The 66,612-nt window shown below is 41.1% G+C and overlaps 1 protein-coding gene across 2 annotated transcripts; it reads right to left on the bottom strand.

The window, feature by feature from the left end:
• Nucleotides 1-17,354: 17,354 nt before the first annotated feature.
• Nucleotides 17,355-64,445, bottom strand: ST8SIA6 (ST8 alpha-N-acetyl-neuraminide alpha-2,8-sialyltransferase 6). Of its 2 annotated transcripts, none has more exons than XM_026098729.2 (9): nucleotides 64,381-64,445; nucleotides 63,789-63,884; nucleotides 54,686-54,784; nucleotides 49,887-49,973; nucleotides 37,242-37,386; nucleotides 35,209-35,321; nucleotides 33,883-33,975; nucleotides 30,407-30,879; nucleotides 17,355-26,159 (listed from the first exon to the last, which is right to left on the bottom strand). In XM_026098729.2, the coding sequence occupies exons 2-8, from the start codon at nucleotides 63,836-63,838 to the stop codon at nucleotides 30,411-30,413; spliced, it is 1,056 nt and encodes a 351-aa protein (XP_025954514.1). In that variant the 5' UTR covers nucleotides 63,839-63,884; nucleotides 64,381-64,445; the 3' UTR covers nucleotides 17,355-26,159; nucleotides 30,407-30,410. The 2 variants fall into 2 exon arrangements, with proteins under 2 accessions (XP_025954514.1, XP_025954513.1); XM_026098728.2 differs by lacking the exon at nucleotides 64,381-64,445 and adding an exon at nucleotides 64,156-64,321.
• Nucleotides 64,446-66,612: the final 2,167 nt, after the last annotated feature.

Below are 66,612 nucleotides of genomic sequence, written 5' to 3'. Positions count from 1 at the left end.
AAAGGAGTTATTCCTGGCTCTTTTGTGTTCAGGGTTACAGTGCAGAAAAGTATGTGATTGAGCTTTCAATCCTAGAAATAAATAAATAAATAAATATATAAGAATAAAACCTAGTTGCCAAGGGGATAGGAAGATTGCGGGGAACCATTGCAAAGCCTGTGCTGGCTGGCTATTCTCACAGCAGGAAGGTGAGCGGATGATGGCTGTGTAAACTTCTCACTGTTTGATCTAGGCGCACCAGGTTTACGCTCATATATAACTGCTGTAAGCTGCTTAGTGCTGAGCCAGCAACTAACCTCCAAACTGTATTTCACATCCTAAGAACGTGAGCAGGCAACAGCAGTGAGCTGGGCAGCCACCAGTAGAGACTGTGCGCTTGGTCTGCCCTCTAACCAGCACCGTGAAGCTGCTGGTGTTGGCTACGCAGCCACGCTGAAAGGTTTGGTTTCCTCCCTCGCTGAGTGACTGTTGCAAACAAAAGTCACCAGGTTCCTGTGCGGGAAATAATGGAGGTCGCCGCTAAAGGCAACGCTGCTTTTCTCTGTAAATGTTGATTTTTAACAAGAACTTTTGACTTTTCAGTTAACCAGGCAAAACTGAGAGAGAATTTCTCCTGAGTTACTTCTGTCACATCATGGAATGTCTTACACAGGGACTATCTCCAAAATGCATGAGCTGTACTCACAGTAAATAGTGATCCTCAAGATAATCTGAAAGCTCCTCATGTTTTGCTTATTTAGCTTCATATAGCCAGAAGCTTGCTTTACTTTCCTTTTCTTTCTTTTAAATAATTTGCAAAACATGGAAACTGCTAGCAGAGCCTCCACATCCCAAGCCCCTGGGGATATATGTAACTAGTGCTTTTCTTGTGCTGTCCAGTTCTTCTATTGTAACCCACTATCATATAGCAAATATATTTTTTCAAGTGTTGTTAAGTTTATGAAGACTTTTTTACTATTTATTACTATTACCAGGAAAGAAACATTACCTTCTGGTTCACAGAAAGCCTGACTTCCACTAGCCAGTCTCCTGCAGACGTCTTCTGCCTCAGTTTCTCCACCTGGAAAGTTGCACTATCACATCCCTGACAGGAAGATGTAACTGATGCAAAGTACTCTGAGATCATTCTATGAAGGGTGCTAATACAAGTGATATGCAATGCAGAATAGTAGTATTAAAGATCATTTGATCACTGCAATTTGCTCCTCCTTGATCTTGTGAGATTCCTCCTTTTTTTTTTTTTTTTTTTTTTTTTTGAGAAAAAGAAAAGTATTTTGGAATCGAATGTATTTTTGGCTCACAACAGCAGTTACAGCTCTGGCAATTACCTCTATACCTCTATAAATGACACTGGTGCTTTCACTACTGGAATACTGTGTTCAGTGGCAATATCCATAATTTTTCAAAACGCCTGAAAGAAGCTGCTAAAAGAAACAGCCACAGGATTGCTCTGAGGTCCTGAAAGTTTGCTTTGGCTGCGAAAAAGAACTCAGCACACCTTGGATGAGGCCTGAAGGGTGACTGGGCAGAAAGCTGTAAGCCCGAGGTGCTGGCAGCGTGTGGCATTACCGTGCCTCCCGTTGCAATGCCGTACCCTTAGGCACCGAGCTGCTGTCAGGCATCTGGGATCCTCATGCAAAGCCACAACAGCGCTCAAAGTGGAGATCTCCAGAAACCCATTTGCAGGAAACTGCTCAAACTAGCCAGGTGTGAATGCTCCAAAATGGGATCTGGCCAAATCGCCCCACACCAGGGGAGACATGGTTGCCCATTTCTTTTTGTGATTAGAGCACGTAAAGGGCTCGGGCTCAAAGTTATTTGCAGCAGCAAGATCCCACACATAGCAGGAGTCGGAGAGTGTGGGGTAGAGGGCACCATGGGATTGGTACGTTCTCCCACTCGTGAATTGAAAATACCCCCTAGACAAGAGGCAGCAACTCTAAGTCACTCTGGTCACCCACAGAGCACAGAGAAAACTGTGGCTGATGTCCCTGTCACAGGGATTTCAGAGGTTGTCCCCAGGGACACATGCTTCATGGAGACCACAGCCAGGTTCACATATGCTAACTGGTGGGAAGGGAGACGCCCAAGGGATACAAATTCCCACAAATGGAGAGGGCATGGGCAACCGAGTGGCTGTACAGGGCATCTCCCTCATGCCCTAATGGCAGCTAATCGCCTCAGAGATTTTATTTCTAAATCCTTCCACAGGGGAGGGGAAGGGAAGTATGGATATTACTGAAACTTTTTAAGTCATTTGTTTAAGCCGTAACAGATATTTGCTTGAGTGCAGTCACACATGCTGAGTTAGGAAGTGCCAGAAATAAAAATACATCTTCAGGCTTCATTTGGTCTTTTTGTGCTCATGCATAACGCTGCAGATTTTCAGTGCAAATTCATGGACCTCGTCTTATTCAGGGTACATACCAGATAGCACTTCAGGAACTGCCACTCACCACTTGAGTATTTTCAGACCTCTTCCATGTATGTTCCCTCAGCTTATTTATCTGCTTAAATGAGTCTGAATTTCTAAATGCCTCTAAGGTATTTGCTACTGCTTTTCATCACTCTTCACAACAGCCCTGTGAGATGTGAGATATTATCAGCCCTGTTTCACACATGGCGCCATGAAACACCATGAGCAATTAAGCTCAAAAGTGTAAGCTTATGCCAGGGGTCCCGTGTGAGGTCACTTAGCATTGTGTACTTCTAAAGCACTTACTGATTTCAGGTCCTGGTACTTTCAAAATCCTTGGATCTCAGATCAAGCCCCCACAAAATGAGCAGAGGGGAAAGCTGCTCAGGGTCTTCAGACCACAGCAACCAGGCTCACTGCTGCCAAAAGGGGAAGTCCACTGGCACTGAATCTCTGCACAGTGCTAGGCAGCAGTTTTCATACAAATTCATCAGCCTGACATTTTCAGGCCGCTTCTTTTTCAGAGATGTATTGCAGCTGTCTCCCTGTGGTGGGTAGCACGAACTGCAAGGGGTAGAGCGTCTATAAGAAGCATTGGTCCTATCTGATGGTCATTTACTGTAGCGCACTGTACAGGATGGGATGGCCACAATTGGAAAGGAGCTTAGCAGTTATTCTCTGCCACTAGCTGCGATTCTGAAGTCCAGGAGGATGTCTCAGATTTGGCAAACATTAAATAAAAGCACAGTCAGGATGAAGTAGTGGATAATTTCCTGCATTTAGCAGAGATTCAGCTGGGTGACTGTGTCTCTGCAGCTGGATGGAGACTGTGTGTGAGGGTTGAGAAGGATCCAGGCTCGAAGTCCATCCTCTACCTAATTTGAAGCAGGGTTTTAAGTCCAGATCTTCCAACATAAGACAGTCTGTAGACTTCATGCAGGTTCAAGAAGTACACAGCCTATGAAAGTGCTGTTCTTTTGTACAAAAAGCTTTATTATACATGATAAAATAAACTGAATGATACAGAGTGATTTTGCTGGCTGGAGCACTCCACATGCAGAGACCAGGTTTAGATGCTACAAAAATATCTTGGCTCGCACTTTGTTTCAAATAATGCAATCATATTTTTAAAGCTTGTTTTGTAAATTTGGGATGGAAATTGCAAAAGTACTTTCTGTCCTGGCAGCCCTCTTTTGATGATGCTTGCTGGAGTGCATTACGATTTTGCTGCCCCTGCCTCCTCTGTCAGAGGCTAACATCCTGCAGTGGGGCAGCTGGAGATGTGCATGCCTGTGCTTCACTCCTGCCATTCACAACACAAAGCACTTTCCCTGCTGCTTTAAGCTAAAAATACTGGCCTGTCAAGTAGGATGGGTTTGAAGCAGTGAATTCTTCTATCAGTGGGATATGCTTCTATCCATGCCGAAGAAGGAAGCAATCTCCTGCAGCAGGACATGTGCAGCATTAACATGTACAGCCACTCCAGCAAGAATTGTCAGGGCATTTCTGTCGGAGTATTTAGTGTTCACCACATTGGGAGGCTTTACCTTTGAGTTCAGTGGGAGTAGCAAGCATTTGGATGGATATATCCGACAAGTGCCGCACAGGCGAACGTAGGACTCCGGATGGTGCAGCCCCTAGAAGAGGGGTTTGCTCTGGGGTGCTCCCCAAGAGTTAACAGACCCTGGGTGCACCACGGCTGGAGCCACCACACTGCGGGGCTGCTGCAGCCTGGGGACGCACCCTCCACCGACCCTGTGACTGACCAGTCCAGACAAAGGGGAAGCGACACCGCAGACCCACACCACAGACATCTCCGTGCTGTGGAGCCATTCCCGCAGAACCACCTGTTAATGGGCGCGTTGTTACGCGTGGCCTCTGTCTAACTGTGGGCTGGCGCTGTTCTGACTGGGGATAAAAGGGAGTAAGCCACATACTGTGGTGTGGACTTGGACCCACGGTCAGCTGGCCTGCAGACCTGAGGACCCACCCGTCAGCAGGGACGCCCCTGATGTCAACGGCTGGTATCTGGGGAAAACTATACTGGAGGGGTGGCCTATAAAGGGTGAGAGCAGTCACTGTACCGTGCACGTGTGGTTGAACTGTAGAGCTCTGATGTGTATCTATATTTTCAGTTCTGTTATATTTGTTATAATCTGTTAGCTCTAATAAATTTTCACACTTGACAAATGATGATCTCTTGAGTTCAGTCCAACTAATCCCAGAATCTGAAAGAATCCCAGATGCCCCTCTAGTGGCACGTCACAACATCTGCAGTGTCCCCTGGAGTAAAAATATCTGATATTTTCTTGCTGATTCATTGGTGTTGCTTGCAGTTGACTCCCAGCATTTCACCCCCTGTTCAGTCTTTGGCAAATATCAGAACCAGACTGCTGTGACATCTACTCTGTGCTGGAAGGTACAAGGTTAAAACCCCGGTACATATTGTTCTAGAGACCTAAGAGGGAAAGATGCTGAGCACCTACCATGGCTGTTCATTTCAGTGGAAGCTCTAGGCATTTTCTTAGCATCTGCAAACTCCAGGTCTGTAATTAGTCGAGCATACCACGAGACATTTCTGTCCCAGCACTTACAGACCATGCCAAGAGCAGCTTTTGACATGAAAGTGGGTTATTCTAAACCAATTTGCATATGCTTACTGTTTATACTTTAGAGTAGCATTTTTCTCCATCAGATCACAGACTTGATGAGGCTGGAAGGGACCTCTGCAGTCCAACCCCCCCCTGCTCAAGCAGGGTCAACTAGAGCAGGTTGCCCAATTTGCCCAGGACCATGTCCAGTCGGGTTTTGAATATTTCCAGGTTGGAGAGTCTACATCCTCTATGGGCAGCCCGTTTCAGTGTTTGACCACCTTTAGTTTTTCCTTATGCTTAAATGGAATTTCCCATGCTTCAGTTTGTGCCCGTCACCTCTTGTCCTGTCACTGTGCACCACTGAGAAGAGGCTGGGTCCTTCTTCTTTACTCCTCCCATCAGCTATTCATACACACTGATAAGATGCTCCTGAGCCTTCTCTTCTCCAGGCTGAACAGTCCTGTCTCTCAGTCTGTCCTCATATGACAGATGCTCCTATCCTTTAATCATCCTCATGGCCCTTTGGCTGGACTCAGTCCAGTATGTCCACGCCTCTCTTGTGCTGGGGACTCCAGCATATGACACAGCACTCCAAATGTGGCCTCACCAGGGCTGAGCAGAAGGGAAGGATCACCTCTGTCGAAAAGCTTAGTTTCATTATTGAATTACACTGCCAGGCCAGGAAAAGGATCCACAGAAAGTGGGGACATGGCAAATGGGAGGGCAGGTAAAGGCCAGAGCTCTAAAACAACTTTTGAATGGCCATAATGGATCCGACCAATCTAGTCTCCTATAGCGCTTGCTGAGGGAAATGGTATAAGAAACAAGGCTCTGATCCCTGGAATATCCTTGCAGTTTCCAGCAAACAGAAATTCAGGGACTTTTTGAGTCAGTAGCTTCATTCAGATGATTCATGCTCTTGTCTGATTTATTTTTGAACACTTTTATATTTTTGGCTTCTAATATCCTGTGTTTCATAATTTGATAGTGTACCAGGGAAAACACTTTCTTTTGATTATTTTATCCTCATTGTCCGATCATTTTATTGACTTTCCAGTAGTTCTTGTGTTATGAAACACAGTAAATTACCATTCTGCATTAACCCTCTCCATGCCATCCCTCATTTGACAGATTCTATACTATCTCCCCTTAAGCATCTCTGCATGTTCCCAACCTTTTTAGTGTCTTCTCATCCAGAAACCATCCTATAACCCTAATAATTCTCATCAGTCTTCTCTGTACCATTTTTATTTCTACTATAATCTATTTAAAACAAGCTGACTGAGATATCATGTAGTCTTCAAGAAATGTGTGTGTCAGGGCAACACGAAGTGACATAATGAGAACTCCTGCTTTTTTCTCAGTTACTTTCAAAGTAACAACATCCCAGCTACTTTTTTTGATCACCAGTCAGTAACGGGCTGATGTTTTCAGAAAGTTATCCACAGTGACTCAAAGATCTATTTCCTATGTGCTAATAGCTAATTCAAAGCTTCAGCTACACACTTGGTGTTATTTTTTCCCCATACTTTGCAGTCCTTAACATTAAATTTTCATCCACTCTTTGACTGCCCAGTCATTCGGGACTGCAATATCCTCCTGCAACTTTGAGCTCAGCATTAATACAGACTATCTCAAATAACTCCATACCACCTGAAAACTTTGTCAACTTCCTATTCATTCTCTTCTACACCACTGAGGAATATATTGAATGGCACTGTGCTGTGTACAAACACTTGTGAGAGCCCAGTGACAATGTCCTTCCACAGTGAAGGCTGTTCATTATTTCTGTCTTCTGTTTCCTACTTCCTAACCTCCAAGAGGGCACACCTTCCCTTTGCACTCCTTAGGACTCTGCAATGATGTCTTTCCAAAAGCATCTGACAAAATCTTCCATTTGCACCACCATTACCCTCAAAGCTTGTTAAAGCCAATAGACAGTTCTACTAGCTTCCTGAGACTTGACTTCCTTAGAAAAAAGTGCACGTGGTATCCTACCCAGTGTATCTGTCCTTACAGTTTCCTCTGATATTGGCAGGTTAAAATATAAGATTTATTGGCCTATAGATTTCAGCATCAACCCTGGAGCCTTCTTTAGAGTCTGAAGTTATATTTGCCATTAACTATTCCTCTGACACCAGATGCATTGCAACTAGCAAATTAGCAATTTTGTGCTGAGTTACTTTAGAAGCATTTGATGGTTGCCATCACGTCCTTTTCTTACTAGTCGATATATTGATTTGTTCCAAAAGCTCTTCAGTTTGAGATTATTCCTCATCTGTCACATGGGGCTCCCTGACCTTATTCTTAATCAGTTGTGCTCATTGTATGCATATAACTGTTTTCCTATGGCCTCATCTGGGCTGAGTAATCCTCCTGCCTCTTGGTTGCCTCCCCTGAAGCTGCACTGGATTTCTGGCAGGCTTCCTGCTTTGGAAGTGTTTGAAAAAGTGGTTTTTATTAGCAGATTCCTTCTCAAACCAGTATGTGATCCATCTCAGTGCAGCTTTACTTTCATTTGCCAGCATTTATGTCCTTTTCTATTTTTCTCATTTGGGCATGACTTTTTCTATCAAAATATTGTTCCTTTCCTTCCTTTTTAATCTTGCTGGGTTTTTTTTCTGTTTTTTTGTTTGTTTGTTTTGCTTTTTTGCTTTTTAAGAGGGTTTTCTGCAAGATAACAGGCATTTCTTAGGCATTTCTTCTCAGCGTTTAAAATGGTATCTTAAAAGGTCTGTTTGTGGCTTATAATTTTCTTTCAGCTTCAACTTTTCTTTTTTTTAACTGGTGTTCACATTTGAAGAAAGCTCCCTTCTTGATGGAGTGGACTTCCACGGCACTTCTCCTTCCTGGTAGGATATTGAATTTCAGTATATGCAACTGTTCCCTCCTCCTCACTGCTAACATCTCCACTTTCCGCACAGGCTATAAATTACTCATCTCTCTCCTTCCTTTATAGGATACGTTCTTATAACTTCTCTCCTTTAATCCATAAGTACTTAACCACATTTTCCTTCAGATAGCATGACTCCTATGTATCTTGCTGAACTTGGAGCAATTGCTTTGAACCTCATAGCATCTATTTCAGACACGAAGAAGAGCTTTTGGGAGAAAACTTGTCCATTTATTTCCCCAACCATATTAGCTGGACTAATAAAACACACAACCTCTGCCGACAAACCTTGTCACGTGCTGTTACCCAATGGCCACCAGGACGCTGCGCAGGCCAGCAGCAGCTGGGGCTGGTGGCAGCGGGGGCTCCCCATGGCAGGCAGCAGGGCCGGGCCTCGCAGCCAGGGTCCGTCCCACCGCCCCAAGGGAGCGGGGCACTGGGGCAGCCCCAGCCCCAGCACCGGGCACCACTACGGGGATGGGGCCAGGCCGAGGCTGGGCCAGGCAGGTGTCCACGGGTGGAAGCCAGGGTTGGGGTGGGGGTCGGGGGCCGGGGCCACAGCGGGGCAGGAGCCGGCACCACTGCAGTGTGGCAGTGCAGCCACTGACGGCCCCGGCCCCGGCCCCGGCCTGGGCTGAGATGGGGCGGTAGCTGGCAGGGAGGGAGGCCCCAGGGAGGTGGGCAGGGCCAGGCAGGGCTGGCGGTACCTGAGGGTGGCTTTTCTGTCCTTTGTACCTTGGACGAGGCCTGCTGCTGCTAAGGATCAGCTCTGGAGGAGTGGGCTCTACTACTGCTTGTTTCAAGACGGACTCAAATATTGTGACTGAAAACTTAGTGTCTCCAGCATTTAACTAGTCTCTGTGGCAGTAACTTAAGTCTCCTACTATTAGCACATTTTTAGTGAACTGTACCAGCATGACCTACTCTGTCCACCCTCCGTAATTTATATCCTGGTGTTTCGGGGGAACTGATTCTCTTCCTCCTTTCAGATGCCTCCTGTGTCAACAGCCTCATTTAAAGGTGAGTTTTCTGGGGCAGCCACCTTAGTTTTTGGGCTTTCATACAGAAATGTTTACATATTTTCTTCAGTCTGGTTGCCTATTTTTATTTTATTTTATTTTTTTATTGAACTCTGTACACTCTGTCCTGTTCTTTTCTCTAAGACACAGAATTCTTCCTGGATATAGAAAATTCAGGCATCATTTTTTGCTGAACTAAATCCTTCCCTTTCAGGTAAAGTAGAGGACAGCACACACCAGTCTTGTTCCTGTATAGATCATATAGGCTCAGCCTGTGCCCAGTAAGTTTCATAGGTTTCAAGCCCCTCTCTAGATGCTCTCACACCTTGCTCAAAAGTCCATATTCCCAACACTTAATGTAAGTACAAAAATCCATATCTGCTGGGTCACACAATAACCTTTACATATGAATCCTGGATTAACTGAGGTTGGAAGGGGCCTCCGAAGGCCTTCAGCTCCTGCCCCCACTCAAAGCGGGGCTGCCTCCACATTGGACCAGGTTGCCTCGGGCATGTGCATCCTTGAAAAACTAAGGCCTGACTCAACATCTGCATTTCACAGCTGTATCTCCCATTCAGACCTCCACTGACTTGGAAGTTTCCAGCAACAAAAGGAAGAGGCAGAAACTGAGCTTGCTCTGCCCAGACTTCATGTGAAACGTTGAGCAGTGCCACCTCAAACCAATGAGCCTGACAGCCACATGCACAGCTGGCTCTCGGCAGCAGCACTGTGCTATTGCCCATGGTATGCCCAGCTAGCATCAAATATTTGGGAGAGCTCATGACAGTGTTTCTCATAGTCTGCTCTGTGGTTGAGCGCAGGATTTATATCCAGCACCTTTTCCTCAGTTTGTTTAGCTGAGGATGCAGGACCATCTCTGTAGGCTGTAATACCATCCAACCCTTTAGCATCACTTTTGGAAGCAACCTAAGAGGTATCAAGGTTTGGCACAAGACTCTCTCCAGAAGTGTGAGAGAAGAGAGTGGTCATATGGGCTGTACTTAAGGGATACATGGTGGATAATGTGGCAACCAGCCATGGCATAGGGAGAGGTGAGGGAGACCTCCCAGAAGTACCCCTCTCCCAAGGCAGGACCCTTATAACACACCCCAGAGTCCTGTGCATCATGGTGAGGCAGCAGCTGCAGGTAAATTCAATACCCTATGGCACCCAGTGGACAGATACCTCATCAACCATTTCATGGTTAAAGACATCCGAGATTTTTCTGTCCATCCCTTGCTCACAATGGTTGTCACATTGCTGCAGTCCCAGCTTCCAAGCTGGCTGGTACTTCTAAGCAAAACAACAGGCATCACAGATTTCTCACAATAGATCCAGCCTTTATATTCCATATCATCAGCCTCCAATTAGAGAGTTGCACTTTGCTACTTTGCACTTTGAGATATGTTAACATTAAGGTAAGGTATTATGTGGATAAAAGACTACATGAATAAATTCTGCAGGATTTATTAGCTTGCAGTCCGACCTGAGCCCACTAGAGCCATTACGGGGGAGAGAAGGAAACTGCAGCAGTCTGAGCAGAGGAGGTAGAAGTGCCATACATCCTAGAAAAGACTGGCATAGGCTTGGATATAAAAAGCTCAGAAAACTGCTATCTTATATTAGGTTTATACATCAGACAAAACAAAGTACTTGGCTGGCCTTCTACCTTTGTTTAATTTCCTTTCCTTTCCATGTACACAAAGTAATTTCAAATAGAAGATTTGCTTTTCATCTTTCAAATATTATTTCTGTTCATCCAAGAAGCCCTTCCCCAAATGCATCATATATCACTGGGGACCTGCTCCACACTCCAAATGTTTTTTTCATGTAATAAATACTTGACATTTAGAAAAATCGCTTCTAAATTTACACAGTGCAGTGCTCACAGTTTGAGATTACCCTCCAAACACCCTGAAGTGCCAGGCACATAAATAAATATCTTTGCAAATAGATTCTCCTTTATTAGTTTTGCAAGTGTATTTTCATTTCTTGAAGTTGGATGACTACTGCAGGAGGAAAAAAGAGCAACTCTGGTTTAAATTAAATAATAAAGAAATGCAGGAGAATGGCTGATCAAAAATATTAAATTCTCTTCTTGTTCTTTTGATTTATTTTCCCTCTTTCAGTTCAGTTTTCATAATAATGGACATCTAAAGCGTATATGTGTGGTTTATGTCACAGTCCAACCAAAACACAGATCAAGTGTGAAACAGTCACAGCAGCAAGAGACAAACTAGGATTTTTATACAGGAAAAGCTGTCCGTTTGTCTGCAGTTCCTCCACAGTCTCCATCATGGAGAACATAAGCAGATCTCAGGTTGTAGTGTGTTTATTCTCATAACACCACTGGGAGAGGATCAAGTGCTGTCTTCCCCATTTCGAACAGGGAGCGACAAAGGACGAAGTGTGTGGCCATAGATAAATCAAGAGACTGCTCACTGCTTTCACTGCATGGAGATTACAAATAAAAGATCCCTGCAAAAACATCCTTCCCTCTGAACTGCAAAGGCCTGTCTCATTTCCAGGGTGTGTGTGGAAAGGAAAGACAGAAAAGACTCCTCAAGGCCAGATATTGGTCAGCAGTGCTTCTTGCTATAGTGAAAGAATGGCTGAGGTTTGAGGTGCCCATGCTGCAGAGAGGCTGGACTACCGATGCAGGTAGAGGTGTCATGCAAGAATGCCATGTTAATCAGTGAGAAAGGCAATCCTTTCCTCTACTTCAGCTGTCAAAAAGTTAAGCCTCTTGTTCAAGTTTGCTCTTTGCTGTCAGCAGAGACATATTAGTATCCTGATGGATGAAGGGTCTGCTTCTGTTCACTGACTACTGAAGAAGGCTCAGTTAACCTAGGCTGTTGGCCTTTCAGAGAGCAGATGCCCTTGGCCAGTCTCCCTTGTCAGGACAAGCTCAGCCCTAGTGGCCAAAAACACAAGGGAGCCAGAGATGGTTGGGGCACAGGCTCCTGTGAGGGCTTCAGCTCAGGAACGGCCTTGTGTTTTGCCCTGTAGAGTCTGATTCACTCTCAATGATGGCCATGCTGATTACAGGCTTTTTGACGTTGTTTTGTTTTGGATGTGGCAATACATTGTTTCCTGATCAAACCAGCACCCTAGTCACAGCAAAGTGGTTTGTCACTCCCTCTGGCAAATGACAGTGAAATGAAGCTGTGTGGAATAGCTTGAGCATGGAGGTTCTTGTTAATGCATAATCGTTACTGCTTACCTCTTTCCCTGAGCAGGGATAAACAGATTAATGGAATTTGCCTGATCAAGCTTCATGACACCTTCTCCGTTAATGTGTTATACTGAGAACTGGCTATTACTTACCTTTTGGTTCTCTGACGAAAATCTAAACCATGGCTCTCAAAGCCTCGCAGATTGTTCTCTCATGGTTACTTAATGTCTTGCTAATGAATTTATCCAGCTGAAGCACTGTCCATCCCTAAGTGAAAGCAATTTTACTTGCACTAGTAGATTGAAGAACTAAGCTAAAGCCAAAGCACAATAGGATTAAACTACTTTTAACGTATCTATTCAGGGCTGTACACCAGGTCAGCTATATAAATCCAATTCTGATTTGAACAGTGAACATTTTATAGAGAAAAAGAGCTTTTACGTTCTTATTAACTTCTCATGACTATGAAAATTTTTTCAGAAACCAAATAAATTAAGTTCTCCACTATGTTTACTAATCACAAAGAATACAGCTGACAGGTAGAGCTTCTTTCAGAAAATCCTTATTGACTTGATCTCATTTTATTCTTTCCTTCGGGGATGTCACAGTCTGCTACCTAGCTACCATTTCCCCGGTCATGAAGTCTAATGATATGGGTCTAATGATCAGGCCATAGACAGTCTATGGCTTCCTATAAATAGGGTAGATTATAGGTCTGTCTGGACCTGTATCAGTACCTGCACTTCACTAACACTGTGGACTTTAGGGTAGAACATGTAACTATAGAGGTTATAGCCAAGTAAGTCATCCTAAGCTCCCTTTTATGAACATTGGAGGCTAGGGTATGATTCACCTCATCCTACAGTAGATGCCTAAAATAGGTCAGATGAATTATGCTCCACTGCTCTCCACAGACTATAAAAGGAACCTGTGGTGATGAGTTTGATTTCAACATCTGCATTTAGTCATATCAAGACCACCTTCAGGGTCAAAATGCTTGGACTGCAGCTCAGTGCTAGACTATACAGCACTGAACTCCCGTTCTGGGGCACATACCCCTCTCCTCTCTTTTTTCCCTGGCCTGAGGTCACTTTGCAGTGATCTTTCATCTCAGCTGATCTCTTGCTGTCTGGCTTTTGAAATTAATATCCTCAGCAAATCATTCAGCTCCTGCAGAGCATATACAACACAATCAGTATAATTACTTCACGTCACAACTCAGTTGTCACTTCACTTTAATGGACTGCAAGTAAGACGAACTTGAAAAGCGTTCTAAGTTAATGTTCTTAGAGTTTCTATTTTAGACTCTTATGAAAGATGTTAAATATATTCAGAAAAAGAGATTTCATCCTGGAAATTATTATCCATATCATAGCACAGTGAATAGGGCCAACAGAGTTCAGAGCTCTCTGATTAAAGCACCACCAAAAACCATTCTATGTAGAATAGGAATGATGAGACTCATCTGATAAGTGTAAATATTTATGATGTAGACATTTATATATGAAGTACTCACTCTGACCATGAAGTAGCAGCCTGTCACTATGGAACATGGAGCTTAGCCTACAAATCACCTGGCCCTAAATCAGAGACCTCAGGTGATGAGATGAATCACAGGCTTTTCCTTCCACTGTCTAGCTCAGCTTTACAGCAAAGTGACATGCCCAAGACCAGCCAGCAGACCAGTGTCAGAGCTGCTCGATGGGCCTCCCATTCTGGCCCATCCAGTAATTCAAATTTTCTAGCTTTTCTAAAGGAAGTCATTCTATACCAGCATTTGATGAAGAACAATTTAGCATATTACAGTGTGTTCAGTGTCAGATTACCATAATCTCCCATTTCAGATCTCTTCCTGTACTACTTCATGTGAATAATCCCACCCCTCTGTATTTCCATTGTAACATTTCCCCACTATGTATCATAAACAAGCATGTCCAGACTATCTTAAATCTTGTCTTTTATACGCCTAATCCAGTGCCTCAGAGAACATTTTTATCTTCTCTGGAACCAGCTTGGAACTTTTACTGAGAATGTAACAAATCTGTATTTTGGAAAATTGGAACTGACTCATTTAAAATCCAGCTAGGATAAGCATTGTATGGTCCTCTTTCATAGCATACTCCAGTTTTAGGTCACTCACCAAGGCAGCACACCATCCAGCTCAATTCCTTCCTTCACTACAGGTGATTCAGACCTCAGATAATTCTACCTCTCTGGAAATGGTCTTAGGAGTCCATAACAGCCCTGCTGCTGAAGCTGTGCCAGGGCTCTGCTTGACTGGAGAGACAGCACTGGACTGCAGTCCACTCCCACGTTCATGTCTAGGCTCACGGCAGTGTTTCTGTAATATATATTGTTCAGGGTGAAATATCAGTTTTAGAGATGTAGTTCAAACAGAGGAACCAATACTGAGCTTTTGACTCAGGCAAAACTCAACACATAGCACAAAAGCAATTATACTTTTAATAAAGGAGATTAAAAGCTAAACAAAAACAACTAATGCCCTTGCAAGTTTGGAGTTACACAAGCAGCACAGCTTTAAGAATTCAGTCAGATTATTTTTTCCCTTAATGTTTCTCAGAATACCTGATAAAGTAATTTAGAAGATGAAAGTTATTCCACTTTTAATGCTTCTATCTTTTTCCCAGCCCATCCAGCATTTCTTCCTCCAGTGAGAGTGGCAGGATGTGATGCGAGCTTCTGGACTAATTCATCTTTGCTTCCCTGTGCTGCAGGAAACAGACAGCAGCTTAAATTCAGTCCTCGCTGGGCTCTCTCTACTTTCACTTACACGATAAAAGAGTTTCAGCCACATTTATATACTTACGAGCTAATGCTTTCATTATGGTATCTCCATTAACCAGATATAGTTCCGTCTATCACTCTGTGCAGGCCCTGAGACCTTAGCACTCTTGTTCACGATTAATTGGCTCTGGCCACAGATTAAGGATGATACAGACATTTGATACAGGGTGGAAGAGGCAAGCTACAGCTTACATGCCTCAGAAACACAGATGCACATGCATCTCAAAAAACAGGCATACTCAAATACTAGAACACAGGCATACTAGGATCCTCGAGGAGGAGGCAATCTCTGCTCTCTTTTTGAAATGCTCAATGTCCTCTTCAGCCCATATGCATATTTTCCCAGCCACTGGCTGTGAGGTAGTCATGACCCAAATTCCACCAGCCCATCGCCATAGCTTTCAGCTTGAGGACTAGACTTTGTCCATTCTTGCCCTACACCTAACCCAGTGAACTGCGATTGCCCTTATACTGCAGTAACTTCACATGCCGCTTCTTGCCTAACAATATTTTGAGGAAGGAGAAAAACCAAAGCTAGTCTTGGCCAATCTTGCTGCTCCCAGCAACATTCCTTCATAAATTCTCCTAAGCCCAGTGAGCAAGTGCCCTGCTAACAGGAGTGCCTTCTTACCGGCAGATGTCCTGCCGTCAGAGCATGCGATTGCTGCTTGCTGTGATCTGGAGGCACTGCGACTGACTGACTGAGAGGTGAACGCAGAGGTATAGCCATTTCTGTCCCTTTCTCCTCTTTCCCAGTCAGCTTTTTTCAGACTGCTCCCCTGCTCAGCAGGGGATCAGGAAGAGGCAATGCTTTGTCTGGGACAGCTCATAGTCTGCACACGGAACAAGCGATCCTGTCACTTGGGCTCTCTCAACCACCAGGTGGTGGTCTTCTTTCCAACTGAAGTCCAAGCAATGGCAAACAGCAGGATGCTGTTTAGCTGGAGGTGAATTTAAACAAGGAGCAAGGGCAGAAACTTGTCTAAGTCAAAAAAGCAGTTTTATAGATTCCAAGGAAATAGAAGTCTGTAGGGAAACTTGCTCAAAGACTTCAAATCGTTTTTGAGGAGACTAAGATATCTCCTGCCCTCCACACCCCAGGTTAACAGTCCATCAAGTTTTCATTCACAGTAACTGGATGTTTTCAAAGACAGGTCTACATAGCCGAGCACTGATCACTGGCACTGATCTGACACCAGTGCAGCTAATAGCATGTCCCTTGTGGCTTTCTCTTGCCAAACTAGTGTCTGATATCTCATAATTTTGTGTCAAATATTCCATGTTAAAGGACATCTCATCAGCTAAATATTCGAGCTGGCTAAGCTCATTTTGAAGTACTCTCCTTTCACTGCAGAAATGCACTTCTGCTTTAGAAATGACACAGGTTATGAGGACATATTTGCATCTGTATTACTCACATTAGCAATTCCAGCTGTTTGCATAGCAAAATAAACCCTTTGGTTTTGATCACTTATGAAACATTGACACATTATGGGAAGGAAAGAGGCCACATCCACCCCATCTTCATCTTTGGGCAGAAGGCATTTGGTGGTCTACGAGGTCAAATAAAACCTTTCACTCCTAGTCCTCTGTTCTGACTGCAGTAAAATTTGGCAATTGAGTTCAGTCCCTAGAGGGCCCTAAAGGATAATAGTCCGCACACAAAACAACTGCATGTACGTATTTGACCTGGTTTGATGAGACAGTCAGCTTCTCTTTGGAGAAGTCATGGTAAGTAGCACAGAAACTATATGGCCTTCTCTTGCCCAAAAGTAAAAGGTAAATCCACTGAGGGAAAATGTTTTCTCTGAAACTTGTCCATTCAAAATTCATCCATGTCAAGTATCTGTGTGTACATGTCATACAACCAAAACCTAAATAAAGAAAAAAACAAAAAAGCAAGCCACAAAAACATGCCTAGAGATCTACTAGACATGTCTACTACATGTACTCATGGTCAGTATTATGTGTGAAAAACTTTCACATCCAATGGTTTTCACATTTTCAGCTACTCACTGTTTTCAACGTGTTAGTTGCTTTCAGAGATTTTTTTCAAATTTCATAGCTATTTTTAAAGAAAAACTTTAACAATTTTTGTTTGATGTTTCTTTAGTTCCTTTTCTTGTTTGCTTTTCTTTAATCTGTATGCTGAAATAAGAAATAAAATTATTCCAAGTCATTAGAAATAACAAAAAAGATGGTTAACTGTGTTCCATTCCTGGAATGAAAAAGATTGCAAATGATATGAAGGCCTTATTTAAGGAATATATATTTATACATGCACCACATACAAAATACCCAGCTTGTTTTTTCCTCATACATTTTTAATGAAGTGTCCATATATATATACCAATAGTAGATAACACTGCTGCATTTTTTGCACTGGTATACCTCAAAAGGTATATTTTTAATTGTTATGTCTCAAAAATTCAAAAAGAAAAAAGCTCACAACTATGTCTAATAGTCTTTATTTCCAAACAGAAATTGCAAAAATATTCTATTACAGAACAGGTAACAAGTGCAGAATTCTAAGTATGCCTTATAACAGTGAAACCATTGCCTCCTTGACAAAAAATCATTAGGCACTTAAAAACGTGAAAACAAAGTATAAATTAAATCAGCTAACAGATGACTCAACGACACAACGTTATATTCATTTTCTATAATAAAAGCACACACACTGTTGAGGGGCATCCTATGCCTCCTCCTAAATCCTGCAAAAAGACACTTCTGTGCTACACTGCACACATCCTAATCATGTGAGAACAGAGAATATCAGGTCTATATCTGAAAACATAAACAGGTTCAGTGCTGAGAGAATTTAAGAGAACCTTTTTGTAACAGTTGCAGAGCCTACGCTAGCAGCTTCACACAGAGGTCGGTGCGGGTGGAATACAACTCTACCAGTTCCAAGGATGATTAAGCTCCACCTGGACATTTGTATCAAAAAGAACAGAACAGAAATGAATGCAAACAATACAGATTTTAAGAGACAATGAAACCTCTGGACAAAACTTTGTGAAATCACATTCTGACACATGGAACAATCTTTGAAAAGAAAAAGCTTGCACTTTGGAAATGCCATGTCCGGAACCTCTCTATTTACCTATCTCCTTACTTGTGTTTCATGAGCTAATACAGAAGCAGAGGTGGCCTCTCTGAACTGCCTTAGGGAGGTAAATCTAAGACGGAAGTGTTCAAATGCCTAGTGAAAACTTCCTTCTAGAAATCGGTAAGATACCTTTAAAAATTAGACTTTGGGTTGTATCATTGTTTTTTTAGGTGACATTATGTAACTTCCCTTTCAGCTTACCCTGGCAGAATAAAATATAATGAATATTTTAAAATAATTTTAATTAGATGCTTGATGAAAGGAACATTAAGAATCTTAATACAAAGGCTACCTAAGAAGCTACTATATAAAATGTGCATATAAAGTGTGCATAAATTTCAGATTTTGTACTCCAATTTCACAAGCTTTTGAAAATGGTTCTGTAACATAAGAATTAACAGAAAATATAGTAAGAAGTAGAAAGAGGCATTTTTAGAGAATCAACTCACAGCTTAGCCAAGAGCTGAGAAACCTAGCAGGCTGTTGAACTACAGACTTGCTGTAAAGAATCTCTCTTGTCAGAGACTAAAGTGAACAGTGAAGAATTTAAAACTAGTAATCTTGTCTCAGAAGAGAATATCCTGTCACAATCATTAGCATTATTCATTCTGATATCCTCTTGCCAGGATACCAGGAATTAATGGTGGGATCATTAAATACTTCCATCACTCAGTTTTCTGAGTTTTCTCCCTCACTGGAGAAAAAATGGATGAAAAAAGAAAAGACGAAACGATGCTATGGTGCGCCAAAAACACTTATGTGGCATACTGTAATGCCAAAGCTACACCAGAACTTAACACAAAGGACAGGTTTGACTGTTTATTTGATAGCAAGGGGAGGATACTATTCCTTCTGGTATTTAACCTCATGCGTAAAAAGCAGTTCTCGCAGTTCTGGTACTTGCAATAAAGAAGCACAGCTGGACTGTGTTCATCCTTAAAGTCAGAATTTGCCATCGCCTGCCACTGAAAGGCAGTTTCTGCTCACACACATGATGTCAGCTTCGTAAATTATCATGCATCACAGTAGTAAGTTCAGTTAATGTGTGAACACATTAACTGACACTAGTCAATAGCAAATGCAAGCTGATGCAATCTTTTGGGTTGAACTCTTGCCATATTACTTGAATTTGCTACACACTAAGAGCATACTGACAGATTGCTACCCTAACTCAGCTGATGTATGGTAACCTGGTAACTCATAGTAACTTCAGCTGTGTGTCTGAATTCATAGAATAGGAAGGAATTCTGAAACGTTACTTTATGAAAGGAGATCACTAAATACAGTATTAGTTCCTTTGTTCAATGGCATGCTGCAGATCTTTTCATACTCTACCTGAGCATTACTATAATTTAGAGCCAATTAGAAAATACTTAATATGTATCTCATTAAATCTGGAACAAAGCTTAATAAATATAAATTTCCTGACTTATTGTGCTCTGTAGCTGAAAGACTCGCAGGATTTGTCCATAATATCCTGAGAGGAGATCAGTAGCCTTTGAAACTCAGATGTCCAGAAGTTCGCAGAAGGATGACTGTCCTACCTAGAATGAAAGAATTTGAAATCAAGAGAGCCAGGTTTTATATGGTAAATATATATCCCTTTCTTGACATTCTTCGCTAGCAGCTCTGTAGATGAAAGAGACCAGCTGAAGTTGAAGTACTGGAAGATGAAGGATTACTGGCTGTGAATATTGCAAGCTAAGATATTTAACTAACAAACTCGCGTGTAAGAACTCTACTGCTTCAGAATATTACAGTATTCAACAAGGGGTATCAAATGTTTGAAATAAAGCTGTTTCCAAATAAAGCACTCTACAGAATACTTCTTATGCTTATTCTTACACACACTTGTGAACACAAGTGGACATATACTTTACAGACCTGAGAAGTCCCTGGAGGCACTACTGAACAGGCATCAAGGTTCTTACTCCACACGCTCTTCACATCAGAACAAGTGATAGAACAGAGGAAGATCTCCACGTCAAATATGTTTTTTAAACCTAGATTGCCATATCAGGCCATAGTTCCATCAAGGGTTCTTGAAGAGTCAAGGTTTGAGTGATTAATTAACCCAGACCAATCAACAGATCCAAATATCTGCATCAGATAAAATCAAATAACATGTAACAACGGTCATTTTTTCCTATTAGTTTGGGGAGCCCACAGAAGGCACTAGGTCACCTAGATCATTTAGTTTCTTCTCCTGACTCACACAAGATAGAGAACATAATCTTGAATAAAGTATGGCAACACATCAGAAATATCACTAGTCCATAATGGAGAGAGAATCAAAATGAGATTAACTGGTCTCAAAACTGCCAGAGCTTCTGCAGCTCTGTTCTCTGCAGATTTTGTTTGAGATTCTGCGATTAGCAGAGACTGAAAGCACAGGCATGCTGAATAACTTCAAGTTTATGCAAGTTTACTATCAGTAAACAAGAAAGAATATTTCTAGTCAAAGCTTTTATTTATGGTTGTCATTTCTGAACCTGATGATGGCGGACATTTTGTTCAAATGACTCTAAGGGAAAAGAGAGAAAGAGGAGGAATAATCAAATAGTGCAGGCACCTAGTATGCTTAAGCACCTTCTGTCACTACTGGTGAGAGATGGGCTCCTGCACATCAGCACAAAAACAGCTGCCATGCTGAGAACCACCCTCACGGGAGCCTGTGTCTCCCCGCTGCCCGTGGAGGCCCCAGTGACATTACCTTCCTGGCAGGAGTGAGACTTCAGGGGACGGTTGAGCCTGCCCAACAGCAGCAAGGGTGGTCCTGCTGTGTCCCCACACTCCCATGGCCTCACTCTCTCCTCTGCTCTGACTCTGAAATTCCCTGGGCTCTGTTCGCACAGGCCAACGCTCTCGTTTTGGAGCCGTGTTAGTTTGCTGCTGTGTGCGCCAGCGTGCCGAAACGGCTCAGGGTACAACTGGGCAAGGGCCAGAGAAGGCACAAAGGCAGGCGGGGAGAGCAAGAATGGTGCCACACTGCACAACCAGCCCTTACAGCTTAACTCGCTGTGAAGCTGCAGCCCAAATTAAGCATCTCAGACAATGTGAGTATCCCACCATGCTGCCGTCCTTGAGACTGTAAATGAAGCAATTTTAAGTGTGCTCTGCTATGCTGCAAGTGTAGTGGTGTTTGATTCACAGCCATACAAACTCACTAACAGACACTAAACAGAACTACATAATGCCTCACACTGGGAGCAGAAGTAGCCAGCTCTAGACAGCAGTGGGTCCTAAAGGAAAATGCAACATTAAAGATTCAGAGGAGAAAAAGGAATAAAAGCAGACAAGAAGGCTTTAATCTAACAGTGCTTTGAACCAGTCATCTGCAAGGACACTGTCAGCCTCTGCAAAGGTACAGTGGAACTATTAGCACATTGTCAGTGTTTCTATCTTTAGAAAACTATTTAATCTCAGCATTCACTCCACAGTGCATGACAGCACTGGATGGAGGCCCACAAACCCTAGAAATGATTATTCTTCATATTAAGTAAGGGGAACTCAAAAGCTCTTCCTATCCTTTGGTCAGGAATACTTAATCAAAAATGCACTTGGCTTGGTCTTGCGAAAGCATTACAAACATTTCAAAGCCCTGGTACAAAATTCATTTATTCATCATTAACCTGACAGAGATGTAAAATAAACCAGAAATAATTTATTCAGCTATCAGAGAAAATATGCCTTACCACAGTGACTGTAATTCAGCAAGTCTTGATCAAGCTAACTGTAACCTGTCACACAGAAACGCTGCTATTAGCATGCCCAGCCCAGCACAAATTAACAAGAACGAGTCACCAAGCACACAGCAGCAGTAATTATAATAAAACTAAGCACAAGATCTGCACTCCTACGAAATGAAGCGAATGCAACTGACATCACATATCTCCATGGCTGGAGCAAGAACTGAGAAAGCTACATTAAAAACAGGTTCTTAATCCAAAGTCTAAGAGAGCATATTTTTATACTATGAGGAATTAAGACTATTTGTAGGAAAGGGTAGGAAAGGTTAACAATTTATGCCCGCATTTCTTGTCAGTCCTGTGCTCCACATAAATCACAGAGAGCTTTAAGAGCATAAAGGATCAGGTCCTCTGGTCAATGGCAAGTTTAAATTTCTCTGAAACACAGCATTAAAAAGTCAGAGTGTCTGTTCATGTCACAGAGCTTTCCATTTGCTCTCATTTGTGACTGACATATCAAACTCCTTTAGTTAAGGTCCCTTATTATCAAGGAAACTAGAATACATTTCTTCTTTTCAGCTAAACCTCTCTAAAACATAGTCTAATAAACTTTCTTGCTACTAATAGATGAGTGTTATAAGTAACACAGCTGCACAGAAATAGTCCAGACATGCAGTAGCTTCAGCCTTTCATGGTGTGACACAGTGCACTCTATACATTTACTCACTAAGATAATGGAATATGGTGCTAATTATCAATCCCCTTTGCAAAAAGTTGCTATCCACTGCAAGTGAATTTCATTTTCTCCTCTCCACATCTGCTCCTTACACAAGATCAAGTTCTGCCACTGTACTCATGCCGAGTAGTTCATCAAATTTAATCTGAGCAATGATCATTGCATCACCTCCAAGTACATGCAAAGCACTTGTGACTGTTCTAAATACAATGCAAGATCTTCTCAGCCTCTAAAATATCTATGAATTTATTGGAGACAAATATTTGGAGAGGCAAATTAATTGGAGGCAAACCATGTAGCTAGTCCAAAGGCAACAGTCTGCATGGCATGCGTTTGTGTAGTATGTGGTATCTTGGCTATATGGCTGAGTGATCTTGTCACATTAAGCACCATTTCTACTGCTACGTAAAGCACAGGAAGAGTCTAGGGCTCTTAAAAGATTGGTCTGGTGTCTACTTTAACTGTCCAGTTGCAGTTATAATACCTGTACTACTAACCCAAAATGAAGCTGTGCCCGGTGCTTCTTACACCTTTTATGAATACTGTATGCTGTGCAGTGTCAGGTATCTATGCTGTGCAGTGACGGGTATCAATCAGAAAATCTCAAGGAAAATGGAGCTCTTAACTGAACACAAAGTCTACACTAATAAATTAAATGTGACAAAAAGTATTCTCAGGGACTGAGGCCAGCTGGTTCATCTATGTTAGTAAACCCCTCCTTGCCTCCAAAACAGAATGGTAGTTTTGACTCCAGAAATGCTTAATGGGAATGGTGCCTGCGCAGGTTAATTCCTGAACTCTGCTGCACATTGTCTGGGGGGGCTAGTAGGCATGGGTCCAACGCCTGCCAGGAACCTCCTGACAGTTTAACAACCTGGACAAGCATATGCCAGTGCCTAGGCACACTGTCGGGCACCGTTTAACTGAGTGCTGCAGAGACAGTCCAAGTCTCTGGGACATACCTCCAAGGGACAACACAAAAGCAGTTCAGATTTTGCTGAGTCAGCTGTAGGAAGGAATTAAAAAGGCAACTGGAAATTTCCTGGAAGGACTAATTCACCTTGTAGTGGGAAAATCCATCAGCCTTTACTCCTCAGACTGTTCGCATATAAATAAAATGAAAATCATGTGGCATTAATATCTCTCTGGCTGAGCTTGAGAAAGTAGAGCTAGCCAGGACAGAACAAAATAAATGGCTGGGGGAGGGAATGAAAATTATTTATGGAGACCTTTATGTCACAAGCCCACTGAGGTAATGTGCCATGAGCTGAAGAAAACACAGTGAGAAGGAAGAAATGCTACACAGTCGCAATTATCTCATTGCACTATATTAGTCTAAAGCTGGAGTAAGTTATAGTCCCTGCCTGAACCCAGTTGTGTCTTTGTCTGGATCAAGCAGGAGGTGCTTCTCCTCAGCCCAGGAGCCTGTGTTTGCATCACCCAAAGGACAAGTATATCACTTCACGCAGCTTCCAGCTACAAACACTCAGGGACAGCCTACATTAGTGACTTATTGTGCAGCAGGGGCTCTTTTTGGTGCCAATTTGATGTATAATTGGGGTGTGGCAGTAGGCACTCCCGTGCACAACGTCCTTTCCCTCCTGGTGGAACCAGGGCTGACATCATGCTGCAGGCCATCCTCCTCACCACTCCCCGGGCAACGTGGGTGCAAGGCCTTCCAGCAGCCTGTCCTGCATGTGAGTGCTGCCCCAGGCCTGGGCCAGAAACTGGCACGAAGTTCACTGCTGGTGAAGACAAAACATGGACGCATGGTGCTGGAACCGTAATAGATCATGGCAAATCAAACCCTTGCGCTCGCCTCTCTCAGTCACCAGCTGGTAAGGCAGACATACCCCTGGACTCCATGACAAGGTCTTTGTTTCTGTTAAAAGCCCTACCGATACTCAGAGGCCCACGTTCTCTTAGTGGTAGCATCCATTCATCCAAAGCATCACATATTTCTTTTTAAACCTTATTTTGCAACAAATTGACTTTATTGCTAATATATACAGCCAGGATTTATGGACTGTTTTCCTTGGGTAGGAGTAGTATTGGATTCTGATATCATTATCTTGGAAATGGATCAAAATGCTGAATGTGTCTCAAGTAACACACCCAGAACCATAACGACTGATTCTAATATTTTTAGGATTATTTATATAACTATAAAACTGCTACAAGATAAGCTTTCAAATATTACAGCAATATAGAAATGCTCTTATACAGTATCAGTTTAAAAATCTATTTTATAAGGTCCAATTCATTTCATTAGGATTTTTTTTCAACAAGCTATCCTCAATGATGGGAATATCGAATGCTCTTTAAACTTCAGTTGTGTGGGGATTTAGTGCTACAGTGGTAAAATGACTTTTAGTAAACAAAATACCTGATATTTTATTTGATTATACAAGAAGGATAAGAAGAACACTATCTTTGAACTGATCGTTCAACACTCTCAAAAAAGACACTGAAATTCCTCCTATAACAGAAACTGGTTATTATTATTGGGGGGGGGGGGGGCTCTGCAGTAAAACATATGTGCAATAATATACAAGCAGCCATAGCTAAAGGAACAACTGCTTGTCCTGCCTCCCATAAACGCTAATGTGATTATTTCCACTGAGGCTGATATTTCATTGTCTCTTGTTGCAGTATGTTGCTCCACAGGTATTCCAGGACAACATGTAAACTTTAGGCACTAGAATTGCATGGGGTTTAAGTGACCATAGGTTCTTTTATCATACGTCCTGGTATAGGAGAAGACGTTGGAGCTGATTATAAGAGGAACTCTCTTCTAATAATACTTAATGCAGTTTTCTTATCTGTAGTCACATATTCAGAAGTGTCATATCAGGTGAGAAATAGAAAAAATGATAGGGACGACATAGTTCATTTATCTAGTGCCTGGTCCAGCTTATATGCAGGCTCAGATGTGGATCTGGGATGGGAGGGATGTGTGCAAAGTCCTAGCTTATTGTTCTCATTCGGAGCTCAACTGGACCTTAGACAGGAACACAAGCAGTAAGAGGGGTTTAAAAATAAACCCTGGTCCTTCAAACACTTGTTCACAAAATTAACATAATTCACATGAGTGATCCCATTAAATCCACAGCATTATTTATTGGCCATAAACTTAAAGCACATGAACTATTTCACTATCACTAACCTGGGGGATTTTTTCATCTATGCACCCTGAGACAAACTAAAAATGATTTAGCTCTGAATTAATTACTCCCCTATAGCTCTTTTCATCACCTTTCTCATGCAGGCAAACCTTAGTATTTATATGATCAAATTCTTAATTGAAAATGTTCACTGCCAGCTTATACAGCTACCACGTAAGTGACTATTGCCTGTATTACATGATATTAACAAAAATAGAGATCTTGTGTCAAAATATTGTAATGATTATAATTTAAGAAGCAAAACATGATGAATGTCACATATTGCCACCATCCTGAGATTGTGCTTTGCTACAATTAAACCAATAGTCAGGAGTTTCAAAATTTCCCAAATATATGTTATTTTGCATTAAAAAATTGATCAGTCAAAATTCAGAAATGTAGCAATCACTATGTCAAAAATCATTTCCTTTTCTTCCCACATGTAAAATTTTCCTCTGTCGTAATAATGCAGTTTAATGCTTACAAAATCACATCAGATCAAATCCAACACCAAACTGCTGAGATAAACAGAAATTCTCTCCTTAGGATCATCACCCTGAAATTAAAACAATAAAACATGTTACTGATATTTCTTGCATAATAGGAAAACTGCTTGTTATATTCGAAATAAAACAATAGCTTAGTCCTCTGTGTATACATTTCACTTCATCTGCTTTTTCAGCCTTATTTCAGACTGCAGTCTGTCTGTGACACTTACACAGTATCATAGGCACACAAAATTCTCCAGGGTGGGCAGGATTGACAGTGACTGATCTAGCTCGAGCATCTGTTCTTTGTAAGGGAGGACTTCTTCATTTGAATACCCCAGAGCTGCTCATACCTACCCCACCTGCACCATCCTCTTCAGTTTTCCTAAGCTAAGCAAGGCTGGGTCTAACCAGCATCTGGATAGGACGCATCCACTGCAGACCTGAATATAAATATATTTTATATTAGATTATCATAATCACATTTTAAAACATCTAGGGAGTGAAATGCTTCTATTTCTTCAGTGGGCTAACTCCTTCTTGGAAAAAAAAATAAAAAACAACCCCCCAGAACTGTAAATATTTTTCATTTGATTTAAAATTTAATACCCACTTTTCTATTCTGGGTGTTTTTAGCTAAACAGAAGCAACTTATCTCCACTTGTTTTGCCTCTGACATTATTCTTAACACCTAAACTTAGTTCAGTGGCTGAACACATGAGCAAAGAGAAGTGTTTGCTTAAGAGCTATACTGCACGTGTACTAAAGCAGAAGACCTTTCTTTCAACCTTGGATACATCTAATAACTTCAGGCTGGATAATATTGGTCCAAGTCAAGAATAGGCTGAAATTTGGCTGTTGGACAGGAATCCAGAATGTCCTTTTTTTCAAAATGTTGTATCATTTTTCTCAAGGTAATTAAAGGTAAATTGTGGGACAGCACATATTGCTCCAGCTACAGTGCGACACCACACGCATAAGAGAATTCTGGGGGAATTTAAGCTCCTGTAGGTATCCTACAGCTATAAATAACTTCTTTGCTTTGCAAGCATTTTTCAATACAAAAAATGAGCATACACTGTCAGAGTTTGGAACGACACGATTCTCTCTGACAATAATTCCTGAGTAAGTAAGTAGGCAGCCACCTGCTCCACACAGTGTCCCCCTGCTAGCTTCACCTTGGCTGGAGGGCTGCACTGCTACTTTTCTGTCAGACATAGATGCCTTTTATCCATGTGGTTGGAGTTTAAAAGCTCAGACTCAATTTTTACTCTCTAGGTAACGTACACGCACACTCAGGCTAAGGTTCAGCAATTCCTACTCACTAACCATTAGCATACCTCTTCTCAACCTCTCCGTCTTCAGCGCTTGCTCTGATGACCGAGCAATATTCTCTGCCTCTGCCTTAGAGAGTCTCAGTTTCACTTCTGTCTGCTCCCTCCTCTGAGCAGCTGCTTAGGGCTGCTGTGCTGGATGTCAGAGCAATGCATCCTCATCCTCCCTGCTGTCTCTTTCTAGCAGGCATAAAACCTGATACTTTCTTGGCAGACGATATTTGCATTTCAGCCAGGCTTCTGGGCAATCAGATTTTTGCCAGTCTGATTAATTTATCTTCTGACAATTTTTCTAATCATTTTTTTCTATTTTTAAATACAAATCAGGCCATTTCCCCTCCTTGAGCCTATGTTCACTTTAAGCTAATGACATGACTTTCAGGCTTATCAGGTTAAACCAATGAACAAACAAGACTTCCTTCAGCTGCAGGGCCATCATAGGAATGATTCTGTAATTTCATACAAAATAATATAGATCATTATTACATTTCAAGATTTTGCTGATGTCTCGTTTTCTCACTTACACTCTGTGATAGGTAAGCATCTACTCTGGGAGACGTGTGTCTCTGTTGAGCACAATCATAACTGTGCATGAGTGGATATTAAGGCAGTTGGAGTTTCCCACATTGTGCAGAACCAGTTCTGCGGGACTGCCACTTCTGACAATGCCCTCTCTCCAATGAGCAAAGGTCACCTCTTTGATGGCATGGATGGAGTTGAGGAGCAACACTGCCAGAAAGATTCATTAGGAGGCAGGGATGCTCTCCCTGTGGTGTTCCAGTGCCTGCTACCTGCCTGCAGCAGATCAGCTTCACTCACGTCTTTCTTGCAGCAGCAAACTTTTGGGGGCCAGTGATGTGTGAAGGAAGGTTTGCCTGAGACCTTTGTGGGCACCCGGTGGTATAAGGAACCTTCCTCAACTACCCATCTAACAGGGGAGAGGGGAGCAGGGAGAAAAATAGAAATGAGAACTTAAAAAGAAAAATGAGACTGTTCAATTTTTAGAAAAGGCCATCTTTGCTGAAATATATCTATTATAGAATTTCAATTATCTTTAATAGTTAATAATAGTAGCAGAATGGTAGCTCACACTGAAAGCATTTCATTTCTTTGTTTTTGAAGGGCTAACTTTTTTCTTAAATATAAGTGATTAACATAGTGGGGAAAAAAAGTGTTACGGCAGCACAAATTATCTTTCTACTTGTTTTTTTTCTTTACAGCTTATTTTGCAAATTTGGCCACAGAAGTGATTTTCAGTCTGCCAAGCATGGACAGCATTTAATTAACCCATACAGATGCTTAAACATTTTTGTGGCTTCTATCTGCTTCTTTCTGGATGAAAAATTCATAAAGGGTTGTCTTTCATTTTCTTAGCCAGTGTAGTTACTACAATTAAAATTACATGGTACAACTCCAGGGATTAATATTATAGGGAGAATAAATACAAGGGAAACTGCGGGATGCAAACAGCTTAGCAGCTAAATGTACTAGCAAGAAATACATTATGTATTTCTTAACCTTTCCAATGTGCTACAACCTTTTACAGGCAAAAAAAGCATAAGTTAGCCATATGAAACTGTATACACATACACTTCCTTCTGTGTAATCTCCTGCCATAGACTAGGGGAATGGATTCACTCAAATTGCCTCTAAGTCCCTTCCTGTCTTGCTTTCTATTATTCTAATAATACTTGTAAGCAGTTTCCCTTTCTATTTCTTGAAAAAAAATGAAACTGAATAAAATTGTGCTTTCTTGACATTAGCAATCTGATAGTTTATAAATCTGCAGTTGCTGATTATGAATCAAATATGAAATGTATCTTTGACAGCATGTTTCTAAATACCATCAAAGGCTATTTTCAAATTCACTTCATAACCTAAGCAGAAGAAAAACCCTTCTTAGCTTTTGAACTTAAAGTTTCGGGCTTGATGCTATTTTTATGTGTTTAACTTGAGAAATACAGAATTACATCAGTCCAATTGAAGCATTAAACAATCCACTTCTTGTTACACTAACTTGCACCCCCTGGAAACACAGAGCTCTGGAAGGCAAATCTGAAGAAGTATTCTGAACTGGGAAATTTCTGAGTTGTCTTAGAAGATGAGTAACTACCCATACAAACAGGTCTTATTTTTCCAACAAGGCAAGTCAAGCTGGAAAATATGCAAACCAACCCTTTCAAAGTCGTCTTTGATTTGTACCCTGTGAGTTGGCTCAAGTTCAGGGGCCAGACTGTGCTACATTTCTTTGAGGCGATACACACAAGGTAGAGCTACAAAGGGGATGGGAGAGTGTGAAGGAGGAGGGAGAGGGAATGACACTTCATCCTATATTTGCCCAGATTCTGGGCCGCCTCAGGGTAAAGTCCACAGCAAAATCTGCTGCAGTGTATGGCAGCTTCTTCACTGCCGTCTGCAAGCCGCTGTGCAGTCCCAAGCTGCAAGAGCACACTGTTCTAACCTTATCCTTCGCTAACGAGAGGGAACAAGGCTGCATATACATGTTACTCCTTCATGGGGCAATCTGAATGCTTACTTTGGCCTCTGTATCACCTGGAAAGGCTACAGCTGTGCCAGGATTACGCACCTTCTCTTGTAGATCACAGACTGTCATCACCTTAAATAAAACAATTCCCAAAAGCAGCTGTTTCACGGGAACTGATACCAAACCAAACATAGGTTGGGAGAGAAATAAACCTGAGATGAAGAGACACTATTAACTGACTATGAATTATGGCAATAACATGTTTAGCTTTTCCCCCCTGTCTAAAGTTAACAATTAGAAAACACCTCTCAGCTCTGTGGTACTTTACATCTATTCAGTAAACTCCATCTTTCACTTACTTATAGAGACAACTTCTACTGATTCTAGGGAAGAAATGTCTCTGTAAGGAAGAACAGACCCAAACTGTTTGCAAGAAAAGAAGTTTTGCCTTGACACATTACTTAAAGACATTTTATGCAGGAAGAATGTGACCTACCTTTCTATTCTGATTCACATTTACCAAACTGCAGCTTCAAAATGCCTTTGCCATGAAGCTGAAGGATCTGGTTGTATTCTTTGGGCATTGCATGAAAACCTGGTTTAGGCAGCTGGTTGTCATAATAGTGGTGGCTAATTGGCATCTTCTCTGTGGATTTTGAGAAAGGCCAGAAGCCATATAGCTTCACGTTCTCACACAGCTCAACAGCAGCACTAGTGATCATAAAACCAGACGACAGTCGGTAGGCTTTCACACCCTTAGTTCTCCAGAAGCGGGCAAGACTTTTCAGGTAAGTGGGGTGAAAAAATATTGCCCTCTGTGTTGCTTCGAACTCTTTAAGAGTCTGGTACACTTTAAAAGAAGTAGCTGTGTTACTTCTGAAGGAAAATGCTGGCAATAAAAGGAAAGCATCTCCATAGACCGCAATGTTGTCCAGAAATTCTGTCTTCTTTTCATTGAGTTTGTTGTATCTGGCAAATACAACATTTCAGGAAAAGAGTGAATGAAATGTACTATTGACATAAATATACTACAGACCAAAATAGCATGACTGTACATCCACATGATTTGTGAACTCGGCTTAACTGCATCAGTTCAGCCTGTCTACATTGCAAATGTATAATAACCTGTTACATGTTTTCATATTTCCATGTGCTGTTACAAAAATCTGACTTTACTGTATAATAACAACACACCTTATAGAATCGATTTGGTAACACAGCAGGTAAAATCAACTGCTAATGAGATCAGGACCTGTTTTCAGAGATGATCAACTTAAGAAGATTCAAGGGAGAATGCAAAAAAAAAATCATATTCATACTTCCTCTATTTAAAAATACACACACTATGGTATGTATTGTGTGCATTTTCAAAAACTGTTTCTTACATGAATATGTATATGATAACCCATCTTCAAATCCTGGCTGTCTGCCCTGTGTGGAAATAGGAGTACTCACTCCCACATGTGAGCAGTCTTGGTGAGCAAAAGATCAGCATGTGTCCAAGTTTTCCAGAATCTTAGCTGTTTTTGATAGACTTTTCAAATAGCTGAAAATCTTGACATGCCTATTTATCTCCCTTGACTTCAAAGGGAACCTGTGGGTATCTCTCTCAAGGCTTAGACGTCTGACTTCACAAAGAAAATGTATCTTATTCTCAGATACTTCAGTTTCCCAGCAGTCAACAGAAAGACTCATTTCTCTCTGTTGGATAATTCAGTGATCCCAAATATTGACTAGTAAATCTTCTAGAGTTATCTGAGAAGCAATACAAGACACAATGGTGTCACTTAGCTCATTTCCTCTATAGACCCTGCATGTCTGAATCATCTGAACATATGGTGCTTACATCCTCCTTGGGATTCAAAGCACTGAGTCCTTTTTTGTAGGTAGTTGTCTATCTGAGCAGGGTGTTTTCACCTTTTTTTTTAAGGGCTATCAGACCCTACTTTTCACAAAGCAGCCCAGGGGTTACAGCAGAAACTGGAAGGTGTGGTTTCATCTCTTTTTGCAAGTTGAGCAGATTCAACCCCTCTCCTCACTCAGCATTCAGTTCAAGACAGAGAACAGCAACCACCGCCATTGCCATTCAAAACCCTCACTGGTGGAGGATTACCCATTGCCTCTTGCACAACTGAACTCATGCAATGAGTGAAAGACAGGGGTTTACCTCCCTTCTCAGTCTGAAGGGGTTTAAACTTACAGCTTCTGCTCCCCAGAGAAGTGACATTGCCACTAGGCTCTGCAACAGACTGAATGAGAGCCTCTCAGCCGCTCCTAGGGAGCCTGGACCCCCGTGCATGCCGGTTACACAGCCAAAGCAAGCACAGAAGGCCTGAGGCTATAGCTAGGGAGGCTGACTGCAGGGTAAACTTCTGGCCTCTACTCCCAGAATTATCTCTATTTCTACTCAGTGCAAAACGCATAAATAGCCTTCAGAGCAAAATTCAGACCTCTGCTCTCCCTTCTTAGCTAGAAGCCTGAGCGACGAAGCCTCATCTTGCTTTTCCTTATAGCTTCATTACTTTTAGGTGCAGTGTAGTCCAACTCCATTAGGTCACATAAGAACTGTGTTTCTTTCCTTCAAGTGTGTTCATCTGCATTGTACGCCTTGTCAGACATGGTTCAAAAGCTGATATAACCTTAATAGTACTATCAGACTAAGCCTGAATACAGAATTAGAAATTAAAGTGATTAAAATCAGAAAAAGGTCTCTTGAAAAAACAAACTCAGCTCTGTTAAATGGTGCCAACTCACTTTCCTCTCCTCCTTCAAAAGCGTCTGCAGTTTCCTCTGAATATTTAAATAATTAAAATGCTCAAATTCCAAAGTCCTCACACAACTCATTTCATCCTCACACAGGCTTAGCTCCTATTTTCTTCAGTATAGCTCCTATTAACGCCAGTATAGCATAATTTGGCTTAAAAGTAAGCGTAGGTGTGGTAGGACACCATGATCAAACCCAGAGAAATCATTCATCAGTTCAGTAGTCACCAATGAAGCTGAGTCACTAGACCAAGTTTTCCTTTCTCATATTCTTGTGCAGCCCCACTAATGTCAATGAGCTATTCCTATTTTGGAGAGAAGCAACAATTCATCTCCATTTAAGTCAAAAAGGGCTGGGTAAGCATCAAAGCAGTCAGTACTCACTGCAAACATTCAAGCTCTCTCCTTGAATCAATGACAAACACCTGTTAGTCATTTCTGTGCTTATTGTACTGTTTCCTTCTTGCTTTTCAGCTAAAAGAACTTTGCCCGATGTTTTCTATTTGACAAATACAGATATGAGAAACAATAACATGCAGTTAGATCAATAAGCAGTAAATAATATGCCACAGCAGTCCTTCTCATAGATAAGCTGCAGCTCTGGACTGCTGAAGATGCCAGATTAGTCAGCCTGGCTTTAGATTTTCTTTTCATCAAGAAGGTGAAAAGAAAACTTTGCTGAGAAAAAAAGTGGGTGAGCAGCTTTGGTTTGAATGGAGAAAATGAATTACAGAAATTTGGCCTCCATTCAGGACATATCCTTTTTCAGAAAACTAATTAAGAACATGTGTTTACAGTCCTGCTGATAGAATTGGACACATGTTTCTAAGCTTTCCTGATTTATGATTCTAACTTTTTTTTTTTTTTTTTTTTTGGGGGGGGGGGGGGGGGGGGGGTTGTAGGGATTTTGCAGGGGGAAGAGGCCTGGACTTGCAGTGCTCAATTTCACTCTTTCATAAAGCGCGAATGGGTGCCAGCAGAGGCACCTGATAATCTGGGTATTGTTGCCTCCTTTTTGTTACAAAAAGGCCAGGTGTAATAGATTTCCATTCAGACTTGTACATCATTTATGTGGGAACTAAGCCTCATTAATGAAGTAATTTGTCTGCACCACTCTCTGTTCTGGTATCCCAAAGGATTTTTAACAAAATCTAAATCATGTCAAACAATTATACAATACTGCACAGAAACAATTGCAGGACTACTTACTTCTGAGCTATGATACTTGGATTAACAGTCACAAGGTTTGTTTTATTGCCAACATCTTTGCTAATGCTTCCTGTGGTTGGAGGGAGGTTACACCTGAAATTGAGAAACACCTACTTAAATAGAAGCCCACCAGAAATGCCTTGCAGTTATTATTTGCAAATTCCTCTCTTGTGGAATGACATTTTCATGTCAGTGCCCAGAGATCTCTAAGCACTTTACAAATATTAAATAAGGCTTACAGCACTTCTGGTAAAAATATTGTATCTACTGTACAGATGGTCAAAATACCGCACAGAGAGCTCATTTTCATAAATGAGCTCTCGCAAATCAGATGCAAAGTTAAAATCCAATAAGGAGTCCAACTTTGAATTCCCTATGTCCTCTGCTAGAAAATATTGCCCCTCTTGCCTAAGCAATGCATTTTCCAGGAAGTCTTCTATTATTTTCTGATAAAAACCGTGTCATTGATACTGGTCCCTCAGCTGGCAGAGCAATGTTGATGGCTGTTTCATGAGGCAAAATAACTTGCCCAGTTAGGGAAATAACAGCTTCTTGTAAAGAAGGTTTTCTTTTTTAAAGTGAGTCACTTAGATTTAGCATCTTAGTATGCAGATTCCTCATTTTTATGAAGGTTGGTTATCTAATTGGAAAGACTTTTTTAATTTGGAAAGACCAAATATTAGTCAAAAAAAGGAAAGGAGACAAAATCCAGAAGACTGTGTGGTTGGACATCACTGAGAAAAGAACCTTCACTTGGTTACTCAGTTTGTTCTTCTGCAGAAACCAGATTCTGTGAGTCACATACTGAGAGAGGTGGGCTGCATAACTCTGAAACAACTACTTAAGCTAGACGCCTAATTTTTAGATGGCTAACAGAGGTGCTAACAGTAACTGCATTACTGTGCCAACCTAAGGCTAAGTAAACCCTTCGGTAACCAGAGGTAACTGTAAACATGTGACACTTTATACCAGTCTTTCATTTTTTTAATTTCTTTTTCATTTTAATCCCATCTTCTGGGCCAAGAATATGGATGTTTTTGGACAGATATTAAGCGAACAGAAATTTCAGGTTCTCAGATAATCGACTTCCACATCCATAGTAAGGTATCTTTGCAATCATAAGTTATACCTGCATATACTCTTCACTTACTTAGGAATCAAAGTTTCGAAATCTATAAAGCAGAAAGAGTACCCTTAGAAAGGCAGAAATGAGGAACTATGTCAGGATTTTTTCCCCTTGGTACAAACTGGCACTGGCATGCTTCCAATCCTGCCAAGCTTTTAGAAACACTCAACACTCCTTCAGTAAGATCAAGCAGCTCTTACCTAAACACAAAGTCAGAGCGATCGATTTCAGCACCACAGCTGGAATTTTTGAGGATGCCTCCATTTCCAACCACTGCACAGTTCTTGAAGGGATAGACTGAAAGAGGAGAGGACTGCAAACAAATAAAAAGACACAGCCAAAGTTTTATGACTCTTTTGATTGTTTCTTCGTGTAGTTCTTTCTTTCTTTTCTTTTCCTTTTTTCTTTTTCTTTTTTTTTTTTTTTTTGAACTTCTAATGGCAAGGAATCCAAAGCATAATTTGTGCAATCCATTTGTTCTTGCAGGTTTATTCTAGTACATCGCAGTGAAAGCATCCACCATTTAGAAGTCAGGGTTGCCAGGCCTGGGTAGCCAAGAGCCGAAAATAGTCACCAAAAGACTGAGAATGGCTGGCTCTGTCTTCAGTACTTTGAGGGAACAACACTGGATTGTTAAACTGGATGAATACATTTGCTTAACACAAAAATGATCTCGTAGTGGATTGAATCCTCACAGCACTTAGGGACTAACTCTTCCTGAAGATAGTTTAAATTCACCCATTTTACTTTGCATTTTAACAGACTGGGAGTTGCCACATAGTCATTGACCGTTAGCTGATAGAGGGTAACTTTGTAAACGCTTGCTAATTTGCAATCATTCAATTATATTTTAAGTAAAATAATGAATTTAGGGAAACCTGCAAGATGCTGCAATGGACAGCCATGTGTGCTAACTTAAATTCATAAGTGAATTTGACTGATAGCTGAAGCAGTTACTACTCTCTTGTTAGAGGTTACTGTCCTGCAGTAGGGGAGCCGAATAACAGCTAAGTGCATCCACTCGTGAACCAGCAGAGATCATAGCCTGGCATATTAATGTAAATTGTTGGCTATTTCAGGTGACATTAATATAGCTGGCTGTTATCGGAGGGTCTCAGGAACAGATATACTTCTCATTCAATCTCTTCTGCTGTGGGAGCATTGACATTCAACAGCGAGGCCAAAGCTAGGCTACTTCAAGTGCAGAAACTAAACCCACTTGTAAAACTGAATTACAACTTTCTTACACAGAGCTGTATCTTTCCTCCTTCTCCTATCACCTACCCAAAGAGAAACAGGAAGGGGCACTTTCATCATGGACAAGGAAAAAAGTATGGGGAAAATGGCAAACACCGCTATGCCTGGCAATATATCTTAAGACAACATGATAAAATGTTTTGTTCAATTCTGGAAAGACAGTTTGTTTTATTATTATAGGAGAACACATCGAGCAGAAAACTCTGCCTAGCTTAACAAGATAAATATGCACCTAAAAAGTACTAATTTGATCTTTAATTCAGTGTTGGTAAAAAATACTTTTATCTTTCATTCAGTGTTGGTTTGGAAGCACTGTAACCTCCTCTATTGCAATGGAGGTTCTCAGTGATTTACAGTAGCATAAGAAAGGACTAGACTTACAGTATCTGGGATGCACAGATCAAGAATACCAGAGAGGGTAAGAGAGATCCCTTGCCAGATACACATTGTCATGTCTGTTAAAGTCCCTAGCTACAAAATCTGATTCCTTCACTGTGTTTCTGGCTGCAAAGGTGCTCCACATCAGTAGCAAGTCTATCCTCAAAATAGTTTTCACAAGTTACATGCCTAAGCCTGCACTGGAAATGGCATGAGAATAAGTGGAATATAAAATATTCCTTAAAGACTGAAATACCTTTGAAAATGGGAATGAGAAAAACAAGGCAAATATTCTCAGAGGATTCAGTGCACAGGCTTCATGTCTTGGACTAAAAAAAACTTAAGAAACATGGTTGGCTACCAAGAGAGGCTGCAAATTGTGTTCTGTAGCAACTCCACCTATATTCTGAACTACCATGCCCTGTCCACGCCTTCCCTGCTGTAGAGGAAAGCTAAAAAAAAGTCCTGCTAGGTGAATGAAGCGTATATAGGGAGTGAAGGGGTCCTTCCAGCAGGAATCAAACAAAACAGCTCTGTTTTTAATCCAAAACATTTATGATACTGCAATTATAATAAGAGGCAAAGATACAGTTCCTACCACAGGCAGCATCCTAAAAATGTCCTCCGTGATGAGGATGGTCTTTTTATTGTCCACCTCATAACTCATGTTACTTCCCAGCGGGGTGTTGTTTTGAGAAGCAATAAAATTGTGAACTGCATCACAGCAGGAAGATAATTCTGACCTGTAAAACAAACAAACAAACAAAACCTGCTCAAGGACAGGTAAATGAGTAAAAAAGAGGTGGTAGAGAACTAAGAGATTGAAAACCAGTTCTAATTAATTAAGTACCAAAAGGTTATATGAACCCTTTATAATTGTGTTTCCTTTGAGTTGCTTTGTAGAGCAAGTCCATCTTGACAAAAAAAGGTTCGGAAAATAATCAGTTCAAGAACCCCTTCTCTTATCCTATTTTTCTCTCTCATTCTCCCTTTTCCATCCAAAGTCAGAATCAGTCTTGTCCTTATCTCATCCATAATTAGTCTTATCTTTATTATCAATTGTTAAGATTAAGATTATCATAGAAACGCTGAGAGTCTTCAAATAAAACCAGTGTTAGGCTTTACACAGAAAACATGATTCAGTCCCTGAAGAATTAACAAAAGGATTTCAATTAACATGGAACAAGTGACTATAAGAAATGAAAAGGCTGAAGAAAGAAAGAACCAAAAAGACAAAAGGAATGGAGGATGGGAAATACTGGCTGTAGAGTTTAGCCTACTGAACAGCTAGATGGTTGTAAGTTAATTAATTAATAATTCATTTCTGCAACTGTCCAGTACAGTTTTGCTGTGCACAGTATCACAGATGCTAAGTAAATTATATGACAACTTGCAAATAAAAAAGACAGATACTCTCTCTGTGGCAGATAGATAGTCTAGCAACTACCCAAAATACCCAGCAGAAGTCCTTAAACATTATGTAGGAGCGAAGTCATGTTACCGCCAAACTTTAGGTAATTATGTATGTAAATATCCTACATTATTAAGAAACAGTGAAATGCAATGAAAAGCTCCATGAGCCCTTTGAAATCAGACCTGAAGCCCTATAATGCATTTTGCTTTAGGGAACGATGCTATCTCTGCCACCACTGGATTCAATTTTCAGACTGTGAGGCTAAAACATTCATGGCCAGTCATTATTATCATTTGACAGGACAGAGCTGTGTCACTAGGTGAGACATTAAAAGAAATACTAACTGTTTAGAGAACAAAATTCATTGATCACAGAGTTGCTTGGAGTTTTGAAAAAGATAACACAGCAGGGAATAGATAATTGTTCCTTTCCTAACTCCGAAGGATTAATTGTGAAGAAAAAATTAAATATGTTTACAGGAACAGCCAGAGGAAAAGAAAAGCTTTATTTCAGATTTTTTCAGCGAGTAAAGTAAAACAAGCCATTGGAACAGGTTAAACAATACAATCTAAATTCCACCTGAAAGTAAGCTGACTTTAATAGAGTAAGACGCAGGTAAGAGAAGTTGCTCCTCTCAACTTTATCAACAATTTACACCGAGCTAATATTCCACTAAAGGAACATTTTGTTTCTGGTGGAGATGATGCATGTTCTGGCACATGGAAGGATCCAAAGGATTATGTTTTCTGGAAGACAGGGAAGATAATGAATAGGTCTGTGACGATTCCAAACCTAACTTTTCTTTTGCACATCATACTACATGTACAAATAATGGTCAAAATGGGGAAAAAAAAGTTTGGTAGGCAGTTGGCTTGATTCATACACACAAGACCAAATGGCCTACTGGTACATATTAACGTGTTTTGAATACTGAGCTCAGGAACTCCTCAAGGACTTTCAGACAAAGTTTCACAATGTGTGAGGCATATCGTGAATGAGTGAGTTCTGGGATGGAATAGATTTTAAATAATCTTACTAGGAAAGTTATCAGGAAATGATAACAGAAAATATTCCTCATGAGAGAGTAAACAGCATGGCTCTATTTGCCCAAGCCATATCCGATCCCTGTACACATGACTCCCACTGCCTCATGCTCAGCCATAAGGGGTGCCGGGACAATAGGAGACACTAGGTACAGTGGTGTAGCGATGGACCTGAGAGTACACTCACGTGGCTCAGGAGGTACATAAATGATGAAAATAATTGCTCTATGCCTATGGTATCCTATTTTAAATATACGGAAAAATACAAATCAAGCCATGAGGCAGGAAACTCAAATGAGTAAGTCTGGGAGGACACTGGATGTTCTTGAACCACTCCTGACTAGAGTCCACTTGCTCTTCTTCCTGATAACTTCTTGCTTTAACCAATTCTTTTGAACCTTAACGATGAGCTGCAGCTACAGAAGTAAGTGAATTCGAAGATCTCTATCAGGACCCTGCTCTGAGGGCATTAACATCCCTGCCTGTCCCTGCCCACCTCCCTGGGGTCTCCCCCACCCTACCCAGCTGCAGCCCCCATTTCAGCCCAGCGCAGGGCCATCAGTTGCTGCCCCATGATGCAGCAGCAGTGCCTTGCTCCAACTCTGCCACGACCCTGCCCCTGCCCCTGCCCGGACACGGGTTCCCCTGACTCCTACCTGGCCCCAACCACCCAGTTCGGCCTCAGCCCATCCCTGTCCCTGCAGCGGTGCCCGATGCCCAGGGCTGGGGCTGCCCCGATGCGCTGTTCCCTGGCAGGCGATGGGGTGGTGGCTGCTGGCCAGGTCACTGCACTGGGATCCCAGCTCCCTGCCCCTTAGGGAGCAGCTGGCCATTGCTGCCCCCAGCCATCACATACAGACTAGGAATCACAAAAATTGTAATTCTGAAATCCTTGAATTTTTTTTAAGACAAACCAAGCAGGCCTAAATATTATCTGTAATAATTTCAGGACACGCAGAGTAGAAAGAAATAGCCCCAGAATATTCTTGCCCAGTTTTTGTAGAATGGAAGTATCTGATGGCTACCAGAATCTGAAAAAGCAAACTGATGATAGATAATACTAATTAATACAGATGATGCCTTCTTTCTTTTTATTATTCATTCCACAGGAATGAGTGCTTTAATAAAAGCAGAAACAATCTGAAGAAAAACAGATATCAGAATTCATAACAAAGTAATAATTTTAATTAATATTATGGATCTGCTGGGGCAGGAAAACAAAGACAGGCTAATTCAGAAATGCAGTGAGAACAAGGAAATACATATTGATTAATGATGTATATTCTTATGTTATCTAACAACATATGTGCCAAAGGTTTAGACATACCAATAACAACCTCTTACTTGCATCAAATCATGACACAGAATTCCTCAGTGCCCAAGCATCGATGTAGAAAGCTCCAGCTGCGATGTGCATAACCTGCAGACCACAAAACCCACTGGAAAAATATTCAGCAACCTGTTTCTATAAGCTGTGACACAAGGTACTTCTACAATTGACAGCAAATGATGAGAAATGGGTAGAGACTGGGTGGTTCAAGTAATTATTTCCACAATCATCATCTTTAGTGTTAATCACATACATGGTCTCTATCATGAGGCAATGACACCCAAAAGAGCACATGCTTCATAAGCCTGAGGCATGTACTGTAAAAATTGATTCTTTTAACAAGTATGATATGTAAAGTGTTGCAAAGCCAAGACAGTATTTTAATTTGTGTATTACGACATCTGGGTAAAAGCTACAATACAAAACACTTCCCAACCAGATGAGATAAGAGACAAGGGTCAGAATCATAACAGCACCAAACGGTACCACCTTAAAGTCAAACTCTGAATTTCCTTTGGAAGGATGGAAAGCAATCCATGCTGTCTGTAGAGTTCTGACCAGGAGAAAATGTTGAGATATGGGGCAGCTCTTGGAAGATGGGATGTTGCTACACAGGCTGAGCATCCAGCTCAGATATGTGTAAGAACATTGAAATATTCTGTACTGAGAAGGTGTAACTCCCAGTTTTTAACAGAGCTGCTAGAACTCTGGGTTGCTCTCGAACAAAGCATTTTTAAGATCCAGCCACACCATTAAAAGTCCAGTGTGAAGGAAGGTGGAGTCAAAGGACCAAATATTTTGGAGAACCCAAGGTTTGGCAAGGATCTCCTTTAGGCCGCAAGTTGGCACTGCCCATTTCTTATTTGGGGAAACATGCCTTCCTGCAGCATTTCTCCTGCAAGCAGCTGGAAGTGGACTGAGATGTCAGAGCCCTTTTTGAACTCTAGGAATAACATCAACCACAGATATTTCTTGTACCAAGACAAGCAAAAGAGAGCTGACTGCATCATCTGGAAGTTTCACTTGTAACAAATAAGGAATACAATCAGTATATACAATAGGGCTATTCCATTTGGGCTGGTAATATATACTTCATAAAAATGAATGAATACAGTCATGATAACCCTAATCAATAAACTAACTGTAGTAGTATTTTGCATTTGCCTAAGAAGCTTTATTCATATTGAAGACAACAGATAGTCATTGTTGACTGGAGAATATATTTTGTTGACCAGCAGATGCTTTTGCTGAATTTCTTCCTTCTTGGAACAACTACCATGGCCTCAGCTCTCTCCTGAGACCAACTAGGATGAAACTCAGAGCCCACATGGCATCCAAATAATTTCTTCAGGTTTGCAGGTGCTAAGAACTTAAGGAAATCCTGTTTTCTCAAGCAGGTTATCCAAACACTGAGACAACCAAAAGGAATAATGATGTTTTCAAATTTTGGACTAATTGTATAGATTGACCCTTGGGCAATAATACAGAACTGCTGCCTTGACTGTACCTGTTTTCAAAATCCTTTGCATGATGCAAAACCTTTATGTGAAAAATCTACACTATCTAGTTTAGTGGAAGTCTGATGTGTAAGTATCTGCAGGATCTAAATATGCTGATGTAGTTTCTTTGGAGTTTCTGTAGTAGCTGTGTAGCCATGAAGCTCAGCCTGAACTACTATATCCCTCCTAGCAGCAAAGTTAATTAGCTCATCTTTGTTCTGCACCAGTATAGATAAATAGCTGGTTCAGAGCCTGGGCACAGCCTGCTCATGCCTGCTGATATGACACAGTGTACGCACATCCTAAGGAGAGTGCAGACTTCTCAGTATCTTCCTTCCAACAACTGAATGTGAACCAGTCGTAAGGGTTAAAGCAGTCAGCGGTTAGCCAAGGGCTAACAGAGTTCCTTGGCTGATCCAAAAGCCAGTGCAGTTCTTATCCCAAGCGGGATGTGAATAATCTATAATATTCAATAGGGGTGAAATTCGTCTTTATGCAAAGAGCTGCTGCAGGGTTTAAAGATTCCTGACTCCTCCACATCACCGATACAGGCAGCAAAAGGACCTTTGCTTTATCCTCCTGCAGTAAGTAGGATAGTTTTCATTCAGATTACCTTCTTTCATTAAAGAAGATGCTTAGCTAAACTCATTTTGTTCTATAACTTTTTAGTATTTTATTCAGATAAATACTTGGTGTGAAAAGGCACTTGCTTCTACACCAAAATTTTACACAGCATCATACTTGGCAACACAGACAGCAATTCACCACTGGAACTTTGCCTGTTCCAATCTAGAACTGGATCACTGGGCCAACACAGTTAACCTGGTCCTCAAGGGGCTATATTTTCTGCATTTATTTACTTTCTAAATATCCCGCAATTTTAAAATGAAAGACCAGTTGCCTTGTTTATTTTTAAAAGGCTGCTCTTAACAGATCAGATACTTTTGAAAAAATCATAAAGATAATACAAAACGAGGTAGGGCACCAGAGCCAGCAGAACCTGACCTAACTCTGTGAACTTAATAGGACTGCTTTTGTGCAGACTACACTTCGGTGTGACACAAGGGTCTGTAGAGCTGGGACCAGAGGGCATTTTTCATTGCTGAGGACAGAAGTGTTAAATATTTCCCTGTGAATATACATTGGACTAAATCAAGGTGGGAAGAGGGGAAAAGTGGATAGGGACAGACACTGTAGAAGTACTACAACATGCAAAAGTGTTCTAAAGAGCAGATGTTCAATTGTTCTCCAAAGCCATGAGGGGAAAGGCAAGAAGAAATCATTTTAATTTGCACTAAAGAAAGTCTAGGTCCAATATTGAGAAGCACACTGAAATACGTTGCCTAGGGAAAACGCAGAATTTCATTGACTGCAGATTTTTATTAGACATTTAGCCAAACATCTTTCAGGAATGGCGTAGATATATTTGAGTCTGTCTGAGAAAGATGGAGTTCACAGGGAGTCCAGAGACTAGATAGTCTTGAGATCCCTTCTATCTCTGTATTTCTACAAACTACAAATTCTCTTCAGTTCACCTTTTATAAAGGTCTGTAGTACGCAACAAACAAGTGAATGTTTGTTTGCAGAAGGATGTCATAATATTCCTGTTGCAAAGCATTTGCACGTTATCCACACCAGCAGCGCTTGCACAATCAGATCCCTTTGTAGATCTTTAGTTACCAGTGAATTGAAACACCGTATAAAATAGGTAACCAAACACAAAGTAAGAATAGCAAATATTCAAAACTGTAACTATTGCAAGCAGTTTAAGTGACCATATGCTTAGTGTGTCTGACAATATGGTTTGTAATATCATTTGAATAAAAGGCAAAGTATTCCAAGTGACAAAGTCTGGCTTACTAATGACCAGAGAAAGTCTGTATTTGTCTAATAATTTGTTTTAATAGTTCACTTACCTTGAGTAAGTCTTCAGATCATGTGAACTATTGTACCGTGCAAGATTTTGAAGTTGCGTATTATCATAGAGACTATCATGACAGTTCAGAGAACGACCCATGGAAAAGTCCAGCATATAACAGCAAAATTTAAAGGGTGCAACTACAAATAGTAAGACCACTCTTATTTTATGTCCACTCCTGTAATGTTTTTCAGTGAGCAAGGAATTATCTTCTTGTACTGCGCTGGGGCTCTAGACAATGTTATTCGTTTCTCCAGGCTTTTTGTCAAGCCCAGTCAATACTGGGAAATCATTATTTTCTAATAGTGCAATATTATGACATATTCCAAACATCAAGAAAAGATTTGAAAAAATCTCATGTCTTAAACAGCATCTGCTGAAGAATCTGTGCTACGCTGACAGCCCTTGAACAGTCCATAAATGAAGTAATGTCATAAATATCTAAGACAAGGAAAATCAACAAGGCTGAATCTGAAACGAGGCTGAATATGTAAAAAGTGTAATAAGATTTTCAAAACACTTAAAGTCTACCATGAAAACATAACTAGCTCAATCTGATCCCATTTACTTTCCCATTATAGGAATTTTCCAACTTTTAGGAAAATATAAAGTCTGCAAGCAATTAAAAGATTCATCTGTTTCTTCAAACTATCACCAACCATTCTCTCTCTCCACCCAGCCCTTTTCTCTTCTGAAATGGAGGTATGTCTCTGAACATATACTTCTGATTTTACATATAGTCTATTGAACATGCAGCAAATGTACTCTAAAACCATAATGTAATCTCAGTTCTGTGTATTTCTTTGTATGCTGAAATGCAAGATTTCAGAGAGTACAGTGGAACTATTGATCTGTTTAGTGTTAGGAAAGCTATTGATTATATGCTGGTATGAGCTTATGTAGGCATAAGTTGACCTTGCAGGGTATTTTATTTGTGTTTCGGCTGTGTTTTATTGAAATACTCAGATGTGTTAAGCAATACTGTTATATATGTTAGAGTATAATATACTTCAAATTAATCCCTTCAAGGAGGAATAGGATTTTATATCTGTAAGAATGTTTAGCACATATTTTTCAGAAGAGGCATTAAAGTGGGAGAAGGTAATAGAAGTCAGGTGGAATAAAAAGCAGGAGGAGAAATTACAGGACTATGAAAATAGCTTAACTATTCTTTTCCAGACCTCAGTGTTTTTTTTTTTTTTTTGTATCAATGTTTCCCAAAAAAATAAAAAGGTGTAACATTAGCATTTTTAAAAGTGTATTTTACATCTAGGTATTTCCTTTTCCCTTCATTACCAGATGCAGATAAAGTTGTCAGGAATGGTATTTCCATAGCGAGGGAGCCCAGGATCCACAGCTCACACAGGGCCACGACAGTATGATACCACATATATGGTATGATACCATATTCCTGCAGAACTGCTGTATCTCTACGCCAGGCTCCAAAGCTCAGCAAGATAGACCAGGAAGACAATGCCCAGAGGCTTCTCTGAACCATCATTCTCCACAGCCCTCCTCTAGCCATTTTGAGGGCTATTTTAACTATTTGCCAGCTTCCAGCAGAAACAAGAGTTGCAGCTACTTGGAAAAACTGCAGATAATTTGCCACCACAGGTCTATAGCCCAAATCAGAATAAATCAAACTTAAAAGTCTGTAAAGCGGAGATGTGGAGGTGTATAAAACAATTACAGCTTGCATCCAGCTGGGCTCTAATTTGTTGCACTAATGAAACATCTCTTTTAAGTTGAAAACCTTTGATGAATGCTAATATAATAATTAATATTCATGTTACCTAGGGAACCTGAGACTCTACCAACTGTAGCTAGAAGAGCCTTTGCACAGCAATCTATCCAACAGTTTTTTCTAGAGCTTTAAGAATGATGCTTCAAGGTAGCTGCAGCATTATTTCACCTGCCTTTTCAAGTTTGCACCAATCCTCTCTTATATCCAAGAAATCTGAGGACTTGCTTTGTCCAAAACAAGTTGGAGCTGATGTAAATCTGTAAAGGGAGGCAGAATTCAGGTGTGCTTTGAAACAAAGGGGTAATGTGGAAATGCTAGACTGGTGTAGAGTTGTAAAAAACATGAGAAGAAAAGAAGAACAAAAGAAGCAAAGCTAAATTTTGTAAAGAAAAGGTGTGAATAGAACATACTTAAATTGTTCTGTATGTGTTGATAGCACTAAATGTTGGAAAAGACTTTCCCTAAATCACTCTTACTAGAATTCCATTTGTTCCAGTGAACTTAAAGCACTGCTAGATCTTCTGCTATACTTATACCACCCTGCTAGTGTCTGCTGTGAAGTCAGATAATCCCTAAGGAATGGCTGACAAACATTTACACAAGGCACTCTGAATCTTCCCTGGACTGCAAGAGCAATGAACCAAATGCTTGCACAGGCTCCTCCGAGGGCAATCCGAATCTGGCAGCACTAATGCCAGCATTATGGACACCAAATAAGTGAAGGTGCAAGAGATTGGTTCCCCGGTAGAGGCTGGACAAAAATCCATCACAGAAAAGTGACTGTGAACATGGGAGGTATTAAAGAGGGCATCATGGCTTGTACTTGCCTCATGACTTGAATCTTGATTTTGAGAAATGTGTGGGTGAACACCATGTAGCTGTCAAGAACCACTGACCACTGCCAGACAGCACTGTAGACTAGTATGTGTGAGCTGGCACAGTGGAGCAGCTTTGGAGCAGCTTTAGATAAAGACATTTAGAAAGGGCAACTCTGACAGCAGATGGACACAGTTTGCATGGCTGCATGGCAAAGCTGAGCTAGGTAGTGGACGGTCACCCTGGAATCCCACACTGCTTTTTGTGCATTGGGACCACTGTGGTTTGCGTCAACCAGGGTTGTCAGCTGGAACCCTTTTGCCAAATACAAAGACAAATATTTTTTTCCTGCATTGCACCTCTAATCCATATCTTTTTATTTGGCCTGGATCTCCTGGGAGTTAGACTTATAGGGAGAAGAGATCTGTACTCATCGGCACACACTTCTGTCTTCTAGAGACATAGGAGTTATGGAGCATGGATTCTTTTACTCTACTACCAGTACGATAATAGCAAACAGCAAAAGCCACAAAGGAAAACACAAGAAAGCTTCTCTGAGAAATTCACTGTCCCTGGGGAATCTTCTTTTGAACTGTATTAACTAGAGGTTAGTTTATGCCCTGAGGCATAAGACATTAAATCCCTTATAAATATGCATGTCTCACTGTTCTTCAGAACTTCAGGGTTATACAGAGATGTCATATAATTGACATCACGCCTGAGAAGCATTTAAGTGTTCACTCCATTTAACAGATGGGCAAACAAGGAAAGAAGACAAGCAGCTTCTCTGCAGTCTAGTCAGCAGGCAGACTTCTGGTGATCTAGGCAGATTTTAGCTCTCCTCCTGATGGCAGCTAGCTGTATTACCTAGCTCTGCTGCGCAGCCTCGCTGAGGTTAATTTCCTCCTCTGCAAAATGGGTATGTTTATCTATCTGCTTAATGAGATTTTTAAAACTGAGTAATATTTGTATTACACAATTATTATGCATTACTGATACTAGACAAAATTAGACAAAAGGAGAGAGGTACTGCCAGAGGATTATTAATTGGTTGAAGGAAAAGGAGGGAATGAAAAATGAGGCAGTACCAGAGACAGGGAGACAAGAAGGAACTGCATGGGGAGTAGAAACTTCTAAGCACATATCTAGGCAGATGAGGAGAAGAAAGGGTTACCTCTCTTCATCACATTTCTAGAAGCTCTGTTCCCCACAAAGCTCTGTCAATGCATCATTCCTAAGCTGCAGTGTCCTCGCAGAGCTAGTTCCAGGCTCTCGTGCTTGAAGTCTGATAAAAAAGTTCTGAGAGTGCAGTAAGCGTGAAGTGTATAAAGGTTTAGTTAGTAAATTTTATACTGAATTTCTTTTTCCCTCTCTCTTTTTTTTCCCCCCCTCTCCTTTTTTAAAAGCCTCTGTTGACCAACTGCTAAGAGACCGGAAGCCTTGAAAGTCTCCAGCATGGTCTGCGAGCAAGGATATCTGTAAAATTTTAACATCTTGTTTCTGGAAAATAATAGAGAGAAGAGTAGTATGAGAGGAAGGAAAAATAAAGGAAAGACTTAGGCAAATACATAAATCTTCTGTGTGATAACCATCTGCAAGGCCTTAAACCAAAGTACAGGTCCTCAATCACATCAGTAGAACTTTTGGATGATATCAAAGCAGGTCAACTTTCATAGGAACAGAAGAACATACAGCACTGCATTCAGAACTGCAATTGCAGTGTGGTTTGGCACATACATGAATTAGTTGTACAGTTGTACTCTAGCTAGTTTTGATGCCAAAAGCATTGAAACCATAACAGCAGAGCCCTTGAACGTTGAAGAATTAACCAAGCTTGTCCAGTGCTGAATCATGGGTCACAAAAGATTTGTTGTGCTTGGTAGTTGAGCTAAATTAAAGCTAGCAAACTCACTTCCCCCTCACAGTGTATGTACAGCCCACATTTTCTAGATGGCTTAGTGATCCCACAGTTTGCATCTTTGAATATTTCCTGTCTGATTGTTGTTGGTTTAACCTATTTAGAGCACTTATCACTCATATTTCTTGCCAGAAGACAAAAAGACAGCAAGAGGAAGAGTGAGGATGTTGTACTTAAAGATTGAGGGTCTCATATGAGGGTTTAGATGGAAGGTGTCATGTTAGATTCCCATAGGCCTGAATGATGACCCAGAGGAAGGGAGACTGTGGAAGTAATAAATGAGGAAGAAGCCAAGGTGGAATGGGGAGTGGTAACTCTGACACTGCCTCATACATCCAGCACAGCAGAAGTGCCCAATTGCTGGTAAGTGGTGGCTGGCCCATTCAGAAGAGAGGTTAAAAAAAGATTGGAAAACAAAAATCTTAACTGTAGCTAGGCAAACAGCAGATGAGAGCAGCTTCACCTCCTTTCAACTCTGAGCACGCACACACACACACACACACACAATGAAACAAAAAAAAAAAAAAACCCAAAACATATCCTCAAGCAGAATGGTCTGCTTCTACAGCTCTGTATCATATTCTGATACTCTGTGCACAGGTAAAGCCAGAAAGCCAGTCAGAGTTTATTGAAAGATTCTCAGACCTTTACTCTATGCATTATAGTGCCTCAGCTTTGGGAAACACCATTGGTCAGTTATGATACACAGCAAACAGCAATTTTTGTCGCACATAAAGATCACTCCTCCCCGTTATTTCTTCTAATAATATAACATTGAGAAAGAGGATATTAAGTTTTCAAAGCTAGTTAATGCCAGAGAGTTGAAAGGTAGGTCAGTTTATTTATTTTTAATAATCTTGACAGAATCTTTAATTCTGTTCCATATAACAATGTAATTCAAGAGAGTGTTTCCCCCCTGGAGAAACTAGGGTTGGCACCATGAAGCTGTTCTCTAAACCCAGCATGATGCATTTCCAAATGAGAGTGGAAGCTTTACAGCGATCGCAGTCCCTCCTGAGCGTGTACTTATGTGCCATCTCGAACATACGTGCCATCTTGACAGAGACAGGTGTAATCATGTGCTTATTTGCAAAGGGGTCATGACATGCATAGCCAAGCCTCGTGAGTGCCTTAGGCACTTCTGTAACAGAAACAGTAGTCTTGGGGTAAGAAATATACCCTTTCATTACAAAGTCTCTTAACAGAGTGCCAATTTGGACAAAGAAAAGAACACTACTAGTTGTCTTCAATGCTGTATGTTTTGTTTTGAGAATATTTTTAATCCATTCTAGCAAGTTAGTTAACTACTCATTACAGTGCAGACAGGTGAAATTACTTCATTTGCGTAGTTCTTTTATCTTGCTCGGTTTGCACAGTTCAGTGCAAATAAACATCAAAAAGAATAAGAGACCCAACATCAAAAGAATAAGAGAAATGCATAGCTATGTATGCAATCTGAAAGCAATATAAAAGTATCTTTTCAATAGGTAAGATCTAAATTTGTTGCTTGTTAGACAAACCTGGTCTAAACAGCTTTTCCAGATGAAACAATTAAAATTACCTGAATTTTGTACACTCTTCTGGCCTCTTTATCCAGGTGCAGTTTTGCAGTTTTGCGACTACGTGAAGAAAATAATCTTCCGAATATCTAAAAAAGGCAGTAACATCAAATGCTAGAGTATGCACATAGATATTTAGAAACAGTCTCTAAAACATTCAAATGATGCATGTACTAATAATAATGTGCATGGTGCATATATACTAGATTGCTTTTAGAACTCCATGACCCATTTTATTTCTATAATTTGTAACAGTACTATCCTCATTTAATTAGCTTGACCTATTAAACATGCTTTTTTCATAGTGACATCCTAATGAACCCTTCTTTTTGGAAACTTCCAAAAGTATGCTGGTTTCAAATTTAGATATTAGACTGTAACTATCCTGAAGTTATTGGACCCTTCAGGAATTATTTCCAGCACAGAAGTCCAAAATAATACAAAACAGCTTTGCCTTGTACTTGGCATTTTAAACTTCAATAGTATTTTTGAGATATGGCTCTTGCAAGCCAAGATGAAACATTACACTTTCTGCCTTTTCTTTCATCTCCTTTATAAACTCCCCAAAGCTCAGTTCAACTATCTAAGACATAGATCAATATTTACAGACCTAAGTTTTTCTGCAAATTTTCTCTTAAATAAAACAACCAATCTGTTTTATATCAAACAGGACTAAGCACTACTGAAGTACATGTAACCAAAGAGCTTTTTGCTCCTTTTAAACCCTTTCAAGAGATTTAAATTTATCCACACGTGAAATATTGAAGAACCTGTAAGCCATAAGATTGATGACATTTCTTCTTTTATAGGTTCTATGTTAATACCTCTCCTATTTATGCTTTTATCAACTTTTTAAAAACAATGACTCTGACTTACAAGGACGACTAGGGCAAAGGGAAGACAACTTGATGTGGATATCATGACTCCAAATTCTCCAAAAAACATCTCCAAATAACATCTCCAAAAAAAATCTACCTTGTGTTATTTTAGCAAAAAGGGCTTAGTGTTGGCCCAAAGCCAAATGACCATGAGTTTATTTAAGCTGGAACTTAGAAGTGTGTTTTTGAACAGCCTTCCAACAAGAGCTGGGAAGGTGAGAAGCCTCACTTTTTTTTTTTTTTAATGGAGCGTGAGAATTGATAAAAGGGAATATAAAAAGTTTGTGGTAGCTTGCAATATCAAAGCACTCAACAGCCCAAAAGGTTCCTTCTACCTCTGTGTACATTTGGTACCGAGAAAAATCAAAGCATCACTCATAACGCTAGATCTAAGGCCTCATGGAAAACCACGGGCACTCACTGTCAGAAAATGTGAGGAGTTTCTTAACTACAACAGAAGCTTCTTAACATATAACAGAAGTAGTATATCTGTACCTAGAGTAAAAGCACCCCCTATTACACAAGAATATTGCTGCCTTTCTACCGCTCTCTACTGAATGACTTGCTCAGAGGTTTCTAAGAGCCCACCAGCTTTTCTCAAATAAAGCATCACTTAGAAGTCATTATAATACAGAGCAACAGCTATGCTTGCCCTTTACATGCAGTTTTGTTCATCTTGTGACTTACGAAGCTGCATGGATTGTCACAGCTCATCTTTGCCAGCCACTGGCACAGTGCCCAAAGCGGCAAAGCTGTCTCAGCAGTGTGTCCTGCGGGACAGGGCCTCCTGACTGCTGTAGCTCCCAACTCCTGTGGCTCGCACAGCACTGCAAGGCAGCCATCACATCTGCCCACACGGGTTTTAAGGTTTCTGTTGAATTCAGTTCCATGAAATGAACTCTTTGAACATAGACAATATTCCCATAAATTAATTTAAGACTCAAAATGAATCTCTGGGATTTGCTGCAGCTGGGTTTACAGCCCAGAAAGCTTTGTTTTATGCTCCAAAAGCCTATTTTGGCATTTCCTGCTTTAAAGGACCCTCCGGGACTCATTCCTCCAAAGAAATCAGTCCAGGATGGCCATGAGGATTTCATTTCATGGCTCTGCTGTAACCTAGGCAGTCCTCTTCTCCTTTGTTCCATTTTAGAGAGCAGGGACCATATGTATTATTTCCATGGAAATCCAAGAGTTTACAGTACCTAGTCACTGCTGCTAAAAGGATTTTATTATTAAGATAAAAAAGCTCAAGTAAATTGAACTATAACAACGTGTGGACAAGACAATAATTACAGTGCTGAGAACAGTGAATAAAACATGTTTTGTCCTGTTTTTGTCTGTCAACTGCATACAAACAATTATAATGACTTGCTGTCCTAGGGAAATTCACTTATATTGTATAAGCCTAGCTGGCAAATAATGCCTTGAAGGTTTTTTGCCAAATGATATTTGTCAGGTACACACTAACCTTCTACACTAACTGGAATGGCTAAGGTGAAATTATCATGCACAGTCGAGGCACTGACAAAGTACAAGTATCTTTAGGTTTTAGCAGGTATCTAAAGGACAACAGCAAGGACAGAGGTGTTGAGATAGAGAGACAAGAGACGAAATGTCAGAACAGAGACGGATGCCACCCCGCTGGTTAATTTCTGAACCTAAACATCTAATTGCAGGGGGGAGAGGAAAAAACAAAAAAAGAAAGAAAGAGCTGTTTGAATTAAGAGGAAAACTGAGAAGCAGGAGTGAGAAAGGGAGATCTTCCTACTTGGCAGAAAATGTATGAGAAAAAAATAAATGCCCCCTCAAAAAAGTAGCAGCAGGAAATGCGTGAGAAGGGAAGGATCCCTCATGCCATTGGATGCTTTAATCCTGCCAAAACAACTTCCAGTTTTTAAAGCCCTAAAGAGAGCATGTGCAAGACTCACTCCTGAATAAAAATGGAAATCTTCCAGCACAGCTCAGCATTTCAGGCACTTAATCACCACCAGCACATACCTGTTATAATAATAACTTCACACTTACATAGCATTTTCTACTATTATATCATCTGACAAGCTTTAAACTAGTTAATTTTTTTGGTCTCCACCAGCTTAGAAGACTTTTGGGGATATTCTGGGATTTCTGGCCTCCTACAACTGCAGTATAAAGCATTTGTGTATCATGCCTGTGGGTAACATGTTCAAAAAGCAACAAAGATCCTGTCCCAGTGGCTCCTCTCAGTGAAGGAGAGAGAGTTGCAATACTCATGGAGCAAAGCAATACCTCCTCTACGCCCCAAATGGCAGTTTCTTTTCCTACCTGCCCAGTTCACTTCTGCTTTATTTACTGGGTCACCTCCTTTTTTTTCTTTATCCACAGGGTAAGTCTGACACTTTCTCAAAATTCCCCTATGTTCTCAGCCCCAAAACATTCTAGATGTGAAAAGTAAGTCTGCATTCCTGCAGCCTGTACTACTTTGTAAAACACAGGATGAATAATAGCTTTCATATTGCCATAACCAGCTTTTAGAGGCAATACACTGGTCAGTTATCCTTCTCTCGGTGTTAATCGCTCAGTATTTCAGTTAACTGTATTCTTTAACCTCTGTTTGCCAGTCTCTACTTCAGCTCTCACTAGTGCTACAGTACCACAGTGGTCTTCCACCCTTCAAAAGGGTAAAAACTTTCAAGGTAGTGTTGTTGATGAGATATGGGGGAGAAGGAAAGAAATTCAAAAAAAAAAAAAAAAGCTAGAAAAGAATGCAATAATACAGCTAATAAGAATTTAAGTAAAGTGAAGTTAGTGGGATGAAGGACAGAAGGGGAAAAAGGAAAAAATCTGGTCTTAAAAGAACTGGAGATGAAGCAGGGAAAAAAGCTCCATAAGAAAAGTTAAAATGGGAAAAGGAAGAAAACATTTATGTGTTTTAAAGAATTGAGAGTAAAGAAGACAGAATGTTGGGAATACAGTGACTTCAACAGGTGAAATATCTTAAAATGCAATATGAAGGTAGAGAGAGAGCAGAAAAGACAGGCAAAGTTTTAAAATCATGACTTAATGCTGGCTTTGGGTTACTTCTCCGGTCCTTTGACTTGGGGGGAAGGAGGAGGAAAACAAAGAAACCCCCAAATAGCTATTTTCCATGAAGGTTTTGTTTCTCATTCCATTTCTCTTCTCTTTACAAATAAGAAAATATACATACAGGTGTATATAACCCAATTTTAAAGACACCATGGAATGCACTTAACTTTAAGTTAGCATTCAGTCCTAGTGGGAAGCCTGTCTTATTTACAACGTTTCCCCTATTGGTGCACCCATGTGCACCAGGAGATGTTAAAAGCGAGGGACTGCTTCTCCTGCTTCCACATTAGAAAGCAGCAAGGAATTTGGGCAGGATTGATAAAGATTTTTTTCCATGACAGGAAAAGTAAGTTGAAAGCTGAAATGGATTTTGGATGTTTTTTCCAAGATGTATCAACAACTGAATAATTAGTTTCCCATGGACTAGTTATTCTTATAATGAGTGCAATTAATTAGCAAATTTTATACTAGTACATTTTTATACTTATTCTAGTGTAAATGCTGAAATGAGTCCATTAACTCCGGTTGCTCACAGCAGCCGTGTTCACTAATCAGGAAAGACACTGAAGAATGAAATTATACCTCACATATTCTGGTTTACCTCTTTTTAAAGATCATGTAATGAAAGGCTTTTAACTGGGAATGAGAAATCTTGTTAACTTACATTGTGAGGAAAAAAAAAATTCAACCTAGAACAAACCTAATACATGTGAAAGAAAAAATGCAAGCAAACATTGGTTAAAGAATTTCAGTTTCCTGTTGTATAGTTCCACATTAATATCAGTGAGAATTATGTGCAAAAGGAGGACAATCTTTTAGTCTTCTATTTAAAATAAACAAAGCAGAAAGCAAACACCTACCTTTTTTTCTTGATAGATGACGACAAAATATTGTCCTGAATTGCCTTGCATTTTGAAGCCTGTTCAAACCGGTAAATTCCATTTTTATTAGCAGTTGTTCTGTTTAAAAAAAAAAAAAAAAAGGTGGGGAGAAGGCAAAAAACTTTAAGAGAGAACATATTCTGACAACGCTGCTGCATTTAATTTTCTATGACAATGAGATTAATATCTGTTGCTGTTAGCGGAAAACATTACCGAGGAAATCTTAGTTACTTCTATTGTGAAGCTCTTGTGAAGAGGGGAGTTTGCTGCTAGTGACTGTAACCTATTTGACTCTTAATATAATTCATAGTGTGAAATGGGATTATTTTAATGTTGATTACAATGTAAAGCAGAAATGTAATTTAAAAAAATGAAATGAGAAGCTCCTTGAACATCCCATTCTGAAGATATCTAAAACACTTATTATAAGAGTATTTTAGCAGATATAATTTTCTAAAGTTTTTGATGAAATGCAATATTCAGAGCCAATCTAAAATGTAGAGGAAATATGAAACACAGCAGGTGAAGCAGAGCTTTATTCTTGAACCTTAGTTCAAGCAACAACATGGGAGGGAGTATTAAGCTCAAGCCACTAAGCTAGTAATTTGAGCTTAATACTACTTCCCTTGTTTATTCTTTATTACACAGTGAGAATAAATATTTGTAAAGGGAACCAAGGCAAGTGCCAGACAATGATCTTTAATTCCTGTTGTCTTATTTTCACCAAATTCTTGTGTGGTGCACTTGCTCTAGCAGTCCTGGTAAAAGATGGAACTGTAAATTAGTAAATAACTGGGATACCAAGGTCTTATTCCATTTGCTACTTAGGGTCCCTGAAGCCTATCTACCCAAAGCAGAATTAGAGATATAGAAGACATAGACATTCATTCCTGGGTGTGAGCTGCAGCAGTGAACAGGCCCCGTGCCGTTCTCAGGACACAAAAGCCAAGCCAGCTCTGTGCAGAGGCACTCCTACTCTAAAGACTTCGGGTCTTCATCCTTTGTATATGATGCAGAAGTACCTACTTTGCTCCTGCATCAGCGTTACCATTCCTTTTACTAACAAGGACCAAAATTACATTGGCTTCACTTCCTAAAACATCAAGACCACTTTTCAAGGAGATTTCTAACAAGCTGATTCTGCAGCTCTTATTCGGGCAAGATGCCATTTCCAGTCATAAATAATTCAAATGGGAAGAAGTCTGATTAAAGAAGAAAGAGCAAAATAAATGCTAGTTTATTTTGGTACTAAACTGACTGGCATTTTTATAGCTATGATAGGGGGAGAAAAAGAATAAAGGGCCTTTCTCTCTCTTTCCATTGCCCATAAATTTCCCACAGAAACAGGCTCTCCATAGGAGCAATTCACCCAGGCAGTGGATTGTGAAGGAGAGATCAGCTCTTCCCCTCTTCCCACCATCAGGAACATCTTCCTCGCATACACCTAGTGCCCCTAAGCGAGCACCTGCCTGCTGCCATCTGCAGATCCCTTGCTGAGGGCAATGATAAGATGACACAACATAAACCTTGGTTCTTTCAGTTTGCAGTGTCTTTAGCAGATAGTAACAGCTGGCACCACATGCCAAGAGCTCCACTGCCCATTTTGGACACAGCTTCTTACCTAATTCTTTTCCCGAGTGACAGAAGGCTCTCCAAGCACACAGTTCAGGGGATCAAACGCACAACTCAGCACGTTACATTTTAAGAGGCAGCAAATATTCTGCATACAAAGTTTACGTACACAGGTTCACTGTAGCTTGGTCTGAATGGTTCCACATATACCGAAGTACCAACCGGGACAAGCTCTTTTCATAAAAGGAACCAGTACCTGCTCCCAAACAAATCTAGTTAGCACTGACTCATGTTTCCCCTCTCTGCTTCTTTAACTCAGTAAGCTGAAAATGATCCTTCTTCTGCAGCTGCAGCTTAAAGCAGGAGAAATGGCTACAGGCTAAGCTTAGCTGTATAAACATTACCTTAAAAAAAAAAAAAAAAAGAAGAAGAGAGAGAGAGAGAGAGAGAGAGAGAGAGAGAGAGAGAGAGAGAGAGAACTATCAATATCATAAGCCAAGTGCATGTTCCTGCTGCAAATGGTCTTTCCTTACAACTAAAATCAAGACACCAGATGCCTGTTTGAAGTCTGCTCAAAGCGGCCCGAGCACTTCTGAACCCCAGCTGGCTAGAGGAGAATTGGTGCAACACAAGCAGCCTGCCAGGAGGACCGAGTTGGAAGCTGGCTTTCAGGTTTGGGCAGATCTCTGCTCTGTGCATTTGCAGGCATCATCTGAGAACTAACACGCTTTCACAAGGAGGATTCAGCTCTATGCAGAGAAACACCATAAGGTTTGCACAGCTTCCTATTAATTTATGTCCTGACATCAGTGGAGGCAGTGAACAAAATTCTCTCAAACAAATATAAGCTTTATTCAAGAGACCTTTAGCCTTTTTATATTCACAGAGCTGAAACTAGCTGAAGGAAATTGCTTTGTTTTTAATACATAGTTGTTTTTAATCCACATAATTCTATTTCAAGACTTGAAAAATTCAAAAAGGAAGAAGTTGGATAAAGAAGAATGAGCAAAATAAATCCCAGTTCAGTTTTGTCATTAAATCCTGACTATCACTTTTATAGCCATGAAAAGGGGGGCAGGGGAAGGAATAAGGAGTCTTTTTGCCCTTTCTATGACCCATATAGATTGTTTGAAATGACAAAAATGCAGGGAAAACCAGACATGATTCTTAATCCAAATTCTTTCTCCATATAATATAAACTCATAGGCCATCAGCAAAACACTTCTTCTGTGTTTTTTTCAGATAAAATTTACTCAAAGCTCTTTATGTGGTACAAAAAAATACACAAATAACACAATTTATGTTTAAGACATGCAAAACAAGGACTTATTTTAGTAAAGGTTAAATTTCTGAATTTCCTTTGGCCCTGTCAAAGCAGCCTCTGCTTCATATGAGTGGAAGATTTCTACATTCAGATAAAAAAGGGTATGCAATGGGCATTTCAGGCTTCTGCTGCTTTATTCATTGCAGAGTTGTGCACAGATCCAACTCTGATAGATTTCTGACCACTTCAAACAGTCACAGTAGGCAACATTTAGCACTAAATGAGTTTATCTGGCCTAGTGGATGACATCTTTGCTCAATATTTAGAACTGCACTAAACAAACACTTCCAATGAAATCAGATAACATGCCTAACTATGCATATATCAGGCTACATTCACTTAATCTTGCAAACTTTTAAGCTAGATGAGAAGTTGAAGTGGAAATCATGTTGTATCTTGTTGGTTTGAACTCAAACTTGATGAAACATTTTTCTATGATCCCTTTAGAGTTGAAGATGTTCTCAAAAACATCCTTACTGGCCAAAATCTAAAAGAGTTTTTAACATGTACAAACAGCTTGAGGACCACATCCTAACTATGATAGTTTTAGGAACTAACAGCACCATCTGCACTTGAACTAACAGATCCGTACTGAAAGATCATGTGCCCTGTTTATCAGCATTTTAGTCTTTGTCTTGCCCACAAGAAGACGGACAACAACAGCTCCTTAAACAGTAAAATCTTTAAGACATGGATTCTACAGACTATGGACAGGGTTAACAGTTACCAAGAAAGCATGGAGGAGCACTGGAACGGGGAGGGACAGAAGAAGGAAGCCCTTTAAAAACAACAGCAAACTCAAACTAAAAAAAGTGATCAGAGTAGAAAAAAGGATGAATGTAAAAGGGATGAAAAAGTGATGGTTGGTAGGGAAAAAAATAGATGAAAAAAGGAAATACAGTACAGTGAATTATACTGCAACAAAGATACCTCCAGAACTGGAAAGTCAACACCTCCCTTAATGGCCTGAAAGGTCTCCCTTCAGAAGGGCTCCCGCAAAAACAGCTGGAAACAGCTGAAAGTATGTGGAGCAAGTTTTTCAAAAGAGCTCAGAACTGGACTGCTTAGCAACTCTGAAAGCAACAAGAATTTTACCCCTAATTTCAAATGGAATTAAGCCCATGCTTAACATTATAGGAAAATCCCACTGATCACCTTTATCCACCCCCTGCCCAGCAGAACTAGTTGTTGCCTTTTTTTTTTTTTTTTTACATCTTCTTATTTTTGTCTTCCTGAATCAGCACAAAACCTCTGAACTCTGTTCCAGCTGAGCATCTACAGTTAGACAAGACAACTTTTGCACGCTAAACTTCAATCCCGTTTATATCCTTCTACTAGATTTGGCACTGAACAATACTATCCAGACTGTGAATACCTTCTGTCTTAACTTTTTCTTTGAGAAACTCATTTGTTTTTGAGCCTCATACTGTATTAGTTGAATACTAGAGTTATTAAAAATCTGTAATCCATACTTCTCTAGGAAGAGCGGTCTTAACTGCTACCTTTGACACCACTTTAAATGAATCAGACAAGAATATATTGATATTTTCAAGGTTCCCAACACTTTGACTAATAAGCTAAATGCTTGGTGAAATGAGCTATGAAAATGGTTTTATCAAACAATACGAGCAAGAACTTGTCTTGTAACTTTAATCATAGTCACTGTGAAAGATAGTAATCCTACTATCCTTGTTCAAGTTCCCATGGAAGTTTTGCTTATCTAAGGAATGCTAAACTAGGTGTTCAAAATGCAGCTTGTTTTAAAATTATTTGGTAGTCCTTCTGGTATATTCAGAGTTATACATAACATCAGATACTTTTTATTTATAAAATCCATAAATCAGGTGACATATAATATGGCAAGCAATATTCCAAGTCTTATGGTGGGTAAAGTGAAAAGAATATAATAAGGTACTTGCATTGAAGTGATGTTACAGTAGTACCTGATAGGCAGAATGACAGAGCAGTTTCACTTGGACCAAGTAAACAGAAAGTAGCTGGGAAACCTTTCACTCCTGTCAGAACATAAATGTGTCCTGGCAGCAGCTTTCAACTGAACACCTATTCATTTAGGCATAACTAATACATGAGGCATGCGCTAGAAACGCGCTCCTAGAATGTGTCTGCATGCATCACTGGGGAATGAAGGGAAAAGATACTAAGACAGCAGTAAAATTAGTGAAGTGGCCACCAGTGCTGACTAATCTAAACTGTAGCAAATTATCTGTGCAATATACTAAGCTACTCTTCATAATCTTGGTAATAGCCTATCTCTTCTGCCCCTTCTGCCTGCCAGAATGCAATATTTTGACAGTAGGCAGAATGCACAGGTCTCTGTAGCATAGTTAATTAAGTATAGTTCTTTATTCCCTAGGCCTACATAAAGATCTGCTGCTGAGAGAGAAATTGGAGAAACCAAAACTGTGAAACATTGTATTAATTTAACTTGTTTACTCATAGCTCCTCAATCACTTCCTCCCACTGTTCAATTACCCCAACAATCTCTGTGCTGTGCATGTCTTGAATCAGTGCAGACAGAGTAAGTTAGGAGACTAGTAAGTGGAGGTCTTAAATTGACGACACAAACAGAATAACAGAATAGTGGCGGTCAGTTCTTCAGGAGACTGCTGCCTTGTTATTACTTGTATAACTCTGTACTTACAGTGTATATATATTGTGCTCGAGAAAACTATTTTCATCTTCGTGGTAGGAGTTCATTTTCTTTATCTGCCATGCATTCCTGGGCAGTACAAAAGGAGCTAAAGTTTCTGCCCAGGCTTAACATAGCACACTCTGGGCCTCATGACAGAGGAAAGACTACCCAAATACTCTTCTGACTGCCACCGTCCTCTAATGAGCACAGCAGCACTGAGCCCTCTGTTCTGCTATTAATGCTGTGATTACACAGACACATATGCTGGCACAGACACTGGTGGGGAGGGAGGACCTAGGGTCTCAAGGTGGGGCAAGGACAGGACTGCTCTTTCAGCTGCGTTGTTGGCTTATGCCAGTTTAAACTGTACTTGCCGTTACAGCTTAAAACACAAGAGTACTGTATGACATATGGAGATGAGGATTCAATGGAGAGCAATGGTATCACAGTGTAAATGATGCTGGTCAGATGAATAAATTAAGTGAATACCAGAGAAATCTTACTAACAACAGTCTTGTTAGCAAGAAACCTTATTAATGGACATATTACACTGTGAAATAAACCCAAGACAAAAAGCTGGAAGTCATACTAAAGAGGCAGCCATGTTGTTTGAGATTTCTAAAATTTAACAAGGAGAAGCACTAAGAAATGTCCTGTAATGAACAAACTGCATCTTCAAGGTTATTGACTAAGACACAGGTCTTCAGAGAACTTTAGGTGCCTAGTCACCATCTAATTATGGCTGTGCACAATAGCTGCCTAAATATCTATGACAGTCTGAACCAATCTCCTACCCGCATAAGTTTCATCCTTTTAAAAGAATTACTCAAAGTAAAAGAACAGATTAGCCTTTAATATTGAGAGGCAACAGAATAACAGGACCTTAGAGATTCTTCAAGAGATGTAGTATGGAGAAGCATCTAACAGGCCAGGAAAACACGGTAAGAGGAAAGATTAGCTTGTGATTCTGAAGATTGTCTAGGCTACTAATTCTGACTGGAGTTCAGAAAGAGAAGTGCATATGGCAAGAAACTGCAGGGGGGTTTTGATTTTTTTTTTCCTCCCTTTCTTGGATCCTCCCATCAAAGTCAGTAGGAAAATCTTGGCTTGCCAGAGAAGTGTGTCAAACTGATGAAGAGACCTCAGAGTCTAACTTAACACCCATGCACACATTCTTGCCCTTATGCAGAAAGGGACGCTGCTGTCAGCAACATAGCCACGCTAGTCAAACTCTCAGTGTACATCAAGAGAACAACACTTCAGCAAGTCTGCACCACTAGACTGTTCTTAATTTTATTCATCAACATGCTAACATGCTGGATCTGATTCATAAATTCACTACCCCTATACAACCTATTCCAACTAAGGCCTCTTCTGTCCTTTTGCTATACTTAAGGATTATGCAGTAAAACCCCAATGAAAACTGAAATCTACTCCCTATTGCCCAGATCATCCATCTCCATCACTGAGGGATTGGTCTGAACCTCCTGAATTGGTCCAGATGCTCTCTGGATCAAATCCCTCCAGCATGGCCCTCAGCCAGGCCCAGTCCAGCTGCTGTCTGGATCAAATCCCTCTAGCATGGCTCCATGCCCAGTCCAGCTGCTCTCTGGTTTAAGTTGCAGCTCCTGGTCAATCCAGCAGCTCTCTTTCCTTCCTCATATACCAAACATGCACCATAAACTCCCATCAGGGCAGCTTACTGAGCACAGTCACTCAGGTAAGAAAGACAACATCTCCTCTTGGATTCAGCCAACAAACCACCTCTCCAAAGTTTAGGTTATAGGAGCTGGAGTGAAACGAAACCTTTTTGGAGGAATAATTTATTTGTTACACTTCTGCAGTCACTTAGCCACTAACAATTTCAGGTTGATGAAAAATAGTTCCAAATTGGTGCCAAAATCCTCAAAGTAGTTTAAAACACGTATCTGAAATTTCGTGCTCACTTGCCTTAGAGAGATTAAAGACTGACCAATACATGCCATGGATTTTCAACCCTCTTCAGTACATCTTGTTTCCTCTTTCTTTGCTCCAGTTGTAATTGTGCTAATAGTAGCTGGGAAGTGACTAGACTCCTGTTCTCTGAAGTGCTCTCTGCCAGCATTTCTAGTCAATTTGACTCCACGGTTTAGCGCACACTGCTGAGCGGCAGGAGACTGCAGCCCAGAAACCAGCAGGAAAAAGGAAGAGTATGAGAAGACGGGGTGTGGGGGAGAACCAGAAACATAACACAAAACAGTTGAAAGGAGAATGGCGTGACAGCTACAAAAAACAAAGCAGAACAGAGTACCTACTGCAAAACCACTAAACTGTAAGAAGTGGAAAAAGAAGGAAAAAAGCAGAAAAGTAAAAAATGAACAATGGAGAGTGAAGCAAGTTAGAAGAACATAACAGCAGTTAGAAGAAAGCCTGCAAATGCTACCATTCCTTTTGTTTCAATCTAATTTTGAAAGATGTTATAAACTTATGACAAATACAAATCCTAAATTCTGAGGCAGGGAGCACAAGGGTCTCCCATGGAAAAGCATAAGAAACCTACTGTAGGGATACTTTACAATGGCTATTAGTACTATTGTCACTTGTATTCACTCAGGAAAAGCCTGTGTTGTTTCAGCCTCAGATTTCAGGCAGATTGGGTGAATTATTGCCCTCCGTGAGGCCCATTGGCATGGTCATCATTGACTTCAATACAGCCAGTACATCACAGTTCCAGTTAAAGAAATTCTAATTTTTTTGGTATGTTTTTGACTATAATATTTATTAACACATACTAGTCATTGGAGCTGCAATGTTAATGAGGCCATATAAAGTCAAACAGAATAGCAAAAGTATTTCTTAAATTCTAGTACCTCCTGTGCGGATAACACCCCCTCTGCACTATGGTGTGAGGAGTCTGAAGAGCATCAAAGCAGAATTGTTAACATCAAAGTCTGCACATAAGACACAACTTGTTTCACAACTAGTTTTGCCAACAATTTCTATATTAAACTTCACGGTATAAAATAGGCTATAAGGCAAAGATCTACAGTGTAAAAGAGCAAGGCATGGGGTCAAACAAAAGGGCTCCCAAGGAATAAGATGCTAAATAACACGTAAAAGGCTTCAAACATCTGGCCTTAAACCTAAATATATTAAGGGAGAAATCTGTATTTTTAACTAAATACGTGTTATAAAAATGGTAGCATCACCCAGCCCCAGACCCACCTTCCTGGAAAAGAGAACAAAAGATACCTGGAAGGTGTTATTCAGCACTTTTTGCAACATATATTAACAAAACTACTACAAGCAACATTTTGTTGGGCACAAGACCAACCGCAGGGTGACAGCTGTCACTGCAAAGGCCTACTAGCAAATACATTTTTTACAACTAGTGAAAAGTGAATTTTCCTTTTCTCAGTCTAATAAGTTTGCACTTCGACTGTCAAAAAAGAAAAAAAAAGAGAGAGAGCTGGGACTAAGGCAAATTTTTGCTTCTGTAGACCCTTCACGATAAAAACAAGGCTAGCACTAAGCAAACCACGAAGTGCCTGTACCTGTTCTCGGGCAGCGGCAGAGACGGCAGGGCAGCCCTGAGCGCTCGCATCGCTCTCGGGGTGACCGCGGCTGCTCCGGCATCCTCCTCCCAGCTCCTGGCAGGCGACACGGGAAAACAAAGTTGTCAGAGGCGGTGATTAACCACCACCGCACGTGAGCAGCTCCGGCTCCTTCCCCAGGAATCACTCCTTCCCCGCGAAGCCCCCGGGCGAAAACCGAGCCGGAAAACAACAGCAAAAATCACAGCGCCCGGGCGGCGGCTCCGGAGGCACCACGTCCCGCCCCGGTCCCCGCCGCCGCCGCCCGGGCTCCCCGCGGCGCGGCCCCGCCGCCCCCAGGGCGCAGGGCGGGCGAGGCCGGCCCTACCTGGCGCGGAGGGACTCCTCGCCCCCCGGCCGCAGCAGGCAGCCGCCCAGCAGCAGGCAGCCCAGCGCCGCGACCAAGCCGATGACAGCCCGCATGGTGCGCTCGGCAGCGGCACCCGCGGCGGCTACGGCCGCCCCATAGTATTTAAGGGAGGCTGCGGGGAGGGAAGGGGGGGTGGGGGCGGTGGCCATGGCAGCCACAGGGTCTCTCCGCCCCGCCCCTCACCCGCTCCGATGGCTGTAGCCCTGCGCCGAACGCCGACGCCATCAGCTTCCCCCGCCGGCCGAGGGCCGTTATCTCGGCCTGGCCGGGCGCGGCCGCGCTGAGGGGCCGGGCCGGGAGCAGGGAGCAGGCAGGGCTCCCGCCAAACTTTCCCCTCGGGCGGGCGGCGCGGCAGGTGCTCGGGGCGCTGGCGGCCATGTCGCGGGGGGAGGAGGGGGGTTCCCGCTGTGTTTTTCCCGCTCCCGCTCGGGGGCGGCGGTGCGCGGCATGGCGGCGCCGTGCTGTGAGGGGAGTTGGCCCGCGGGGCCGGGGCGGGCCAGGTCGGGCGGGGCGGCTTGGCGAAGTGGCCGCGGCGTGAGGGCCAGGACCGTGGCAGCCTCTGCTGATAGATTTTGTTTCAGTAACATGTCCGACTGGAAGGTTCTTGTGTGATGCCAGGGATTAAAATGCGATCGAAACTTTAACTGAGGGGGCAAAGAGAGGGACCCGCGTTCGGAGATCAGTAGGCGGCAAGCTCAGGTAGCAGGGAGCGTGGCACGATACAGCGCCGGGGTAAGGCGAGTTAAACGTGGAGAAGTTACACAGTAAGGAGCCAGGGCAGAAATACAGGCGAGACCACAGGGAGACGCCTGGCTGGTTGTCCCTTATCGCAGTGACTGGTAAATTGAGGTCGCTGCTCCTTTAGTATTTTTTCATCTGGTTTTTAAATTCATTCATTCATTACATTCAGCCTGCTTTCTTAAATGCGTTTGGTATGGTTTTGGTAAATAAAGGTTTGCATAACGAATGTGCGTGTTTTTCTTAATGAGGTTCTTTTCCCTAGTGGTGGTTTCACAAGGCCGAGCATTGCTACGAGAAGCCTTACGGTATGTCAAGGCTCCATTGTTTGGCTCTTCATTAAGAGAGTGGTAACGTGCTATGAGTGCAGGCAGCCCTTCAGGTACAAGCAGACTGACATCTTACTGTTTCGTTCAAATTCTTCCATATCCTTTCTTTTTTCTCTATCTATAAGCATTCCCCTGAGCATCTGCATTACTCCTCTCACTGTGCTCTGAAACAGTGGTTTGAAAGCCTCAAAAACAAGAACTCTATTTATTGTAGCTATAAAAATGAATTAATGAGGGACTCAGTTATGTGACTGAGAAATGACTAGATACTACAACAACAGGCAGGATGCCTCTGATCCATCAGAGGAACTGTGCAGCACCAGCTGTGGTGCTGCAAAGGGAACACGCAATATGCCTGGAAATACCAAATTATCTTTCGGGGCATTTGTCAGGGCAGCAGTGAGAGGAACCACGACTTGCTAGCTCGGGTGCTGGTGCGAGCGCGTTAGGGAGCCGGGGTGGGCAGCCGCGGCGGAGGCAGCAGGTGTGGTGTGGTGCGGGCTCAGTGCGCAGCCCCTCAGTGAGCACAGCTTCATCCTCCTGGCTTTGAAATACTTGGTCAGAGCAGAGAAACAAAAAACGGTGTTAAGGCTTCTCAAGTCCTGAAGAGGCTTGCTATTTTGAGATTGTCATAAATCATGAACTTCCTCAACAAATTACATTTTGCAAAAATTTTACTGCAGCTTCAGGCCTGTCCTACAAACCCAGTTGACATTATGTATGAACATGCAGGGGGCCAACAGTTAAGCTTTTCAAGGTAAATATGTGTTCACTTGTTAGCAGATGTTAGAAACTTCAGCCCCCCAGTTTCCTCAGGAAAACTTCAGAAAAACCTCAGGAAAAAAAAGCAGATTCCTATTTATGTTAATGGCTATTATCAAACTGTTTCATAATATCCATAAAAGGCTGTGTAAAACACAGAATAAATCAGTCATTTTAGAAAGCCTAAAAGTATTCTGTACCAGCTGTGAATGAAAGAAGACTAAGAATTACAGTCCAGAAAATATTTCTGTTTTCTTTCTCGCTATTATTTCCTTCCTCTATACAATTTTCCCAGGGGTTCTGCAGTATTGCTGTCAGCTAATCCATGAGAAATTAAGTGATGTCAGTGAGGACATTGTATTTCAAGCATGACTTCTGATGCCAACACCAGTCTACAATATCAACGGATTTTTTTTCCCCAGATCAAAAGGTTAATCTTTGCGTCATGTTAAAATTCCTGCAAAGAAAAAGGGAAGATTATAAATGGTGTCTGTATAAATGAGACTTGGCACTTAGCGCTTGATGTTCACAAACAACTTTACAAACATTTATTGATTGATTGTCACAATACCTCTAGGTGTTATCA

The sequence above is a fragment of the Dromaius novaehollandiae genome, chromosome 2 (assembly GCF_036370855.1).
Source record: "Dromaius novaehollandiae isolate bDroNov1 chromosome 2, bDroNov1.hap1, whole genome shotgun sequence".
Taxonomy (NCBI): domain Eukaryota; kingdom Metazoa; phylum Chordata; class Aves; order Casuariiformes; family Dromaiidae; genus Dromaius; species Dromaius novaehollandiae.
Note: the sequence above shows the minus strand (reverse complement) of the source record. Positions and strands in the feature narration are given on the sequence as shown.

What these genes read in the sequence shown, in the direction of transcription:
- ST8SIA6 (XM_026098728.2), bottom strand. Translation starts at nt 64,250, where the DNA reads ATGCGGGCTGTCATCGGCTTGGTCGCGGCGCTGGGCTGCCTGCTGCTG. An exon ending in TTTTTAGGATGCTGCCTGTG is followed by an intron (nt 35,322 to 37,241) that starts GTAGGAACTGTA and finishes ATTTGTTTGCAG; the next exon opens with TCCTCTCCTCTTTCAGTCTA. An exon ending in CCAAGTATCATAGCTCAGAA is followed by an intron (nt 30,880 to 33,882) that starts GTAAGTAGTCCT and finishes TGTATTTGCCAG; the next exon opens with ATACAACAAACTCAATGAAA.